This window comes from Serinus canaria, chromosome 1A (assembly GCF_022539315.1).
Source record: "Serinus canaria isolate serCan28SL12 chromosome 1A, serCan2020, whole genome shotgun sequence".
Lineage (NCBI taxonomy): Eukaryota > Metazoa > Chordata > Aves > Passeriformes > Fringillidae > Serinus > Serinus canaria.
The window spans coordinates 30,321,502-30,389,788 of NC_066314.1; the positions used below are offsets into that span (position 1 = coordinate 30,321,502).

The window sequence follows — 68,287 nt, forward strand, 5'->3', positions numbered from 1 at the left end:
TCTTCATGACCTTGGAAAAAGCAGTTTACAGTTGTCTGATTCAGTTTCCTCACCTGCATATTTTTTAAAGACTATTTTCCTTTCTCTGATGCATTAACATTACAAGCTGAAATTACATCATTGCCAGAAAGCCTATTACAGGAGTTTAAGAAGCAAACAGAATGGATGAGAGACTGAATCCTTGTGAAAATCCCTTAAAATAGCATTGGTGGCTCTTCCAGTTTAGTAAAGGTTGCACTGCTTGTGGCATCCCTGTTGTGCATGTAAGGAGGAAAAATTGCCCTCTGGAACAGACAAAACCAAAAGCTATAGATTGACTACATAAGCAGATAAAACATTAACACGTTTCTCCTTCCTCTGTGTGGGTTGCACTTGTAGATTTCGTTTATCAGCTCAGCACTCTCCACACACACATGCAAAATTCATGTGACTGCTAAAGACTTATAGGTTTAAACCATAAATAAGATAGAGTCCATCAATAGGTATAATGTGCCCCATCTTTTTCTTTTATCAGCCAAGTGTGAAACACAGGCACAGACATTGAACACTGGTTTAATTGAATCACAGTTGCTTAAGTGCTCTCAAGAGGTGATAAATTAAAAAGTGTTTTATCGATGAAAGAAATGGGTTTTTGCAAGTTGAAGAAGCAATATGGCATGAATCTAGCAATAAATTGTTGGTTATCTACTAACACCAAATTGCTACCAATAAAAATTATCTGTGAGCTTTTTAACAAGGAAGGAACAATAAACAGAAGGTTCCAGCCCAGACATTACTTTGTTTTCCTCTTTTTGGTCAAATTAATGTCAAGTTAAATGGAGAGCGGATCAAATTATTTCTGGAAGGCAATTATTTCAGTTAATCTGATTTATTTTGCCCTGAATAAGTGTTCCCCAAGGAATGCTGATTAGATGACTTTATGGCTGTTTTCCAGATTTTGAAACTGACCTTTTCTGCAAATTTCTTTTTCTGAAAAGTTGTTATTAATTTTTAAAAGAGCTTGCTTTCCCAATTCATATTCTACTATTTATGTAAAGTCACCAAATATGATTTTCCTGAAATTTTTTTTTTATATTTTAATGCAAGTTTTTTCTTCAAAGGTTCCTAGGTAAAATGCTGTCCTGTCTTAATCTAGTTGATTTTAGCAAGGACAAGAAGCCATATTAAAAGTAACTAAAAATGCAATGGAATAAAACAGAAAAGTCATTTAAAAATAAGCAAAAAATATTATATCAGGTAAATATTAATTTATGATCTGTGCCTCTTCCTCCTGTACTGGTTTTCACTGGGAGACAACTAGAATTCTTTATAGCAGTTTGAATGGAGCAATATGTTTTGAATTTGTGATTGGAGCAGTGTTGGTAACACATCAATAATTTAGCTATTGCTGAGCAGTGCTTTCACATCATCTTGACCTTTTCTGCACCAATGCTTGGGGTCCACAAGGCATTGGGAGGAACCAAGGCTGGAAAAGCCTCCCTTTCTTTTCCCTAAAGACCTTTCACAGCCCTCTCCTTCCCTCTTCTCATTTCACATGCCTTCTCTATGGAAATTTCATAACCACAGATTTATTAAAAATAGCATGTAATCATATACTTTCTTCAGAGGCCCCTTGAATAAGTGGAAACACACACAAACACCACAGATAACCCCAAAATGATAGATGTCTAAAGGTATTCCTCTTTCTTCCTTGCCTGCACATAGAGACTGATAATGTTATAGCTCCTAAAGGGCATCAGGTCTAGAATTCATACAGTCAAAGTCCTAAAATGCACTTTAAAGATGCCAGTACATGTTTTGCATCACAGTCATCAAGGGACCAATACCTGGTTCTAGATCAAATGACACAGTGTGGCTTGTGTTGCACACTGCTCAGGACAAGTTCTGCTACAAAAACCCAGCAGAAACTCTTCCAAAAAGCCTGGGTCACCTCCAGCTTTCATTTGGCAACTCTGCAAAATCATTATTTCTGGAGAACCTTCCTTCCTTCCTTCCTTCCTTCCTTCCCTCCCTCCCTCCCTCCCTCCTTCCTTCCCTCCCTCCTTCCCATTTGAAGGCATGTGAGCAGGCTCTGCAGGGGCACCACTGCTCCTCCTTCCCCAGCTGACCACTGGGAACAGACTCAAGCACAGTTGTCCCCAGCAGCACATCTGAATTTAATTACAGGAGGATCTGGTTGATTCACTCCAAAAATAAAAGATAGGGCCTGAACAGGGAAACAGAGATGTTAAGACAATAAAGATATTCCCATCTTTCTGCAGGGCCCCAGTCGGGAAATCTCATTTTGCTGTGCACGTTTATGGATACAAAGAGTGAATATTTCTGATATATGAAAGACAGGCTTTTGATGTATCATAATGTCAGATATTTCTGGTTCATCAAGCAAACTGGTAAAGACATTTGGACATTTCTGAAAACTTGAGGATACTGCTTTGGAACCCCCTTGAAATTCTCTAGAGGAAACTAAAATTGAAAGATTCAAACTTAGAAAAAAGAAAACAAAACAAAACGATTTTGTTTCAGTCTACAGCTATTTCACAAGGTCAACATTTTTTTTCAGGATTGTATCAATGCAGAACAATATTTTTGTTGGAAAAAAATTTTTAATCTCTTTTTCTATTTTGTATCTTCAGAAACACAATATCTTTTATTTATTTATCTTGCTGGTAGTATAAAGTTATAAGAGTTTTACAGCACCAAAATATAATTTTCCCATTCAAACTTACAAAATAAATATCTACCTGGTGAATCATTTCATAATAAAACAGTAAATTAAATACAATATTGCTTCATGTTCTATGGCCTCATCTCTCAGGATTCAGAGTAAGACTGAATATATTAGGTCTTTGGGGAATGTGTGATAAAAATTGTGCCTGTTTTCACATTTGTGTGCTCAAAGACTTTACAGTTCCACCCACCCTAATAATGAAATCAGCTGTTAGAACCTCATACACGAAAGCATTTCTGAGTGGGTGTTAGTGATGAAGTAGTCTCTCCATCATGTGTGAGAAGAGCAACACAAAGCAAAAGCTCAGGAATGATTCTTGCTAATCGAGATGTTTCCCAAGGCCTCTGCCACAAGTACATTTTCCTGTCATTAGAGAAACCCAGGCACTTCCAAAGGCTGTGAGGCCACGGGCTCAGCCAGTCTCTGCCAGGCATGGGTGAGTATGGTACACTTAAAGCCTTTAGCAAATACACAAAAGTCAAATCAAAGCCAAAGTTAGAAGTAAGCACATTTTGAGCTAATGCAGATTCATCCTGCAGCTGCAGAACAAAGTCAGCTGCCTGATTTGTGAAATCATGAGGAGTGTGAAGAATCACAGAAAAAAAAAGAAGCATTTGGTGCCCAAAGCTGGCCTTGAGGGGTGAAATAAGTTGGAACTAGGGAATGCTCTGCAGGCAGCTGAGAGGCTCTCTCTGCTTCCCAGTGGAATGACCCTTATAAGGATAACCTGCTTTTCCTGCTTGGCCTTTGTCCCCTGCAGGACACAGACAAAAACAGAGACATTTCATAAATGCCTAAGCACAGCAGCATGGTAGCCATTCCCACAGGAAGCTTATAATTCAAGCAATTATAAACTCAGAGGAAAGGCCATATTTCTTTCATGGTGCATCTCAGTTGAAAGCAAAACAGAGATAAGCAAAAAAACCAAAACCAAAAACCAAAACTAAGTTTTGAAGGGAGCTGCAATAATGTTGAACATGTGAGCAGTCTGAATATGACTTCTTTTGCTTAGTTACTTGCTCAGGAAAGCTGAGGCTTTGCTTTTTTTCTTTCACTGCCTTCTGTATCTTTAATTTCAGGTTTAAACCTGAATGATAAATTAGTACAGTATAGTTAAAATTATTCAAGTGCTTTAAACAACTAACATTCAGTGCGATTAGAATGGAGATCAGACAAGCCAAAGTGTCAGAATATGTTCTTGCTTTTCATTAAATTCACATTTCTGAGAAGTGGCACATTTTGAATTTTGATCAAATTGATTTATTTCCAATAGTTATGGAAATAAATGCCAAATGCCAAATAATTGCTTCCTGCATTATTGAGAGATTAGATAATTTTAATAGAAAGATCCAAACCCAGTGTTCCCTATCACTGTAACCAGCCCCTTCAGTCATCCTATTCTCAACTGCCAGAACTCTAATAAAATCCTAATTTAAATAGCAATATTGCCATTGACTTCAAACAAGGCCAACTTACACCCAGTGCAACTCCTCCTGTTTTAGGACAAGACAGAACCTTCTTGTGATGCTGCTCAACAGAAATAGATTTCTTCCTTCCTGGAGCTACATTAGTCAACATTTAACTCAAAGTTTTGAATGAAGCTAATTTTTCAGATGATTGCCATTGCTGATTTACATTGATTCTTAGTTTGATTAATAAATTTAGAGGAAAGAGATGCTCAAAATGTTAAGGAAAAGACACAAGATATTCAAAGGAAAGTACAGAAATGTGGCTCTCTAGGCCAGGAAGGCAGAGAAGGAATATGCTTGGTCTGTATGAAAACACTGGAATCAACATATTGGATACTGTTCCATCCACTTGCAGCAACAGAAAGTTGTTATTCCAAAGAGCAAATATCTGTCCTGGATAAATTTGGGCTGAAAGTCAAAAAGACACTCCTACATTTGTGAGAAAGCCAGTTTTAGCACACCTTTCTAAGTGGATTGAAGGAGGAAATACAGGTGACTTTTACAAAGGAACACTTTCTGCAGTAATTTGCTTGTCATAGTATTGTCAAAATAGACCCAACTCCATTCCTATTATAAGCATTTAAAATCAGCAGAAAAGGGTATCATGTTAATGAGCTCAGCTTCATCATCAGATGCAACAAATTACAATTAATAGCTGGGGTTTTTTTGTTTGCAGCTTCTATAAAATCGTTTGGGGCTTTCTGAAGTCCGCTGAACTGTTTCTTTTTTCTCATTTCTAGTGAGTAACAAAATTATAGCACAAGATTTACTGACCTATCCCTATCTGACCAGAAATTAAGCTTTTAATTTGGTCTGTTTTCTGAGGTTGTCAGTGGAACCGTGAGCTGCCTTGAACAGCAGCACAGCTCCTTCTCAGATGGGTTTCCAAGACATGGGGAGAAGTCTCCTGAGATGCTTATCACATATCCCTGAGCTCAGAGGGAACCAAGACAGCTACCAGAGGCTACAGGCCCAGCCTTCCATCAGCCAAAAGGAATCAGGAAGAACCCAAGCCCTAACTACCACCTCTATCTGTTTGTATGAGAAAAGCTCCCTGTGAAGACTGTACAGAAAGGGCTTTTCGTGGTGAACCTGAAGATGTGAATTATCTTTCAGGTGTGTGGCTTGAGTGATGCAAGGTGTTACACATTGTGTAACAATTCCTGAGTAGTCTGATACTCATGTATTCAAAGGAAACAGAAAATTCTCATTTCTGGGGAAAGGACGGCAAGGCTCAGCACGTGTTCAGGTGAAAAAGAAGTTCTCACCAGGGAGGCAGAATGATTGGCACAGCCAGGAAGGCTGAATGGGGACTGCCTCATCTGCATGCACCATTCAGTGGGATCAGCTGTGAAAAAATAAAAACATCCACACATCTTGCCTCTCAGAACTGATCACACTCGGAAACAGGAAAGCAAAAGGTCTTGGGACAACACATTCTTGCCCCTGCCCAGTGCTGTGAACTACCAGCTCACTGCTGAATTCTCTTGAAGACCAAGAGCAGCTTGGGTCAGCCCTCTCAGAAGCAAAAACTCATGGTGGGTACCTGAAATGTCTCTTTTATTGTTACCTGAGGGGCTGCTCTGAAGCTTGTCATGGTTTACCAGGCCCAGCTCCGACCTTCAGCTGCCACAGCCCCCTTGCTTCAATTTACAGGCACATATTCTCTCTCCAAAACTTTGTTAGCAAGAACATTTTGAGTTTAATGAGAGTATTTCTTTTTCTAATTTGCTTCAAGTAGCTGAATTAAATAATGGAAGTGATGAACCACCTAGAGGACTCTGGGGAAAGAATAAATACAGGCAACCTCTACACACACACATGCACATATTATTTGTGACTATCTTTCCACCTGTGCTGACAGGGATGAGAATTTACAACTGCTTTGAAAAAGTTACAAGAACTACATCAGAAATTCCACATTTCACTGAGCTGCGTTATTACGGCCCATTTGTCAGGCAGCCAAATGCTATGCCAGCCCTGGAATTGATTTACAGCAACATCTGTAAGAATATTTGAGGAGAGGAGGAAACTAATGTCCACTTTTGATTCCAGTGCTCCAAAGAAAGTAATGGTCATAGGAGATTCACAAACAGAAAACACAGAAATAAACAGCACATTTGAAAGGTTATGTGCTCAATGCTACAAAAAGGAAGGGAAAAGACCCAAATAAATGCAGTACTTTTCAGACAGGAAAATAACCACAGCCTTTTCAGGCATGTCTTAACTTAGCCATATAAAACACCTGGCCCTAAAAAAAGCAGACCCTTTTTTTTTTTTTCTTTCCTGACAAATACATGAATCTTGAGCAGGAAGCCCACATAAGCTTAAAAATCTTTTGTGAAAGACCTCATTAAAAAAAAAAAAAGAAAAAGAAAAAAGAAAAAAGGAAAAAATCCCATCCCACCAAAGTTACCAAAGTTATAAAATAGTTACTCTGTAATTGCTGTGAACTGTAAGAGGAAATTCCTACTTTTCCATTTAAGAATGCTTTGTGAGGAAAAAAGATGTCCAACCCTACTGAACTGAGCTGGAAAGTTTTGGGTGGAGGAAATAGGTAGGAATGCCTTTCCCAGATTCCTCTCCTCAGCCTCTGCACCTATCAGTGACCAGATATTACAGACTCAAAGATGCTCCCCCAGCTGCCTTGCCTGAGAGATAACGATCTGATGCAGCCTTTTATTTGCACTTCAGTTTAATGGAAGAGATGATTCGGGCATTGCTTGCACAGCTCCTGAACCTGAGGTGCTGTTTGAGATCTGCTGGATCAAGGCATCCCCAGGGTAGGAGCAGTGGAGAGCAAGGCTGCCACTGTGGCTTCCCTGCCAACAGCACACACAGCCATGCTGAGAGGCCACGCTGGGCTTGATCAGAATCCACCTTGGGACCAGCCTTCTACGGCTCTCAAAGTGCACAGGGAGCAGAACATTTCTAATCACACAGAAAAACATTAAGCCTGACTCTTTATGATTATAAAAACTTGTTGAGTCAGTACTTTTAAGAAAAAATCAAGGAGAGAAACATGCTCTGGTAGGAAGGAGAATCAATCCACAAGGACCTGCTAAACTCAGATCAAATGGATTTGGGAAGAGGCATGTGCAGCAGGGAAAGAACAAGCGATGGCTCTGCACACTCCAGCTGTGTGCCTGGTCTGTGTTGCCCTGATAACCCAAGGGGGGATCACTTTATATTCCAGTTCTGAACAGAAAAGGGAGAATTTAAAAACAAAAATGAAAATATTTTTGAGACAAGTAATTTCAAAGTGAAAAATCAGAAACATTTATATCTTTTCACACTTTTTTCATGTTCCGATTTAAAGCACTTAGTAAAACAAATTCAGTGACTCAGTGTCACAGAGTTGCTTTTTGATTTCATCTTCCCTTCTTTCTTTTCAAGAAAACCCCCATACTTTGAATGCAAATGCTGTTTCAGACCAAACTGCTAAAGTGTGCTGCTAGTTGAAATAACACAGTTGTTATAGGCTACAGAACAATAAACAACCACATTTTTAAAATAAGGCACTTAAGTACCTCAGTTTATGTTAAAGGATAATTTTATTCATTAAGTTAATGCAGCTTTCTGATTAGTCATATTTTCCATCATCACTACCATTTTACTACTTTACCTACTGTGTGGTCACATTTATGTGTAATTTAATTCATTCTAAGAACATTTTTACACTTGGGTTTTGTGCCCTTGCCAAAATCTGAGAGCAGATTAACTTTTCCCTGCTAGCAGCAAATACCTACGAGGCTGCTGCAAGCACCCCTGACACTTTCCATTCTTTAGCTTACATGGAAGGCTGTGTCAGCTAATTACAATGGAGGCCATGTTCCCCCTTTCCTGAGGGAAGGTTAATAGAGAAAGAACTTTACACTAATAAAGAACCCGACTACTCTGTGGCAGAGGCCAGGCTACGGGCAGCTGGCTGCTGTAGCACGGATGCTTTCTTAATGCTACTGGTGTGCAGACCCACAGCAGGTAACTGCACAAATACAGTTTATTTTAAGCCAGAAGAGTGGCTTGTTTCAGTTATTAGTTGGCTTAATTGTATATGTCTTCTACCACTTAACTCAAACAGCAGCTTCTTCATTGCTGTGCTAATCAGCCACAGCGATTAAAAAACACAAAACAAGAGACTCACTTGGAGATGTGTTAAAAATTATTATGCGGTGAATTATTATGCCAGTGAATCAAATATTTTTGTGTGACATCTCTGGTTAGTAAACAGACTTCAAAATTCTTCTGCATGCAGTAAGGCACATCATGAGGGATCTCCTTATGCCAAAGGAAGGACTAAGTCTTTCTGCTTACTTCTAAGAATCTAGAATCACAGAGATTGAAAAGCAGTTCCAAAAACTCCATGGTACTTTGTCCTGCAGAAAATGCACACCTTCCCCATTCAAGGGCTAATAAAGTGGCGGCTTTAATGCCTTCGTAAGCTTATAGAATTATGAGGAGTAAATGTTAAAACCTTCAAGTTACTCCCTTGGAACAAGGGAACTATTCAAAACCCCTCCACAGAGGGGAACTATAGCCCTCCTCCTGAATTCCCTTCATGCTATCTCTGTAGCTCTGCCTTACAGTAGCTCTGACTACTCCCCTACCATGTAGCATGCCAGACCAACACAGAACTAGATATGTCTGTGCTGGCACATCTATGAAAATCAGGATGAAAGTAGTCCACCATTTGTTGATGAAAAGAGGCTGAATGGAGCCCTCAATTCTCCACGTCACAACAAAATAAAATGCAAGCATTTTGCAAACATTTTGCAAGCAACCAAAGGACATCAATGTCTATTCCTCCACACCAGTATTTTTTCAGTGATTTCTAAAATAAGTAAGCTGAACACCAGGAATACTGCCAAAGGTTGTTTCTTTAACTGGACAGGAACTGATGTGGCTTTGCATTATTTTGATACAAGAATCTGAAGCCTCGCTGTCCAAAAAGATGTTATTTCATGTCTCTATAAGCAATACCTGAATTTTGATAATCCAACAGCAGACCCAAATCATAAGTCATGGCTTGTCCATGCACATCTACAAAGGAAGTGCTGAAAGTAAGTAGGTCCCATATTGCTATGGCAAAGCAGTGTGTCTTTGGACAATGTTGCATACCAGCCTTTCAAAGGAGAGGCCTACCAAACCCCAAAGTCTGTTTTATATCTAGAGGATCTTACTACCTCTGTCAAGTAAGTTAGATCTTAATTTCCAATGCCATATTTGAAATTCACGCACCCTAAAAATGGCCACCAATAATTTTAGAACAATGTACATATAGGTACTCAGACTGCAAACTCCTGAGCTGAAATTGCTGGTCAACAGCCCATGGTCAACAGCCAAAGTGCATAGCAATAGCTCCAGTGCCCTTGTTGATGGCTGAGGTCCAGGGATCATGCAGAAGTGCTATTCAGTAGTCCCTAATCGAGAGTAATTTATGGTTCTGCTCTCTGTTGTGTGGGAAAAAATTTCTGAAGTAACAAGGCCTAAATTTGTTTCACAAGCAGTGAATTTAGAACTGCTACCAACTTCACCCTCAGGTCCTACTGTGCCATGGCATTCTTGAGTCAGAGTGATCACACGCATTCAGACACAGCGGACCTCACAGACCACATGACTCTGGGAAACTATGTACTGCACCAGCAATACTCAGTCTTGAACCCAAACACAGAAAAACAAATGGATCTTGTTTCTTGTCTACCAGAAAAGGAGATTTTATTTGCAGTAAGAGGTAAATCTCCAGATGATGTCCTCTTTTGTGCGCTGCTGCTTTTGGCACTTGAAAGCATAGAGGGTGAGCGGAATTAAATATACAAAATGCATTGTAAAGCTTGTAAAGTACAAAAATGCTCTTTATTATGCTTATAACATTGTCCTATAAATATTTAATCCCTGCCTCCTGAATTATGCATTTTCTGCACACTCACACCAAGTTCTTTCTAAAGCTGTGGCTAGCCTCTCTCCAACACTTCCCCCTCCTCTCTTCCAGCACAAAACTGCTGCTTACTGCCTGCAATTGCACTGTGCTCTGTTAACTGAGTCCATTTGTCCCAGCCTGCCACCACAGTGTCAGGGAAAGCAGAGAAACTGGAAACTGAGGAGCCTAGGTTAGCAAAGAGGGTCCCCTGAGGACATGAGAGCAGTATTGAGCTATGAGAGAAAGAGTAGCATAGGAAACAGAAGAGGCCACCTGTGCCTTTTGGTAAGAGATCAGGTGTGCATGTAATTGTTTCAGGGGAATAACTCACCCCTTAATACTTAAGCACAACAACCAGGAAAAACACCTTTTGCCACACATTAGTGAGTCAAGACATTGTAGCTTTTATTCCTTCCTGTAACGGTTTCCTGAAATATAAAAACAGAAGGCATCTGGAAAGTTCTTAATCAAAGTAAAATGGTATGTACACAAACTACATCTTGTTCTACATGGGTTTTTTTCCCTTCACTAAACAGGCAGAGGTTCCCCTCTCTGTTCTTTTAATGAAATAATTTCACAAGACTTGTAAACTAACATCCAACTAGTCAAGACACATTCTCTGTGACAAAGCAATATGCAAAGTGAGCAAAAACAAGACTTCGTTGAGAAAGTATAATTTTCTGAGATGTGTTATCTCCCCAACAAGAACTCTTGCAGGTAGCTAATAGAATTTCTCCTTATGAAACACAATTGCCAATTACAATCCTGGTTTGTAAGGCTGGCAGAACACAAATGTTTGCAGTGCAAAGGTAAGTCTTATTTTTAAGCTTCTTTGAAGTGGCTCAAGGAATAAGGCTTAAGTGTTCAAGAGGTCCCCGAGACTGAAATAAGAAATGTTTGGTGACACTAATGAGCCCTCAACTGGAGAAAGCTTTGCACCTAACTCTTTGGCATTTTTGAAGATCCCCTTAAATTAGGAATTCTTAATTAAAGCATTTGCTGCTGAAATACAGCAGTACTCCATAAGGTTGTGTTTGAAACGAACACCCTTCAGTATGCAGGTATCCCTAGTGTCATCTCAGACACACCATTTAGTTTACTCATTTAGGAAATGCTTGTGCCAGAGAAATTGTGGTAAATTATTAACTCTATTTGTCTAAACTATTTACAGCTTGCAGAACTCAGCAACTGCTTGTGTGAATTCAAAAGGCAAAACATTTTGTTGGGTAAAGCATTAAGTAGCCACCGCCCTTAAAGAACATTCTACAAGATTTAAATGAGCCCACTGCAAGATTCCAGCTGCTCCTGGTCATAAAACTGAAAAATGTCTGTTTTGTCATTCAGTGACACAACACTTGTTTCTCATTCTAACTCCAGAGATGCAGTGTAAGCTTTACTCAGGGTTGGCTGCAATTTATTTCCCCATCACACCCACGAATTAGTTTTCAGCTGAGTAAATACCCAACTACCAGCTCACTAACATGTGCATCTCAGAGGGGAGGAAAAGAAAAACCCCCCAAAAAATAAGAAAACTTTCAAGCCTTTAAAATAGGTGTTTGGCAACATCATTGGTTTAAAAAGAACTAATAAGATATTGAAACTTTACAGTGTATCTGCACTTTACAGATACCCACTGAATATTTAAGCACAATCCACGTTTAAAACATAAAAACTCAAGCTAGCAAAAAAGACTTGGGAGCTTTGATCCATTTCTGGTCATTTAAAGCATCAAATAAAATTTTAACCAGTTCTTATGTCTAGGTTGCTAAATGCAACTTGATAAAAAACACTTAAAATTCAGTCATTGACCCTGAACATTTATTTAGGTACAGACATCCAAGCCTTTGGAAGATTAGTATCTTTGCAAAGGAGATGAAAAAGGAATGACATTGCCACTGTTCTCAACCTTCACCCATTACAGAATTTAAAGCCTGTTTTTCATGATGGACCTTTAACATGGAGTTCTTAAGGATAAACACTAAATCTGGAGTTACTGTTTTTAACTTGGGTATTTTTTAATATGTCACAAAGCAATGTCTAGTTATAAACAGGAGCTATCACAGGCCCCAGCTCTCCTCTCCCTAAAAACAGGCCCACTGGGGAGTGGGGTTTGGGGAAGAAAAAGGAGAGATATTCAGTGAATCCAATGTTAGATTTCTTGCCCTATTGACCTACAGGTCTGTGCTTAACTGAGGAAAAATTAATCTCTTTCAAATGCACTTAATTATAATCAAATACCCGTACCAACATCTTTCACCACATCAGCACATCTGGCAGCAATGAAAACAAATTAACAATAAGTCAAAAAATCTGGCAATATGATCAACTAAAGCACGCAAAATCCATTCTGTACGCTTGGACCACCAGTGACTAAGGATGGATTAACTTCCTGTCTCTAATACTGGTGCCTAAATTAAAGGGAAATTGCATTGCAATCTGGGTACCAGGTTTCTGGCTGCAGACAACTAAAAGCCCTTAGTTCAGCTATACCAGGCAACAAAATCTTTGCTCTTGCTTTAGCCCTGATGCCTGGGATGGCCTACCCTAACAGCTGCTTTTAATTTAGTTTAAAAGAAGCTATTTGGCAACCATGTAAGTTTGCACCTTCAAAGCAGACAGATTTAAAAAGCCAATGTCCTGTAGAATTAACCATTTTGAAGTCTCGCTCTTTTAGTGCAGTGATGACAACACGATTCACAGCTTTTTAAAACAATAGGCATCTGTACATGGAAACACAAAATAAAGCCTGTTTTCAGTCAGTTTAACTACTGTTTTATAGTAAGAAATCTGCAATCCTCTTTGTCTTGTATAGGTAAAGATACTGCATTCATTATACAAATATATTCCAGCAAGAGTCTACAATTGCTCAACTTGACTGAACAATTAAATAAAGCACAGACTCATCTGTAACCAGAGAAGGGCAGCCAAGTAAGGAACAGAAGCATGAATTAAACAAAAAAAAAAAAACATTATCTTGTTCTTGGATTACCTCCTCATGTTGAGCAGGGAGTGGTTGCAGAAGCAAAAAAGAGGGAGAAAGGGTATGGGAAAGCAAAGACTGAGGCATGCACTGCATATTTGGAAACACTTGACTCTAAGCCACTCAGAGAAAAGCTAGGTTACCAGGCAGATATCCAGTGCCTTTTTTTAATTTTACTAAATAGCTTGATATGAATTTGTGCATCTACTGTGTATATCCCTACACCAGATGCAGGCACGCTAAGAAAGGCACAAAGAAACTGCCAGTACTACAGCCTCACAGGCATGAAAACTGAGAGCATGTGTGTGCACATCTGACAGGGGGAATTCACAAACTGGAGGATTTACAGCCTTGCTTTGGGGTTCAAAGAGCTGCAAACCACCTTACCAGTAGCTGTGGCAGAACCACACCCACTCTTTGAAGATGAACATATTTTACACAGTAAATCTAAAGGTTTAAGTCAAATGAAGGTGCAAACATGCATCAGAATGCACCTACATTTGCAACAGTGTCTACAAATGCAATTCACACTTTTCATTCTTCATACACTAATGTGGGTCAGAGACCACATGGCAGCATATTTTATTAAAGTAATGTGCAAAAAAGATGCATGGTACCTGCAAATAGCATGGAGTTTCCATTTGTAAAAAGGTACAAATAACAGTACAAAATTAGAATGCTTACTACTCATTTCAGAAAATGAAGTCTGACATAGAAATACATACACTGTATTATTTACACCATTAATTTACAAAACATATTATTTGCATTAAAAAAGGCTATAAAATAATTACAAAACCATTATTTTTATAAGGATTTTTCCCTGTATAACCAATGTAGAGCATCTTGGAAATTATGCTTTATGGAAAAAAAAAAAAATTTTTCTTCTGATTTCAGAGCATCATGTGGTTTCTTTCTTCCCTTCTTCTCCTTCTTCCCTTTTTAAATAAAGTTCCATAGTGAGGTAGTAGTATGTCAAATTATTTCTTTGGTTCCAGAAATCATTAAGTCCAAAAGGAGCTATGTATCTGAATTACACGATTGGAAAGTAGAAGTCCTAAAGTTTTCAAAGGACTGTTTGCAAGGATAAAAGCTATTTTCTCCTCTAGAAACTGTCCTTTCCTTTCCCTCTTCATCTGCCTCTGCATCAAAGTCCAGCGAGACATGATGATTATTATGGGAGGTTTTTGGTTGGCAATTTGCTGGCTGTCTACAGCTTGAAAGAGAGTCCAGCTGAGGCCTCCATAAAGGCTTTCCAAATGTTCCTGAAAGACAGTAAAAGAGTGAGCACAGAAATATTGATGCTAAAAGATTTGTGTCTCACCCTAGTGTACATAAGTGACCCTGAAATGCAAGACTGACAGAAACTGACATGACATTGAAATGCAAGATTGACAGGAAGTTCACCAAAGTGAGATTTTACTTAAATGCTGTTCCACCATTTTAAAGAAAACATCCATGTGATCACAAGCATAAGGAAAGATGCTGCCATAAGAGATATTAAAAACATTTCCAAGTAGTTGTATAGCCACCTACAACTTCATTTCTTTTGTTTTCATGACTACTTCCATACTCATTTTTCTTTGGGGAGGATGGTGAGGGGGGAGATAGGAACAGGGATTAGCCTGCAAACATATTACAAGACACTTTCTAATGCAAAAGCCACTCCTTGTTTTGTTCTTCAATAAAGGAATGGCACATGCAATCTACCCCATGGAGTTCAGAAAAAACAAAATAGGAATTTAAAAAAATGTAACCCCACAACCCCTATCAGGTTATACAACATTGTCCCACAGTGCAATCTGAATGCTAACACAATCTTTTTCTGGCTAGAATCTCCCATTAATAATAAAGATGCAGATAGCCACATGCTGCATTCACCACTGATCATCCAGTCAGTTGTGGGCAAAGAGAACAGTAGCAACCCCAAGAGAATTACACATTTCAGTTTAACTTTAATTAATAATTATCTGTATTTACTAGCCAGTAAACAATCACGGTGTGTGTCACTCATCACTGGGAAGCTGTTAGTATCAACACTTCTACAAGAAGAGCCTTACACACCTATCCTAAGTCAAAATGTCTGTAAGGACTTATTTTCAGAGGACAATGGGTCACAGTCTGACTTTGAAGAACTCAAGTTTTTATTAATAATTAAACACTACATTTTAAAATAAATTTTGAACCCAAAATGCAACACTTCTGCTTTTGGTTAGTTGCTAGAACCAAAGGTTTCAAGTAAAACTCTTAACTAAGAAGTTACTAAAAAAGGAATTGGACAAAACTCCTATTTCCATCAATGAGAACTGTCTTGAAAAAAAAAAAAATCCAAGCTACAAACTTTCTGGCAACTGGGATGCTAATGCCAGCTGTCGACTTCACTATGATTGCACAGGCAAAATGGGGCTTGAATTTGATGACCATGTTGAAGAAATTCACATATACAGACAAGAAGAAATCTATCACAACTTCTTCCACAGCCACCACGTCCCAAGATCTAGCCATCAATTCTTTGAACGAAGAGTGCTAATGGTTATGAAGCATCCAAGGCAATGACAATGCAAAATAAGTGGGGTAGTACGCTCAGAGAACTGATCAAAGAAGTAACTGCATAGATTTTTAGGGCAGAGGACTATGCACCCTTGAAGTGACATTAATTCCTGGCTATATGAACACACAGTTTGGCTGTGTTCTGCAGGAGACCCTATCTGCACGGTCCCACCACAGCAAAAGTGGCAGGCAGCCAGGAGGCCAGCCATGTGCAGTCCCAGGGTCTCTGCCAGATGTCCTGGCATCTGCAACATTTTACAGTTCAAACATCTGGCTTTTGAAGAGGGAAGACTTCAGAGGTTGTGCCTCCCTCCCCACCCCCTGAGAACAAAGAGCCCAGTGATGCACATTCCCCCAGGTCCCCTTCAGAGCCAACAGACCCAGATCTTGATCAGCCTGTGCTGACACACCAGCCGAGAGACAATCCATGGTACCAGGGCTGTTTTTGGTGCTAAGATATCACAAAGATGAAAGCAATATGTGGTTTTGTATGCATTTTAAATCAAGCAACCAAACCAACATCCAAAATTTAATGAGCTTCAAGGATAAAGCAATGCTTTTCTTCTTCCCCCACCCCTCCCTGCAATCTGGATTAGAACTGTAAACCCTAAACTAAACTTCAGGAATTCTTTTATTCTGCACATCATGAGAAAACGACAAAGGAGGGATAAGGGAGGGCATTTTTACACAGTGCCTTATTTTGGAAGGTAAATAGTTCTGGCTGACTGTGTTATACAATATATAGGCATACAAGTTCAATTCTCCCCACCTGCACTCCCCTCCTTACACACCTTTTGCCTGTCAGGCAGAACTTCTGAAGTTTCTTAAGGTGTTTTTAAGTTATGTATGCTAACGTTTACAGAAATCTGCCAGCTATATTAAGACAGAAGATAAGAATCGCGTTACTGATGAGATTTTTATATAAGTGTGAGCTATTAAGATCTGGTAATCTAAATATCCTCATTACACAGTTTTACTATAGTCACTTTTCTGTTCCTCAGCATCAAACATTTGGGAAAGAAAAAGGCGAGAAATCAGTTTTGCTTGGTGTTGTAGGTAGGAAATAAGATACCAAAGACAAAGGCAGCTTGAATAAAAAACAATAGCTAGAACATACCCATGAAAGTGCTTTTACTTGTAATAGATGAGGGCTCCAAACTTCTGTTTAAATCAAATGCGTCTGAATTGAGACTTCTGCTTTTCAGTCCAGTTCCTTCATTTGGAGTATAAATAGAGTTCATCAATCTGCTACTTGTAGCCTGTGTTCCAATAATGCCAACACACTGGTCAAAGGGATCTTCCTGTGGAGGTGAGTATTGACAACATTCCTTTTTCTTTAAATATCCAGACTCATAAGGGCCCAAGCCTGCTGTTCTCTGGTCAGAGCTGCAACCTAAAGGAAATGAAAAATTCATTTTATATAGATTCATCTTAAAGACTGAATTAGGACTAAAGCTTCTCCCCACCAACTTACTTGTACTGTATGATTCAAATGCATCAGAACTGTAGGTGCTGCCTTTTAAATACAAAGTCCCCGAAGTCCCCAGATAGTGGCACAGGAATGGATCTGCAACACCCTCCAAGTCTGTTTCACTGCTGTTATCTAGATGGCAAATGCCTTAAAAATAAAATTGACGTGTCAGCACACAGTCTTTTCTGAATCTCCAGCTTAAGAGTTTCTTGAGTAAGTTTTAAGAACCCCACGTGTTCAACTACATTTCATAGTGTAGTTTAAAGTTTGCTTAGGTTTAACCTAACTTTTGGATGAGAATTCTAGTTCCAGCAACTGTTCAATTAATTAGGCTTGACAGAGAATGTGTCACTTCCCTGTACAATCCCTGAATAACAAAACAAAACAAAACCAATTACAGGGATCAGAACCAGGGACTTCCTCCTTCCAAAGCACAGAAGACGAATTCATTATCTGTCTCACAGCCCTTTCAAAGCAGAATGTCAATGTCAAAGTCCTGGTTGAAAGAATCTGAGGGAGTCACTGGCTGCCTAAACAGCTATAAAGATTTTTAGTTCAATGCTCCTGAAAGCTTTGGACACAGTCTCTGGTTCTTGATGCACAAAGAAGCTGCTCCTCTCTTCTTTGTGCATCAAGAACCAGAGATTGTAACTACCCCACAACTACAAAACTATCTCACCATCACTCCGTTCCCACCTCCTGATTGTATCTCAACCCCAAGCCCTCTCCCAGAAAGGTGCCTTTTCCTCCCTAGCGCAGGTAAACACGAGATTCTTAGAGGCCACAGGTATAAATGTCAAGTACTGCAGCCTTTACCTTGCAGTCACCTTAAATTTTTTATTGACTCTGACTGTAACGATTTCTTTTAACCAGCAAGTTTAAACAGTTAAACTAAAGTTCCACTGGTATTACCACACACGCCTACACTCCACTTTTCAAGCTGTAAGAGAGGAAGACATTCTGTGGTAATTTCTTTTGGACACTCTTTTTCTGCATATGTCCTCATCAATTTAAACTCACCCTTGAGACTAGAGAAAAGCTTCCTGATTTAAATAAACACCATAACGTCATCTGGATGAACAGCACCAAGCTCCAGTTATTATCGTGTTGAAAAAATCCCAAGCAATAAATCTCATGTCTTCTGGTAAATTGTGTAAACATGCTTCTTCAGTGTTCTATTAGTTAGAAAGACAATAGCCAAACTGCAGCTCCTCAAGTCACATGAAAAATCTGTTTAGCATTTTCTACCTACCATTACTGTCCCTTTGCTGCAGGAAATACCCTCCTACAGAAGATGAGAGGAACTGATGGTGACTGCCATTTTCAGATGAGCCATATCCATCCTGCCTTTCAGCCAGTGTCCCCTGGGATGACAAGTAACTTGGAATGTCAGCAGGCAAATTTGTTTCATCTGTGGGGGAGCAAAACACATACAAAAGCCATTAACACACTTCAGTTTGTAGAAACATTTTTAAACTTGTCAGCAAAGCACTGAAAGTAACAAATAATTCACCTTTCTGCCTCTGAGTCAAAGCACACAAATGTTCCTACAATAAAGTCACCGCAAGGTAACCACAAACATTTGTTTTCCTTTCCAAGGTAAACCTTCAGTTTACACACCTGTATTTGTGATGCTGCAATCTTCATTTCTCCTTCTGGTGTGGTAGATGATGACCACCCACACCAAGGAAGTGCCCACCACACAGCAAACCACAGCTATGATCACAATGCCAACTGTGGCCCATCCATCATCATCAAGTGATGGGGCAACATTTTGAGGAGAGTCACAGGTGGGAGTAGGAATTACATTAAGACGGATGTTGCCTCGTTCCGTTCCAAGTGTATTAGACATTTCACAAGTGTATTTCCCGGCATCTTCTACATCTGTATCCACAATAATTAGTAACTGATTGCCTGCAGCAAAGAAGTGTCTTTCTGTTACCATAAGAGGGCTGTCATCCTTAGTCCAGTTCAGTCGGGGTGGAGGGCTACCACCAGCAATGCACTGCAAGACTGCAGTTTCACCTTTTGTTACAGTTCGATCCAGCAAAGGCCGCAAAAATGATGGTGTTTCTGAAAAGAAAACACATGCTTATATTCTAAATGATCTCGCAAGAGTAAGAAGCGTCCCTTTCCTTCACAGCTCAAGAAGAAAAGTAAATTAAATGCATCAGTAAGGCCTAATAAAGCTTACTCTCATTCTAAGAAGAAACTCAAGAATTTGTACTTAAAGACTACAATTTACTTGCCAATTGATCCAATTTACATGCTTGATTACCTTACAAGGTAAATATGCTAAATCACACATGCTTAAGATTGCAGAGAACTACACTAAAAATGATTAAAAAAATGTCAAGAAATCAAAAGTGAAACAAATCAACTGTCTCCACATGAAAACAGAAGCCCCTTCTTCCCTCCATCCCATGCGTACCAGATGTGTATACACTGAGAAACATAACTAACTTTTATTATTTTGAATCATAATATTGATTGTGCTGTTAAGGTTTGCCAATATCTTACCTAGTACTGTTAATGTTGCATTAGCTGAAATGCTTCCAGCAGTGTTTTGAGCTGTACAGCTGTAAACACCTGTGTCCTCGATCTTTACATCAACAATAAAGAATACATCATCTTCAGGCATGACATGCATGCGCCTCTTGCGTGCTGCAGGAAAATCTGTTCCACCATCTTTCTGCCAAGCAATCTGTGGGATAGGATGCCCAACTGCAGCACATTCCAAACGTGCCATTGCCCCAGCTCGAATGGTTAAGTCCATGGGGATTTTTGTAAATGAAGGCAGCACTAAAGAAAAGTTGGTGATACCAAAATCAATACATGAAACATACTTTTCCTGTTTTGTACAGCCTTTCCTTGAACACCCCGCATGGGCCTAAAAACACTAGAGAAACATACAACCTTAATTGATCAGCAGCCAGTGAAAGGGAGGGAACTGTGAAGTATGGGAGACCACCTAGATCAAAATCTCATTTTTGCTAACAGCCTCCTATGTGACCTTTCCATAGCATCTTGAAACAGAGCATACCCTTCCCTCCTGTGAGAAAAAGTTAACATTTTTTCATCTTGTAACATTGATTTTGCCAGATTTACTATGAATTAGGTATGCTGTTTTGTTCTATACTATGCTTCAGCACACTAGGACCAAAGGTAAAACTGAATGGTGACCTTGGAAATGGATAAATTTTTAAGAAATAATCTCATATTATGGATCTTCTAAAAGATGCAGATGACGAGAATGGAAAATCTATGAATCCTTATCTTGATTAAAATCATTCTAAGTCCACAAACAAAACATAACACACTTACTGTTTACTGTAAGTTTAGCTTTGACAGAGTAGGATGAACCAAAATGATTTGAAATAACACACTGGTATTTCCCCTCATTACTGAATTCCACATTGCGCAGTCGGAGGATGGTGGTGTACTCCATCACTTCTCCACCCTGGGCCCGCAGGTGTGCGTAATTCTCCATTTCAGCGTCTTGCAGTAATTCATTGTCTTTCTTCCATGCAAAAGTCATTGGGGAATCACTGCTGCTGGCTGCTGAACACACAAAACTCAAATTGGAGCCTTTAATTGCTGACTGGGTTTCTGGCTGGACAGTGATCTGTGGTTTAGGAAAATCATCTGCATGGAGGAAAAGAAAAAAATACATGTGATGCCTGAGGACTCTTTTCAGAGAGTTAGTAAGCCTTGTTTTATAGGTTTGAGAGAAGAGTCAGATAAGTATTTATTAAATGGATCCACAATGCTTTTGTTTTAAATTTTGTTAGCCTTAGGGCATTTAAAGATGCAGTATTTATGAGTTTATTGTGCCAAGCCATCTCTTATTGAAGAGAAAGCACATTTAAAAACAGACTGTGTGCATAGTTTCTTCAATAGCAGCACTAAAGATAGAAGAACTACCCCCTGACATCCATAAGAGCTATTCTGAACATCAATCATGAAGCCTACCTCTCATCTTTACAACACCTCAGGCTGCTGTGAGCTTTTCTTTATTGAAAGCATAGTTCTTCTGCTATCAGAAACTGCAAGTTGCAGTTGAGCATTTCACCCAAACCCACAAAAAAAATCATGTACAGAAGTCAGTGTTCCAGCGATGAGCATCTGTTTGGGCCAAAGGGGATGAAAAGCCCCTTAAGCAGGGCAGAACACAGGAATTTCAAGAATTCCTGGAGGTCCCTTTACGATAGGAATGTTACCTTCAAAGTGCCACATTATGAGTTTACAGATTTAGCTTCCCTCTGAAATATTCAATTGTGTGTACACTGCATGTGCAAAAGGAGTGAGAGAGTAAATGCCTGGTCTCCCAAAACCAAAAGCCTTAGTATATTCCCGGCTTTCAAGATGTGTCCAATCTCCGGATAAACAACTGCAAGGAAAGCCCTGTGCTCCAGAAATTTCTCCCTGCAGATCCTGCTGTCTCCCACATTTGTCTTACTATATCTCAAATGATTGGGAACAAATATAGGGTCAAAGTGCTATCTCCTTTGAAGAACCTCCACTCTGTTACAAATGAAAATGAGATGCGCAGATAGCCTAACCTTGAACCATCTGCAAAACTCCTGCAGGTATGATGCTGTGCTCCAGTGACAGGGCAACGTGGATCTGGGACTCTAAACATGGGCTTTAAGAACATCCCAGGCCATTTGCTTTTCACGCTTCATACCCACGTCTTCATACCATTTGCAAATTGAGTCAAGACATTCACCAACTTTGCACGGGAATAACTAAGTAAAACACTCAAAGTACTTAAATTAGCCTTGTGAAAGGACAGCAGAACATACTTCAATCCTAATTATCTGACAGGAAGGGGTGACACAAAGGTCACTCAAATAAGCATACAGTACAGAATACAGAACACACTAGGATAAGACTAGCATTATGTTTTGTGAGAACAGAATAGTCCAAGAGCACATTTGAATGAATGTATCACAAAGACATCCACATATATACACACCTTTTAAATTCAGACAGGAGTCAACACACTCCACTTAAAAATTCTATAAAAGCAAAAGCAGCCCTTGTAAACTTCTAAGGCAAGGTGGGTGCACCTGAATGTCTAGTGATAACAGACTTTATAGATATAACTGAAAAACTCAATGATTTTATTAGGAGATTTTAGTTATTTCTGCATGGCAATTGCATTAAGTATTAAGCGCAAAAACTGATTCAGTATTCTTTTTGCTAATACATCTTAAATGGTTTAAAATTAATTACTTAAAAATAACATTTGGCAGCCAAAAGAAAGATCATAAATTAGGATGTCTCCTTCATATATATTCCTCTAGCCACCGAGTAATCTGTAATTCCCTGCATTACATCAACCTCTGCTTCTCGGCAGTAGCTAGAATCTGATGATTATTTATTAAATATCTGACTGCTAACAGGAAAGGAAAAACCAACATTTTGGTACACTATTTTATATTCTGGACTTGCTTTCCCACTGAAAAAGGGTAGCAACAGTAAAAATTAACCAGCTATGTTTGCTATGAGACAAAATTATTGAGAAGACACTTACCTTTTTGTCTCCAAAGAATATAAGGTTTGAATTTTCTTCACTAAGAAAAATAAAACTTATTCAACGAAAATACATTAAATGCAATTCGTTGGCTTTTAAATTTCCTGATATTTTCAAAGTTCCCACTTTATATATCAGCATAATCAAACATGTCCTTACTCTGAATGCTTAGCTTCACTTTGCTTTAGAGAATGTAACACAGGTGGTCATGAATGCTACTAAACACACATAGAAAAAATTTATTTTTAAAGCAGATGCTATCAACTCAAATTCTCAGGTCCTGATGTAAAAATATTTTGCTAGCATTTACTATCTGCCAAACCAAAATAAAAAAATACCAGTATCGTAACTGTGGTAATCAGGTATTTTTTAAACACAGTTTAAGAGGCAGTGATTTACATACTCCAAATAATTTTTTAAACCCAACAAGCACACATAAAAAACATCAGAGCTGAGGCCAGTAGTGCTTTTTTACCTTGAAATTTTATCAGCCCTGGAATAACCTCAAGACTAATGGAGTATGAAAAAAATTTACAAATAACCAAACCCAAAAACTACATCTCAATTTTGCCAAAATTTGTCTCACTTAAAAACGATAGTTAAACAATATTTTTTAAATCTAGAGGCACACACATTTACCCTCACAAAGTACTGAGCTTTCACTTGCACGCTATGAGATATGTTCTATGCAAGCAAGCTGTACTTGGTATAAAAGTAAAAATATCATCACTCCCCGTCTTGTACAAAGCCTCAAGCTTTAAGCATCTACATCACTGGTAATGGAAGAAAATGTTAGTAAGTATCACGTCTCAATTTTGCTATAGAAATCACAACATATCAAGGAACCACAAAAAAAATCCCAAGCACACAGCAATATTTGCTTTATGGAATGAGAAATAGAGGCTACACTCACCACAGACAAACCCATCCAGGCTGACAGCAAAAATACTTCTCCCTTTTAGCAGCTGAGGATGGGCACAACTAGCATTTACAAAGCTCTGGAAGTTGTTCTCTGACATCCACTGTGGTAGCCATTTCAACTGGCAGTCACACAAGAGACTTGATGTGTTGAAGTGTCTAAAAAAAAAATCAATTAAAATCAAAGCCTGTTTGTTTGTTTTTTTCTGTTTGTAATACAGATCTGTATGAGCACACTTTCACAACAAAACTAAGGCTTTAGGTTAAACACACACATTGCAAGAGAAAGACAGCAATATTTCTCAGCTCAAACCCCTCCCTTGCCCAGCTGGTGATGCTGTGCCTGATGCTCCCTGAGGGCATGGGTGGCTCTCCTGGCTGCCAGGGCACTGGTGAGTCATATCCAACTTGCCATCAACCAGGACACCAGATCCCTTTCCACAGGTCTGCTTTCCAGCCTCTCATTCCCTGGTCTGTCCATAAACCCAAGGATGCCCTACTCCAGGGGCAGAATCCAGCACTTTCTCTTGTTGGACTTCATACATTTGCAGATTGCCCAGCCCTCTTATTTGCTGAGGTCTCTCTGCAGGGCCTCCCTGCCTTTGAGAGAGTCAACAGCTCCTCCCAGTTTTGCACCATCTGTGAACTTTCTCAGTATCCCTTCCAGTCCTGAGTCCAAGTCATTTATGAAGAGCTCAGGGCTGATAGTGGAGCCCTGCTGAACCCCACCAGTGACAGGTTGCCAATTTGATGTCATCCCTTTCAGCATTACCCTCAGCAGACAAAAACTCATCCTCACTAAAATACATTTTTCACAGTGACTGCTTCATGACTTCTCTGAAGATCTGTCTCTCTGCTACTACAGGAGAGAAGGACTCAATTACAAGCAGTAACAACCAGGTCTTTACAAAAGAATTACAGCACTGCATTTCACTGGTCCAGCACTGCTGGTCTTGGAGCACATTACATTGAAGTCTCCCTTATCTAAAACCTGTTAAGAGAAAACCCAATTTAAAATAAGGACTTTAAAGACAACAAATGGAGCAGAAAATTAATGTAGCCTCCTATCCTACACTCTCTCACTTAAATACACCCATCATATAAAAAAAGAAAAAAAACCCAAAACACTGGCATAAGCTTTTAATGTTATTTCAGAGACTACAGCAGGGGGTTATCACTGCAACAGGTGATGACTTACAAGGCTTTTATTTCTACATTTATATATGTATAGATAATATCTATATACTTAATAGAGATTATGTCTTTTGATAGAAACTTACAATTCTTTGAGTTTCTTCATTTGTGAAAATGCATTTCCTTGAACTGACATAATTGCATTGTTACTTAGATCTCTAGGAATAAAAAAGAAAAACAGGATTAGATGAAAAAAATAGATTTATTAAACTGAATGGATTTAAGACTGAAGCAATAATTTGCTATTTCAGTGATATACAAAGGACTCAAGCTCAAAATCAAAAGAGATGCAAATAAGGAGTTTTATAGCATGCTTAATATGTAAGAATTTCTGCATTAATTCCAAATTCACACTCATGAATTCCAAATTCACACTAATTAATTCACAAATTCCACTACTTACAAGTGCTCAAGTGCATCCAAACCAGAAAATGCTTTCTTTGTAATGGATCTAATCCTGTTTCCTTGGAGTATCCTGAAAAATTTAAGCACATGATGCAAAAGAAATGCAATTAAATGGGAGTATTTTTGAGATGAATAATTGCATTTTTGGCATTTATTTTTCAACCATGACTAGTATTCATCACTCACACATTTCCAATGTAGCAAAATGTATCACATCTAAAAGATGCTAATTTATTCCCCTTGAATAAATAACTAGATTTTACAATGATTTTAGAAGACATTTAAGGTGTGCAGTTAAGTGACATGGATTATTCTAAATGTAAAACTATAAACATTTTTTAATTTCATAAATCTGCATTTGAAAATTTCAATGCAATGGAGCCACTTCCACTGGATGTTGCTTTACCTTACTGCAGACTAAGCCTGCCACTATGCCACTGTCATATGATACACTTATTATTTTTTAGTATGGGAAAACCTCATTCTTTGATAAATATGTCCATAAATATTAATAATACTTAAAGTATTTCAGATTAGTTTGACTTGGAGAACCCTGAAATTCTTTTATTGAAAAGGAAGATGTTACAGAGAACAATGAAGTAAGGGAGAAAAAATCATGTCTGCTATGGAAAATTTAATATCCTTCAGTGTGGGGCTTGTCCCTTGAAAGACACATAATAAGCTATATTTTAAGGCATGATGAGATACAAATATTGTAGCAATACTCACAGCTTCTTAAGTTTATCTAGGCCAGAGAAAGCACCATTCATATCTTCAATAGTCCATGATATTTCATTGTTTTTCAGATCCCTGTTTAAGAGGGGAGGAGAAATCAAACCACAAAAGCTATTAAAAAGAACAAGGTACATACTTCTTTAAGTAGCAGGTGCTACTTAAAAAAAAATCAAAAATACCTTTCTAGGTTGGATTTTTGTTCAGTCAGTTTTTGTGGGATTTTTAAGACAAGTTTTTCCTGATTAACTTTATCATTTCCATTTTTATTTGAGAGACTTTGAAGACTCAAAAATTAGTATTTTTCCCTCTGATAATTAAAAATATCACAAACTCAACAATTTTTAGAATTGTGAGCAAACCAACCCCCATATCCCTCCAAAGGTATGTACAGGACTATTTAAGAAAACATGCACTGCAGGAAGGGAAAGGACCAACTGCTGCCCTTTGAAATGGAACACCCTCCTGACTTTTTAAGTCCTTAATATTAACAGCCAGAGAGTAATTTCAACATCTCAAAACATTTGCTTAATTATCTATGAAGCATAAAGAGAATATAGAGATTTGTGTAGAGAATAAGTGTGTCAACAAACAATCTACAGGGTTGGGCTGGATGAGAAAGAAGAATCTAAGAGAAAATGCCTAATACTTAATACCTAAACAGCTCACAATTCTCTAACTTCCTCTTTTTATCAGCTCCAACTCTCTACATTCTTAAAAAACATAGAGTACACTCCTCTAATTTACATCTTTCCTAGATGCCCCAAGTTTGAGTATGTGAGCAAGTCCCTGAAAATAATGCCTAGAGGCAATCGTTTTGCTCATCTGGCTGACAGATGGGTCAGTGGTATGCAATGGGAAGGTTTTAATGGTATTTAGATTAGTTCTTTCCCTTCCTTTAAGAAATGCTATTTCAAAACATGCTCTAATACTTAAAGCAATTGTCCAGTCATTAAAATGAGTTTTGTCTTCTTATTTCTGCTGTGAGGGAAAACGATTCAGTTAAGACACAACTATGATCCTGATCCCTAAAACTGTGGGTAGCAGTGCTCTGCTTGCTGCCTTCAAAAGATATGCCCCTCCCACAACAATGCTACTGGAAGTCTGTACTACAGTTAGCACCACCCATTATGCACAGCCTTAACAAAAGAGGAACTCCTTCCTTTCTCAACTATTCTGGAAACAAATCTTACAGCAAGACAATCATACACTAATCAGGGGAAGTTAACAAAATGTTCTTGTCTCTTCAATAAAGAAAAGAAATAACCTGTAAACACAGGATTTTTCTTAAGGTTTTTGACCTTACAAGTTGAGTTTGTCAACTTACAAAATCTGTAGACTGGAAAGTCCCTTGAAGGCACAATCAGCAATGTAATTTACTTTGTTGTTTCCAATGTACAGTCCGACCAGCACGCTTAAACCAACGAAGCTTGAATCATCTAACCTTGCTAATTGATTGAATGTCAAATCTCTGGAAATTTAAGGCGGGAAAAAAGCATTTTAATGTTCATGCTGCAGTGCTTATTTAACTTAGTTCAACCCACATGAATTTTCAGGGGGGAAGCACCAGTTTTCCCCTGATGATTATCAGAGAACCCACTATACCACTTCTGACCATACAGCATTTTGTCTTGTTTCAAACAATTCACACATTACTGCAGAATTAATTTCTCTCATTTGAAAACTACTGTGTTACAGCTTTAGTACAACTACTACAGTGAAATGGACCAATCCCAGTTAACTTCCAACTTCTTTCAACAAGATTTAACTGTATTATACAGCAAAGTTGTAGTCATTTTGGAAACTTTGCTATGAAAAATTCAGATCAGTGCTAAGAAGCTCATGTTTTGGCATGTACCCAGCTTTTGAAACTGGAAGAGAATAAAGGTACTCACAGTTCACTGAGTTTTTGGCAAAATTCCCAGGCATCAGGACTAATCCTGCTTATGGCATTTTGGCTGAGATGGAGTTGCTGCAGCATCAGTAAGCCATAAAGCCAGCCTTTGGTTACCTCTGTTAAGTTGTTATGGTCCAGCTGCCTACAAACACCCAGAAACAGAAAAAGACATAAGGTTCAGAAACTCAGCAGCATGCATGCTATGCCACAGGTCCACCTCTGACCTCACAACACTGGCTAGATAACTGGAGCCTCTATTTAAATCTTGAGTTGAATGCAGGCATTTAAAATGTGCTGCTCTACACATTCACTACTGACTGCTTGCTCCTTTTCAGACCAAAACAAAACAATTCAATTCATAAACACCTTTAATTTTTTTCACACAATTCTATTAATTTGGTGCAAGTCTACTTCATAAGTAGTAGTAGAGTACTACAAGTTCAGTACTTACAACACTTCCATGTTGGTCAAACCCCAGAAAGCACCATCCATAAGCCTCGTAACCCCATTTCTCTGCAGTTTTAATGATTTCAAAGCAGGAAGTCCTTGGAAAGTGAGCCCATCTATTTTTTTGATTTTGTTGCGATTCAGCTCCCTGCATCAATAGAATTTACAGTTACAGTAGAGTAATTTTACCTACATGCCAAAAACCTTTCTTCCCTCTCTGGAACCAGCTTTATTTGAACACTTTTCTTGCACATGAAACAAAGACAAGAAGTAATAAAAATCAAATATTTTATTGCAACACATTATGTTCAACCATGTTAATACTGTTCTGCCTTTTTGATACTGAGAGCAAGTACTTGGTAGTTCTTGATTTTCAGACTTAAAGAATCCCTGTAGACCTAGAATGTTATGGTTAATCCTGTTCCCAAACTCAAAACTGAGAGCGGTGTTTATCCAGCAGTAAAGCTGTTTGTAATTGCAATCAATAAACAGCCCCAAAAAAGTTAAAATTTTAGTTGCGATAACTAGACAAAATTGAACATCCTGGGTGATCTCTTTCTGTATCTGCAGTCAGGCACTCACTACATCTCTCCCTCCTCCACAACCAGTTACACATAGTGCCTTCCCTCTTTCTCAAGTAGTCTTGGCACTCGCTCTTTTGCCGCTCTTCACCCTGTGTGGGTCAGAAACTGGGAGCAATGTGAATCCTGGGAGGGAGACGTAGGGTGTAACTAGCTGGAGGGCAAGATGCAGTGACAGGATTAGACACTACTACCAAGAGGTAGTAAAGGAGTGATCACCTGCCCCTTCAAGGAAATCTTAGGTCTACCAAAGGAAGAATCTCTCCTTTCAAAACTTACTTCTGCATGCCAAGTAAAGATCTAAATAATCCTCTCTCCATAGTTATACAATCATTATTTTTCAGAGTCTGAAACAACCCTGTAAGAATTCAGCTTGTCCCTATGGCAGTCTGACACAAAATCTACCTGATAAGAGAGCTGAGGGAGAACCCTACTTCTTATACTGTGTTCAAATATGAATAAAAACTGAAGAACATTCAGTAAGAACAGGCTTTAGTTCTTCCCCATTCTACTTTGAATACTTTCAGGTGATAACACAAATTTTTTGCCTTCCTTGCAGATAAGCTACCTAACATAACTCAGCATAATCACTATGAACAAAGGGAACATTTTTAGGCAAGGATGTAACCAACATCCAAAATTCAAGGGGAATCTGAAGATCAGAAAGTCTATTAAAATCATTAACAAGTCCTGAGCTTTGCAGGACTGTTCTCGTACTCTTCTACTGAGGCCTGACTAAAACTGTTCCAGCACTTGTACACAGAAGAAACACAGTCACTCTTTCCAGAAATGTCAAGCACCCTAATATTTCAGCATTCTTATAACCTATCACTTTCAAGGCTAACCTAAGAGACTTTGTTATTTTTAACTCCTGACTATCTGATATGGAAAGTAATTATCCAGGATTTGACAAAGTGCAACCCATTCTTTTGTCCATTTTCTGCACTTTCTAAATTTTCCAATTAAAACAAACCCCACAGTCTCTTTCATATAACTTTGCTATTTATTTGGTAAAACATTTATGGACAGCACTGTATCAGTAAAGCTGAAGGTCTATTTATTCAAGCATATTGCTTATTATCATGCCATGTGAAAGCAAATGAATTTCCTTCATTCTGGTGTGAAAGCAAAAAGTAGATAACTGCTGCAGGAAACTATTACATTTACTTCACTTACTATTTGCCTGGTGCTTTTTTAAAGAAATATTGCTCCTACCCCTTTTCCAGTAATTTTTTTTTTACACTTTTAATAGGCAAAATCAATTTTAAACACAAAGACTGTTCACATCTCACCAACATATAAGAGTAGTTTTGTTCAGTACAACGCTGCAGCTAGTAAGGGTTGTAGTAATATGTTTTCTCTGTCTGTCTCACTCTGCCTCTGGTTAAATTAAAGGCTAAAGTTCAAGCAGTGCCAGAGCTTTGGAAAACCTGAAAACAATTAGTCAATTGTAGGTTACACTTACAGGTGCTGCAGATGGGACAGTTTAAACATCTTTTGAGGAATTGCTGAAATTTTGTTCCTGTTCAGTTTCAATACTTGAAGTGTGGTAGACAAATTGTCAAAGGTACCAGGCTCCATAGAGGTTATTCGGTTACTGTTGATATACCTGTTGAAACAATGTCTAGAAGGTTAAATTTACAGTTATTTAATAAATTCTTAACACCAAGTAGTGAAACACAAAACTCTTGTGGTGCTTATTCATTTATAAATGGAATTTTTTCATATTAATTAGAGCTCCTGACAGCTTTTTCTATAGTCAAATAGTATTTCACCACCACCATTTTACTCTACTCTGCCAGAGTGTGATAAGGGAAGAAGATAATATGTGACAATCCTGTACATAACAATCTATTACTGTTTTATCAGGCAGTATATCTTGCATTCCAATATTCCTGAATAAGAATTAAAGGTTATTCACAAGAAGTCTATCCAACTCCATATAAATACAAACTAGCCTATCCATGGGGAACTTAAATAAATTTTATCACATAATTATTTCTCAAGAGACAAATCTATTTGTTTCATCTCAAGATGATGGCCTTAGTTTTTTCAATTAATTAAAACATCTCATTGTAACAACTCATATATTCAAGTTAGCAGCTTATGTTAAACTAGGTAGATAGGAATATTAATGTCATTCCAATTAAAAGAAGATTTAGTACTTAATAAACAGCTGCCAATCTAAATTATCCAACAAGATTTTTGAAAGTAACCTGAAAGAAAAAAAATTTCACTTACAGATACTTGAGTTGTAATGATGGAAATGATGAAATTTTTAGCTCCGATATGTTGTTGTTGCTTAGGTCCAAAGTTTCTAGACTCTGAAATGGCTTCAGATGTTCAGACAAAATGTTGGCAATCTTGTTACTGGTCCTGAAGTTTAAGGGCAGTAGGCAAAAGACTGTCATTTCCAGAGTAAACACATCTTTACTACAGAACCCTGGCAAATATTAGTTCTTAATTCCCCTATCTGAAAATAATTTTGAATTACATAAAAGCAATAAAGTATGTTCTCCATGCATAATATTAATCCAAAATCACAAATTGGAATAGTCTAAATAAATTTTCATTAATATTTCTTATAATATAATTCTAGAAAACTCTGAAAAAAATGCAATATAATCAAATTACTGCAATTCATGGCTTTTAAAAAGAGATGCAAAACTCTATAATCACCTATTTCTGAACAGTAGAAATGTCTGGCAGTTACATGGAACAGTATGCCACAGTATTGTAAAGAAATAAGGTTAGAGCTGTTTTCTATTTTAAGCAAATTAATATCATAGTAGCTAAACACAGTTTAGCTTTGGGTTTTTTGAAAACTTCCTTGGCATGTAAGTCCAACTGAATTTCCAGAAAAAAACACAGAGTTAGATTATAAAGGATGGATGACAGTGCAACCCCCTGAAAAACATTCTGTGATTGTGGAATTAGACCTAGTATTCCAATCTACAGATTTTTCTAATGAGTTAGCAAAGAACAAAAATTCTGCATATTAGAGGTCATTACAGGAGTTTTGGACTTCATGTCTTGTCAAACTTCAGCTCAGCATCACACCCACTTTCACAGCAAAAAGTATGTAACAATGTGAAGATGTGGGTATTGTACTCTGTTCTGAGGAACACCTCTTCTTTCACTTTCACACATGAACTTTTCCCAGTGACTCTATTTCATGTTCATGCCCAGCAACCTACCAGTTTTTCCACCTCAGCTGCATGATGTACAGAATCATACACTGCACATCAGCAGCATTATTGTTCAGGGTTACCACTACATAAGTAAAAGCAGATCACAACCAATTAAACAAATGCAACCTGAAATAATTCTTGTTACCTTGTAAGTTGAAGTCATTCTAGCTGTGGTACATTATATAACTTGTTTGAAAATTACCAAGATTTAGGAGCTTTTTCCAGATCCTAGAGACTGCAGGCAAAAGCAATTTTAGTAAAACTATCAACAAGAATATTAATTCTGGAAGGTGTTTACTGGAAATACTTGCTCTGGATCAAATAGTAAGCCACACATCAGGGTAGCATAGACAACTCTCGTGTATTCAAGGGGTGTGGGGAACTATTGCTCAAGACAAAGAAGTCCTAACTCACAAACTGAACCAGAACTGAGATTAATGGGCCTTTTGACCACATATGGGAGTGAGTAAGTGATCCTGCAGCCCCTCCAATGCTGAGCTTGTATCATGTTTCATTCCTTAGGCTGTCTGGTATAGGTACACTGCATTTTTTAACTCTTAGCTGAAAGTATTTATAATAAATGGAAACAAATTACTTTAATAAAAAACAACAAACACCACCACCATGTGTCAGTTCCACTGGCCAAATAAGAATGGGAGTTAGATAACGCAACAGGTCATAGAGCCTTGCCTTTATGCATTAGTTTGTTTACAAGGTAATTACTAACAAGGTATTAAAACTGCCAATTACTTGAGTGACGAATAAAATTTTCCTTGCAGTAAAAGTGTGCTCCAGCAGAAGCCAGCAATTTCCTGAACTGCCCGCCTGCTAAATTGCAGTGTGAAAGTGTTCAGTTATAAGACGGCTTACACAGTACTGTCTTTGTGTCAGCATTGCTCCATAAAACAGAAATTCCTCACAACTGGAAGGATAATAGCTCCTGTATTACAAACTTTAGTTGGACCTAATAGAACCACATAAAACTCTTACACCATCTTCAGAGTAGTACTTAAACCAACTTATCTGACACAGACCAAGTTACAACAAAAACAACCAAACAAAAAAGCTTCAGCCTGTTTGCTTCAGGGACATTTTTCTATTTTTGAGATGGTAAAGCCATATTGAAGAGTGACGAGCAACTTTTGCTCACTGAAACTGAACTACACATCATAGTCCTAGTCCATCTCACAATCAAAATCAAACCAGCCCTCACCGCACCTTCCTGCTTAATCATATTTGTAGAAGTTACTCAGTTGCAAAATAGCTGAATGGTTCACTCCCTATTGCTCCAACACCCTAGTTTTGTTTCTCTTCAAAATAATGTAAGTATAATAATTCAAACCTGAATGATTATTCAGCACTGAAGATATCCATATAGTTCTACTTTAAGACCCAACTTTATTTAAAATGAGAAAGTCTAACTCTAATTTGATTTTTCTTCATAATCATCACTTAAGTAAATTGAAAAGAACAGCGTATCACCCTCCTCATAACTGCCAAATCACCATCACAATTAGTCAAGAAGGATGTGTTTGAAAACACAAGCCTAACTGTCAAGACAGAACCAAAGAGCATGAGTATGCACACAATGACACATAAGTTCTTCCACTGAGAGGAGGATGGGGGTAAGAAATGCCAAAAGAAAATCTTTTCTGTGAAATGGTACTATTGCTGTGTTCACACAAAAGGAGTTGCATACACTCCATTGGTTTAATTTCACAGACCTTAAAGGCCAGATGAGAAAAACAGAGTTTCCCTGCAACAAGCAAACCAGCACATCAAGTTTGCCCAGAAACAAACCTGCAGCAATTTGATAACAATTTCTTCATGAGGAAGGACCAGCAACATGCTGCAGCTTCCTTACAACCTTTCCTGTTACAGCTAAAGCAGCAGCAGCACCAAGGAATGCAGATAAACCCACCAAAAATATCTCCATGAATTTGAACGTGCCTTTTGCAATTTGAGTGCCTATACTCTGACTTGCAGCAAAAAAACTCCACAAACCAACGACCAGGAGTGCATCCAGCCTGATTTAATTACTTTTACATAAGCCTGTGTGAGAACAAGCTTAAGAGAGAGTACCAGTTTTTCATTATGGGTATGAGAAACCTTAGCTTTCCTTCTCAACATTCATGACTTTAAGCGTTGGTACGCTTAAAGGACAGTAATCCTAGAACAGCCCTCTTAATCCTGATCTTAAGATTCATTTTAAAGAACCAGCTGCCATGTATTTGACACAAGACCTGTACTTTCCTTACTCTGGGGAAATACAAAGCAGGTCAGAAACTCCTGTATCCATTTTGTTGAGCATCTAATTAAGGCCTTTCAGATATAAAAGCTCTTAAATGCTGAAACATCCACCCCACTCCCCCATTCCCACCTTTTAAAGATATGAGATAGTCATACTGTCTCTTGATAAAGATTGTCAAAATGTTTTCTACCTAAGAAAACTATCCAAGTAATCTTCATAGTCCTGATCAGCTGTAACTCATCATGCACACTGTAACATGGAAAATCCAAGGCAGGAACAGTTTAGGACCTGGAGTCCTGTCTTTTGTTTCTATTTGAAATCTCAGCACAATAAAACACACCTGCACTTTCAGTGTAACTTTTTCTTCCAGCTGTATTCTGATCTGCAGTGTTTTGGAAACTTCTTTGTTGGATCTCACCCTACTATCCTCACAAAGAGTATGTGCAGGAGTTTGGAGGTGAAGCAAACTAGAAAAAACAAGTTGCATAGAAAGACAACTTTGGAGAAGAGTCCATGCAGCCTGTCCTGCATAACTGTTATATGTAAAGTAACTGTCTTAACAAATGTGTATAACTGGACTAATACAGTACCTCCTGTCCCTCAACCAAGCCCTGAGGAGCAGAATAATCTCAATCACCTAAAGACAAACAATAGTGGAATCTCCTACTGGAAAACCAGAGTAAAGAAGAAAAAAAAAGCCTTCTGCTAGGACTGGATGCCTCTTTCAGACCAGTGCTGAGGCCAAGACATGGAATTTCATGGATGCATAGTCTGACCAGATTAGAGCTTTTGGAGGCAGCCGTATTAGAGTCCTTACAAAACCAACATGACTGTCCACATCTGAGCATGTTCTGGGTGGTCTTCATTGCATGCTACTACAACTCACAGCTTCCTTTTAAATTTTTCTGGGTTTTTCACCTGCTCTTCCCATCATTCACTAGCTGACATCATATTCATATAGCTGGCATATTCCTTCTTTCAGTCCCCCTCCTCTCCTCCCAAACTCCTTTGGGAGCAATGATGTAAACACACTGTGTGGAAGAAAAGTGAAGCAAAAAGAAAAAATAAATTATAGTAAGTTCAAAGAATCAAGACTGCAATTGGAAGTGCTGGAAGACACATACCTTGTGGCTTTTAGGCTAAGACTGGACAACTTTAAGGAACTCTTATCAGAAGAACCTCAGTAACTACTACTTCAAGAAGAGCAGAAACATTATTTTTTTCTTCAATTTCTACTCATTTGAATACTAGGCAACACTGTGATGAACAATTACATTACTTAAAATACTGAAATTTTAGTTTTAAGCTGAACACTATCCTTACAAAAAAACCAGCCTCTGATATAAATGTGACTACATGCTCTTCTCACAATTAAGACACCCAACTGGACTGAATTATAAAGTCTCTGTTTTTTTGGGTTTTTTTTAATATTTTTAAGTGTTAGTCATAAAGGTATCGCAAGTAAAACTGTTTTTCTCCAAGACAAAATGAGCAGAAATACAGCCTAGATTCTGGCTCACTTCCAGTTCTACTGGCAGGTTTACAAGTCTGATGCCCCTCTCACACATGAGCTTCTCGCCTTCCTAGCAGCAAGCAGTGGTTCCTTCTTTTGAAGGTCTCCTTCATTCCATGATCCATGCCTCTCATTCCTCTTTCAAGCCAGATGTCAGAAAGACTCTGCTTTTCTATTTCATGTTTTTTATATTACACAGGCATAACAGAAAACTCAGAACTCTGTAGGATACTGATACCCCGTCCAAAACTTGAAACCAAAGGTTTATTGATTCCCAAATCAAACATAAACTGGGAAAGGGGAAAAGATGCAGACTGAAACAGTGATCAGATACGTTTTCCTCATCAAAAAGAATAAAGAGACAAAGCCAAACTTTCAAACACATGATACTTCCATAACAATTCTCTTCTGATTCCAGTCACAGTACCAATATGCAACTAATTAGGTTTTCCTTCCAAACTCTCTTCTTAATACCCTGATGTCTGTTTCCAATTTAGTTTTCTGGCTTTTCCAAAATAATCACAAGTTACCTAGCATGTGATAGGCAAGTGAATGTGTAAGTTCATCCCTTTATTTTAACAACTGAAAACAAAAGCAATGCAAGCATAACTAATTTGGCAAAAGCTGACAACAGGAATAACTCACAGCAGACTTGGTGAGCTGTGTGACAGTCAGTTAATGCTAAAATCTTGGAAAATTTAAAATATGACCTAGATAAAATCTGCATAGTGCCCTAGAGTATTATAAATAATCTTTATAATGTAATATACAGAGCTCCTAAGTAAAAACACCTATTCTTTATCATTACAGAGCAACCCTCCCCTCCCTTTCAGAGAGTGCAGACAAAAGTCCAGGCAGTTTAGACTACACACCCCTCTAGATGTACCCCTAACTTCAGTCATTCACGCTGAGCAATGTTCTCCCAACACTTCTCTTTCACTCAAGGCACAAGTGATTTCACTGCTCTATTGCAATCACCACCACCAATTCTCTAAAACATAATCCAAACACTTATGCCTGGCCTCTTAATTTCATTCTCACTTCTCTCATTTTCCATATACTATGCCTTATTCCTCTGTAAAATTCCTACCACTCTTCCATTCTGTCATATCAGAACAGTGTTCTCTATTTTTGTAGTCCATTACGATTCTTTTTAATTCACCTTTTTCCTTTACCACTTTGATCAGAAAATCAAGACAGATTTATCCACTGCAAATAGCTCATAAAATTTGCATTCTTTTCCATTCTCATTGCAAAAGCAGTAATCTAGGCTCTCACTCACACACATTTTTGCTACAACAAACTCTGGGTTTCTATGTACTTCTTCTCTTTCCCATCATTCAGCCTAAATTGCTGTCATAAAAATTGAGTTTCCATGTCTGTAAGCCTGACTAAGTCAGGTTTCTTTTCAAATTCTTTCATTTACTTCCTCTTAAGTCTCCACACCAAATGTCAAAGACTGCAAGAACTATTCCAGTAAGTTCCTCACTCTAGCTTTTTGCTCACAACTTCAGACCAAGTAACACATGGTTTACCACCACTCTCAGTTTTTTGGGACATTCTCCAAGTAGCCTTATGCCTGAAGCCCAGTCTGGCATTCCTCTATCCCTTCTTTCAATCCTCCTTCAAAACAAATCTTAATCCTTCCCATAATAAAGTGGTAGCTGAAGAGATGACAAGGATGTAAAATATTTGACCAATGTTTTCTTCATACTGGGATCCAGACTCGAGTTTAGTATGCTAGCTTTATAAACAAACAATACCACTTTCTCTGGCAAGCACAGAAGGGAAAGGCATTCGCTCCTACTGAATGTAAGCTTTCATTTTCAGGAGTTTCATCTAAATATCTTTCTTGTGACTGCAGCTTTCTAACTGCCTACCGCGACAGTGTTCTCCTCGATTTTACACACAGCTTTCACTCCCAGCCCACTGTGAGATGAGGCAGGCAAACTTCTCCTACCTATCCTTCTGTCTTTACTGAAGGCCTTTCACAAGAGTTTAAGTTACTGCCACGAAGTGCAAACTATCACTCTTATTTCCAAACGGTAAGATAGGACAAATGCATGATTTACTTGGAGTGTTTGCTTCAATTAGCTGAACTTTATTTCTCAGTATGACTATCTGAAGCCAGATTTGGGATGCCCATTATCAAATCACATACATAAACACACTTTTCCACATTTTAAACAGAAAGGGACACACAATACTAAAAAAAAAAAAAAAATTAAAAAAAGAAAGTATTTTTAAAAAAATCCCTTTGCAATCATAGAAGGGATTAATTGCCACTTTTCTTCAGTAACTATGTTTGTGCATAAAGTAAGATAAGTAATCAGGCTAATTTTGTAGTGGCTGATCAGAAAGCTAAATTTAAAGCTGCAGTAGTTTTTCTTACTATAAAAACTTGTGACCTGTGAAGTCACCTAGGACTGGCTACTTTACAGTTCTTTTGTCCAGTTTTATCTCCTGACCTTTTCTGTTAGTACTTTTTGTTCATTTACCATTATAAACATCCAGGATACAAGACACATCTTCAAAACCAGGAAAGTTAAATTCAGCACATATTGACAGAAAGACATTACAAACTAAAGGCTTTAAAAAACCTTCAGAGAAGCAGCTTGTGGATTCTGTTCATTGTCTAACAAACACATGGCCACATTTCAAAAAACTGCCTCAATTTTGGCAGCACTTTTAAATATCTCAGAACTCAAAAGTGAACAGTCCCTGCCTTAAAGGTTTCCTCTATACAGATAGAGTTGGAGGATTCTCCCAGCACAGCAGAGAAAAACCTCTACCATGTCACATTATCTTTATGTCTCTGATAAACAGATTTCACATTCTAAAAAAATAGTGAAGCAGAAACCTAATATAAAACACACATTAATGTTAAGACTTGAGAAACATTCCTGAACTGTGAATCATTCAAGCACCCTTTAACTTCCACACCATGACTTCTACATTTTCCTCTCTGACTTTACTACAACCAAGTATTTGCTTGTGTTGTAGACTAACATGATCAGTCCTTACAAGGACAACAACTTGAATCACCTAGGCCATATGCTCTAGTGCCTTTAAATAAAATATCTCCTATTCAATAAAATGGAAAATTACAAGTCTTTTTAAAACACTCCATTCTTGAAAACTAGTCTAATGTTAGAATTTCACTATATGCACTAAAGACCCGGTCATGCACAGCTCTTCTAGTCCCTACTGACTACAAGTGCATTACTATGGAACACATCTTGGGTGTGGGTAATAAGAAATATGGGGGCTTTAATACTAGTTCTACACATATGTTTTGATAAGAACAACAAATTCTAGCTGGAGAGACAGGATACTTCAATACTCAAAGCTGTTCTGTCTCTTTACAGTCACTGCTACCTTCCATACTTCACAGTACTCAAGAATACATGATGTTGGACAGTGTCTTACAACTATGTAGTTTTTTTTAATTCTGCAAGTAAAAGTAGCATGGGTCTCTTATTTAAGCTGTATATCCTTAAACAAAATCTTACATAACATTGCTGAATTTGCAAATCAGTCTTTTCCTTACAAAGTACTAGTAACATTAGAAGTAGCTAACATTTTCAGAAGAATTTTTAAGTAAAATCCCTATGCAAATAGTAGTTGGTAGTTAAAACACCAAACAGGACTTCTTGACAAGGTTATTGTACTGACGCTATTAGGTTTCAGTCTGTTTCTGCATTCTTCCCCGAGGTCCAAAACTACAACTGTGATAGACTTGAAGGGCAGTATTAGTTTTCTTCTCACATGCCAAGATCACTGGTTCAGGCAGATTTTTAGGATAAATAGGACAGAACTGGTACATCTTGGATAAGCAATGTCATTAAAATGGAAACAACACTCATAACTTTCACTTGTTCTCCTGGAATGAGGGCATTAGTACCCATTTTTGTACCTGATACAAAAGCAATCCAACTATCTTGGAACAGTAAGAAGTAAACTTTTTTCTCCAAGAAATGAAGAATTCTCTACTACAAAAATTTAAAGCAATTCTCCATTAATTTAACCGGTTTTACCTTTACTTCAGGAATGCAAACTAGAAAACTTCTAACATATTTTACTTCTAGGGATAGGTAAATACACTTCCATTACCATGTATGCTTGTCTGCACATTATATACGTGTGGTAAGCAGCTGTTAAATCCAATACTCTCCTCAAAAGCTTATGCTGCCAGCACATGCCAGCCTGACCTCCTGGCTAGAGCTATTGTGCTGACAATCTCTAGCAAATACCTAAAATTTCCTCTTCCTGCCTTCATATACTGCTCTCTTCATGCCTTCTCTTATAGAAAGTATATAAAAGGGCTTGGTGGCTGTGCAAAAAGAACACCCTGCAATTTAATTTTCAGAGACTTGACCTACGCCTCCTGACCAGATATACCCCAAAACACCACCCATGTAGCTTACAGTAGTATCCAGATTCCCAGGAGGCTCACAAGCTCTAACAAGATATATACTCATCACATGAATAAAATCATAGATACATCTCCAGCCATGTAAGGAGAGTGTGCCTGAATACCCTTGTATACTCACTCCTTCACACTGACACATCTCCCAGGGTGGTGGTGAGGGGGTGTGCCTGTCTGATACTTTTCATTCCCAAGATGCTCAACCCTCAACTGGCATTGGTAAAAACAAAACGTTAGCATTGCTGTTTCATGTTACAGACAGACTGGGATCATCTCCTGCTCTGGGTATGTTTATCCTGAATAATTCATTAGTATGTAAATATATAATTTAGATAAAATATCAACTAGATAGCTAGAAATTAAGTAGCTCCAGAAATGGAAACTGGACTAACATGATAATCCACCCATGCTTGTTTATATCCCTCGAAGAATTCAGACATGTATGGCTGCGTGGGGATACCTGCACTATTGTGGAGACATACCAGCAGTGTAATTTCCTCTGCAGGGCAAGAAAATTCTTGCAGAACAAGTAAAATTCTAATGCTACCCAGCTCAGTAAGAATTCCTCACAAGTGAAAGAAAAAAGTCTTGTAATAGAGCTTCTTCAACAATGAAGATGTTGGCAAGAAAAGAGGGCATTGCTTCTAAAGCATTCCTCGAAGATTCCTTTGGAAAAAAAAGCACTGGCTTTTCAACTGACAGTAATGAACCATCTTATATGTATCTCATAAGAAGTGTAAACAAATCTAGAAGACTATCACCCTCTTTTCTGCTACCATTTGAAAGCCAGAACAAAGACTCAACATGGCAACAGTGGTTTGCTTTGGAAAGGCTTCACAACCACCTCCTTTCTTATATAAGTTTAAAATGCTGGAGAAAATCATCAGATGTTTCTCTGAAGAGCAATTCTAAAGCTTATATTCTAGTTGTTCCCTGTGTGTTCTCTTCACATGACTTAAGATATATTAAATCAGATCACTTCAAATAACATCCACCACAGAAAAAACAAATGCATGTATTTTTTCACTTCTAAAATAGTTTCATTAGATTATTTGTCCATAAATGCTACTGCAATACCATATATATTTTTATGCCTAACAATGGTATGTTTATTTCTCTTTATTTATACTATTTTCTATGAAATTAAATTTAGAATCCTTACATAAATAATATCCAACCAGCAAGAACAGGAGGCTCAGGAGAGACCTTATTGCTCTCTAAAATTTCATCATGGTAAAGGTTGTGCAGCATTGTAACAGGCTGCAAAGGGAAAGGGATTAAGCCACCATCTCTGGAAGTACTTACAAGACGTGCATAGGTGACTTTTACAGATGCGGTTTAGTGGTGGCCTTGACAGTGCCGAGTTAATGGTTGGACTTGATCTTAAAGGTCTTCTTCAACTTAAATGATTCTATGATTCTACTCTAGGTTTTAAAGAAAAGCCATGCAAAAGAGACAAGATGATCTATTTTTGGACAATACAACTCTCATTTTATGTTCTATGTTCATCTCTTTTGATATAGAACAAACAATTATCTTAACTATGGTAGATTGGAATTCATAAGTTAACACAAAACATTAAAGTTATTTCTGCCATATTAAACTCCAGGAATCTCTGCTGTATTTGTAGAATAGGTATTAAATCTCAGCTGTAGCACAGTTACATTCAGTAATCTCCTTATCCACACACAGAATTAGAATGAAAACCAGCTAACACCCAACCAGAGCAACTTAAACTGCATTAGTAGCGTGATAAAAGCTTTTAGAAAATACTTATTTTTCTTTCAAGTGTTAGCATATACAGTGCATAGCAAAGATTTTTCCATGTCTGGCTGCCTTAGTAAATGACCCAAGCCAACGACATATGGATATGAAACAAACAATTCAACAGTCACTGATAATTATTTATTCTTACAAAGGAATACCAAAATTTTTGCACAGCTGCAAAACAATGATTTTAGCTTCCTCTAAACAACAACTGTTGAGTTTCTATGAAAAGGAGAAATGCTAAGAATTCAGAAAAAAAAGCAAGACTATATAAACCACTTTATTATGCTAATATTTCTAGCCTTGTGGTAAACAGGACCTTCGCAGGGTGGTAAATATATATATATATATATATATATATATATATATATATATAAACATTTTAGATCAATTAGTTGCTTGAACTACAGAATGCTATGCCAGTGTAAAAGTAATGCCAAAGCTACTGCAAAATAAAATATGTGCCTAAACTCAACAGTTATTCGTCAGACACCATCTGCTTTTTCTTTCATTCTTTTCTGATTCTGATCTGTAAGAAACCACATCAGTATCAAATGTCACTTAGTTCTTATTCAAACAGAGCAGCCCAGACACAGCGGCTGCACCAGCTGACTTGGCTGACCTAGGCCTAGAGTAAAAACAAACCCCTATAAATCACCAGATGTAAGCAATTGAATAGTGATCAATTTAATTAACTGAACAGCTTTCCAAAGTTTATTGTATTGTTTTAACCCTTCAGGATTCTTCAAGAAAGGTAACTTGCAATTTGTATTCAAGGACAGGATTTGGCCAGAGGGCTACAAATTATTAGCTTTAGACACTTTAGATTCCCACTGATAAAACACAAATACCACACATGAAAATCAGGTCTTTTTTTCTAACTAATAGTATGATAGTAGCTACTTTTCTACACCTTCCTTCAACAGTTTATTGAAACTAAGTCACAGAAAAGAAATCCAACTAATTCATCGTTAAAATACCAGGAATAAGATTTCCTTTAAAATCAACTTTTTTGGTCATGGGTTCTGTATGCCTTTTACAACTTCACACTCATATTACAAATGAACACCAAGTAACCTACTAATTTCTTTCATGAAATGCAATGAACATGGACATAATCATGTGTCACAATTTTATGTATTAACTACATTAAAAAAAAAAAAAGTGCCACATATTAAAATGGGGTCCAAAAGAAAATTTGCAAGACATTGGCAAAACATCTAACCTAGATAGGTGTTCTGAAGCTGCATCTTGAGTGGATTTCCCTGTATTGTCCAGTGAAATTAATGGAATTCTGCCATGATTTAACACACCAGGATCTCAGCCAAGATGCATAACGATGGAGTGTAAGTCTTGTTCTAAAGGCAGCACTGTACAAGTCTGTGTAACATTTACAGATGCTTGTACAGTGCCTAGCACAACAGGACTAAGGCTTCTGGGTACTACCACAACATAAATTAATTCCAATGCAGTCTTTGTATATGGGAAGCACAAAAAACTACAAGGATTAAGCTCAATTATACACATTTTAAAGAACTACTAAATAATATGACATAATCGACTTCCTAACCACAAACTGCTCTATTTCAATTATTTTACTTTAATCTCTGTAATGCACGCATTTCCATGAACCCTGTAGAGTTAGTTAGTTCCACTAACCAGGGACAAGAGTAAGATTTACTTACAAAGACAGAAGAGTTATATTTGCCGAGACTGGTCCCAGATCTGGAATGATCTCCAGTTCATTGTTGTTCAACTTCCTATTAATATTACAAAAGGGAGAGTCAGCTTTGATGTTAATCAGGAGTATGTACATTGGACTTGCTAAAGTGCTGAACTGTGTCACCTCGAAATTAAAAATAATTCCAGTTTCACTTAATGTAAAATATCAGAAGAGCAAGTATTTTTGTTGTTCAAGCAACCATCCCTAGAGAAATAACTATACAATTAGCATACACAAACACAGGCTGGGTATTTTTGGTTGGGGTTTATGTTTTGGTATGGTTTTTAATTAAGACAAATTAACTTACACTTCCTGAAGACTATGAAGGTGATCCAAGATACTGGTCTTGATTGAAGATAATTTGTTGTGACTTAAGTCCCTATGAGGTTACAAAAATAAACACCCTGTCAGTTTTGCCATATGATATCAGGTAAAGCAGAGCAATTTCAATCCAAATTATGTTCTCACTTGTTTCCAAGTACATAAAAAGATTTTTTTATTAGCAAAATTAGAATAGAAACTCATTTGTCTACACAAGGTATAAACACACAAATACAAATGCAAATACCTTGATCACTGCTAGCAGTGTCAAGGGAATTCCTAGTATCTCTGAACAATATAGAATTGTTCACTGGAATGTACATAGGACCCATAGAAAATACTTAAGATTTTGACTCAGATATACCAACAGTCACTCTCCCACATCCCCTCACAAAAAAAAAATATGGCTATAACAACCCCTTGGTTACTTCAACAAGGAAAATTGAAAAAACAATAGTCATTACACTCTCATTCCTTGGGTTCATCACAGTATTTCACTCTTTTCACAAACATCTCAAAAGCAATGCATAGCTCACAAATACACAATGAGGACCACCCATAAATTGCAACTGTATTTTCATGCTTCCACAAAATTCTGGACACCATTCCCACACAGAGATCTTAAGAAATAGAAGAAGAAAACAGACATAGCAAGGGCTAATTCTGAGTGTTAAAATGTCTGCATACTGGTGATGTTAATACCACACTTAATTACCCTTGAAGAAGTATATTGAACCCTTAGCTTGTGCCATGTTGAAGAACCCAGTATAAACTGATGCAGCTTATAAGCAACTGTTAACACCTTTGCAGCGAAACAAGCCAGGTATCAAAAATGCAACTAAAATGCAACTTCTTCTTGACCCCAAGAAATACTTTTCCTTACAGTGAAATGCATCTTTGCCCTCTCAAACACTTGACATCATACAAAAGTCCTAAGAAACTTTGTTGTAGCCTCAGAAGTACTGGACACATAACAGAAATAAGAGTGACTGTAAAGTAAAAGAGAGAAAAGCTAACTGCAGGAACTCAAACCTGCACATCTCTAAACTTCTGCTCAAGTGGTAGAGAGGCACAACTCATCTCGTGACCGTGACTATCTCTGTTGAAGGCCTCCCCCTTCTCAGTCACTCATCCACCAAAACGTGCACTTTTCTGTTCCCCTACTACAGATTATCACTACCTCACCAGTATCAATCCAGCCATCTGCAAGCATTTGTTCCAAGTTAAAACACTGCATTTATCCAAGCCAACTAACAAAAATGACATTATTTTAGTGAGTTCTTAAATTCACTCTAGTGAGTGTCCGTAATGCAGACACATAAAGAAATGAATCAGCGCACCTCAGCAGTGAGCAGGTGTAGTATCAGGTAAAGGGTTCTTTAAAAAGCACCCCTTTAAAAAAAAAGTTGCTCACACTCCATGATACTTTTCCCCATGCTAATTACGCACTTAGAGAGTCATCCACCATACCTGGGGTGCTCATCAAGCCACACAAGCATGAAGTGTCATTTCACGTTGAATCTACGTGGAAACTACACAATTCCTCACTTTTTCTGGGTAAGATGACTCAGTAGAGTCATTTGTGCTGAGCATGCCAAACACAGGTCTTACCGCCATGGCCATGTCTGCTCTCCATCCACAGTTCGAAAGGTGAAGAAAGCTGATGAACAGCACATCCCTGCTGCACACAGACCAGAGCTGGCTTAAACAAAGCCAAGTTCAGGGTCTGTGCTAGGCATTCTTCTCTGTGACTAAGCCCTGAAAACCCACAGATCCAGAGAAATAGTTTCCCTGCGTCCATGACTCCACACCCTCAGACACAGGTGTAATTCTGCAACCCAGGCAGGCACCTAGGTTTCCTTAGCAGAAAATGTGGACAGTAAAACTGATTCTCCCAGCTGACTCATTCAACGTTGCCAGGATAGTTTCATTGTCACTTTTGGTCCTCTCCTACAGTTGTCAATCAAAAAATCCCGCAGTAACAATAAGAATTCAGTATAAAAAATAATCCCAGACACATATGCGTATTATGAGGGTACCACCAGTACTCAGCTCTAAGGTGTGCTCTGAGCCAGTCAACTGGACCAGGCCCAGCAAGCTACTGAGCTGTGGCATGAGAACCTGGTTCAGAGCCACAGGCAGGGAAGAGAGATGTGCTGCATTTCCCAAGCCAGGACTGCACAGGGCAGAGCTGCAGGTGTGAATGGCATTTTTCAGAACAAAAGAAGGGGCTGTGGGCTGGGGGAGTGCCACCTACAGAAGGGAACACATTCCACCATCTTCAGGTGGCCACAGAAGGGATGATTTCAGAGACTCAGCTCTGGACTCAAGCACCTAATATGTATCTGTGCCTTGACTTTCAGGTGTCTAAACCCCTACAGATTTTGCTCTTAACAATGGAAAACCAATACAGTGTCAATGTTTTCAAAAGCCCACTAATTTTAGTTCCACCATTATGATTTTGAGTTCCCCTGTATATTAGGTTAACCACACTAAAGTTACTGCATCTTTCACTGCTCAAAAATCTAGTGCAAACAATCTCGAGGCCATACACTGGAGAAAAATCCCTTTGTTTAACATCTGAAGGCATTAGCTGCACAGATTTGAAATTCTCACACTGCATTCTTAAGTGTAAATACTGAAAAAGTATGCTGCTACAAAAATCTAGACAGCAATCTAACTTGGTCCTTAAAGGCAGTGTAGAGACAGTTTTTGCCCTTAAACTTATTTCAATATTTGGCTTTAGTCTGTAGGGATTATAAGAACTATGCAAATAAACAGACAAAATTCAGTTAAGTTATGGCTGTTAGTGCCTAACATGTTACTGTTGTTCACGCTTCAGACAAGACTTAGGAATCAGTAATTATTTCAACAAAGAGCTTTCAACATTAGTGCTAAACCCCTGCATTTCTTTATTTCCCTTAAAAACTCTGCAAAAGGTTTATTTAAGGCAAGTCTGCCTAAAGGACCCACCAGACAGTAACAGACGTGAGTAGATTTGTTCTGCTGGAGTTAAAACATGTTAAAAAAAAAAAAATCTGGCAGAGTCCTTAAACTATAAAAATCCTGCAATTACAACCACTGCTGTGCATGATCACCACACTGGAGCCAGACACTTTCACTCATAGCTTAAGCTCACATCCATCTGGAGTCTATCAAGGCAACCGTGAGCGTAACTAACACTAGGTTTCAAACTACTTTTCTTGGTGTTTGTTTTTTAACACTAAAGATACATTCACATTTTCCAAGTAGCACCTACTTTAAAAAATACATACATAAAAATTTCTTATGCCTGGTTTAATTACACCAGGTTGTCAAACACAAGATGGAAAAAAAATCCCAAAGCAAAAAACCAACCAAAAATGCCCAACCCTCCAGACAATACTGAATTGCCTGTTTCATACAGTATATATGTTTGTCTACCAATAGTTGTATAAAATACGTATTATAAATATTTTATTAAACATTACTTCAGTACTACTGCCATAGGAAACTTCATGAAATTTTGGTAAAAAATGCCTTGCAAGTTACAGTTCAAGTTCAATCAGAGTGGTTGGAAGTGAACCAAGAGCTAAAATATTTGCCTTTTACTAATAATCTAAGTGAAGCTTAAGCCTGTAGAATTTTTTCAAACTTACAAGCACTGGATTGGCACAATTTTTTTAAATATAAAAACCTATCATCGCAGTTGCAAAGCAACAAGTTTATTTCAGTTCAATGCATTTCTCAACATACCTTAAAACATGTATGAAGAAAAAGTTGGAGAATGAAATTCTATTTTTCCTTCACAGAAATGGAACCGACATGGTTCAAACACTATTACTAAGTGTTTTCCATTTCTGAATTTTCCTTGTATGTTAAAACAAAATTACAAGAGGGGAGAAAATTCCCTCTGTGATTACTTTTGCTACTAGAATCTCAAAAGTCATAGAAGATAGAACATACTCTGGAAAGTCAGAAATCAGATACATATTAAGAAATTCTTCATAGCAATAGTAAGCATATATGGCTGTTCTTCACCTCACATTTCTAAGAGAAGTGACTGGAGATTTAAATAGAATTGCCTCCACTTGAGAAAGGATGCCATAGTTTTTACCCTCAAAGAACCTGTTCTAGGAAAGAAACTATTTTCTTTGTTCCATTATGTTTGTATGACCATTTTTTGTAACTCACAAGTCCCAGCATTAGCTGGAACTTAACATCAATATTTGTGTGATTAAAAACTGAAAGGAAGCCTAATGCATAGAGGAGAAGGCAAGTGCTTCTTCACACATTTTATAGATATAACTTTTAGACTCCAACTTAATTTACAACACTTAGTCACAATTATCATCTTCTTCCTTAGAGAACTCAGAAACCTGAGCCCCAAGTCAAATTTTAAAATGCAAATCCAGCAACAGTTCCTTAATCAGTCCCACTGGGGCCTATAGAGCTGCTAATTCAGCAGAAATCAGCAGAGCTGAAAAACAAAAAGCCAGGCTGTAGCTGTTTTAAGACACTGATCCAAAGTGACTCATAAATCAGCTTGCTATGTTCAAGCTTTAGTCTGGAAAATATTGAAAAACAGCTGTGAAAACCATACAGCTTTTTTTTCTGGCAATTCTGGTAGGGAACTAGAGGATTTATAAAATGTAAATACTAAAGATGTAATACAAACACAAGTGAAAACCATTTTTCAGACTTTCCCTCCTGTCCCACCGACAGTTCTAGCATTCCTGAGTGAACCTGGCAAAGGGTACTGCAGTGCCAGAGGTAGTTTGCACACACAGAGGACTCTGGCCAATGCTTCTCACTCTTCCTTCTCCACCAGCTCTAACAACCCCACATTCTTGCAATATCAGGATAACACATCCTGGAATAAAATGGAAATCCAGCTTCAAAACTACCTGTACACAAAGCCATTATAAATGTTTATCCGTTTTCAGCAGACTGTTAGGTAAGGTAATAAAAGAAGGCATTTTTAGCTAAAATCACAATGAAGTTGGCAATTATAGCCTGTTTAGACTCCACTTTGTGCAGACACTCCCATAGAACACAGGAGACTCACACCTGCCACCAAGGAGAAGGGGACATAAGTCAGGTTCATTTTTTTCCCCTCTCTGTCCATTCTGAGGTCACTCATATTTTATTTCAGCAGGGAATGTGAACCAAAAAAGGCATGAAAGTATGCAGCAGGAGTTTCAAAAACCTGCTCTCCGTATGGGTGAGTACAGATGGGCAAAGGAAGGTGTAAAGCCTAACGTGGGCCTAGACCTTCTCAGGCAGAAGACCTTCCACTCTCCTGCATAGGGGTCTCACCTGTGTATGTAAAGAACGTGGTAAAAAAATCTGTTGTTTTCTCAAGAGGACTGGAAAGCCTGCAATTAAACTACTAGCCTTTGGCTATATCCACTATGGAGTTTCATGGAAAACATAGTAGACATATAGCAATGAAATTCATAAACAGACTTTTACAATTTGTAACGTGCAGTTTGTTGCAACAATAATCCAAACCTTTTTTTGTGTATGTAAAGCTGAACGCATTAATTACCCAATTGCACAATCCCAGGTCCAAGTACTGGGGTAGCTGGAGGTAACAGACAATGCCACTCTTCCTTGTTCTTATTAAGAGGGTAAGGAAGAAAAAGCAGGGTACTTCTAAGGCATTTGTCACAAACAAAAGAAATATTTACACAAAAGTGGCCAGACCACATGGTTTGGTGACACCTACAAAGATGTACTTCTGTGAGTTTAAAAGCAAGTGACACAGCTGTCCAATGAGTAATCACAGCAGGGTTTCTTACAACAGACCAAAGCTTATTTATACAAGCGGAACTTATTTTCTCACACTTTTAAAGGAATGTGAACTTACATAAGGGCAATTTACACTACCAAGGGAATTCTAATTAGAAAAAGGTCCCTTGTGCTAACAAAAAAAAGAAAAACATGCTAACAAAAAAACCCCTGCAATGTGTTTTATTGTCTCTCGGGAACATAAGTGGAAAAAACAAATTTGTATTCCTGCTAATGTAATCCTGCTAATGCTTTTTAAAGCAATTCTAAAAAAATGAAGAGTTCTGTGATTTTCCTCTTTTTATTTACCGCATCTGAATTTTAACAGCATTGATGTATTCTAAGCTAAGAAATGAAACTATAAAGCTTACCTTATATCAAAACAAAATCCTTAGGTTTTGTCAGAAAACTTAAGTGGGCATACTGAAATACTTCAAAAAACTAAGAGGAATGAAATATAATAGAAAGCAAAACCAGTTGCTGAATGTAAAGCAGATGCTGTAGTAGATCTGTATGTTTCAATCACATAAGGGAGAAAAAAAAAAAGTTTCTTTCCCCTCACACTTTTGTATACCAGTCATGGAAATATTCAACTCCCAGAGCCATGCCTGTGTTCAGTTCCATATGGTGTCAATACAGCCATCCACATTTCATGAGTAAAGCAGCATGACCTCCAGACGAGGCAATTGAACAGAATTAGCCACAACTAATTGAAAGTCTTCCTGTTTACTTTAAAGCCCTTATCTCGATCTGCTTTGAAAATGTAATAGAAAATTAATACGGCTAATATAGAAAATCTTTCTGTGACAAGCGGTTAATAACAAATGTGAGAAGTCCCTCGGCCATTTTCAAGCTTTTAGATAGCTGACCTAATTTATGCTTTTTTTCTATAACAGTTTGTCACAGAAAGTAACTTTGCCTCAGCTTGAGTTCGAGCTACCCTGGGTTCGGCCACTGTGCGGCATCGGGCCAACCGGGCCCGCACCATCACCAGCCCCAAAACTACCCAGGAATGAAGAGCTGCACGAAGAAAACCGACAGGAGCTTTCCCAACACACCGTTGGGAAAATCACATCAGTGTTAACGTGATGTTTACTGCACGTTGTCTAAGAAAGTCAACAGAACTTTTTCCTCGCCCTCTCCGACACTGAGCAGCGCTCCCGGGCCCACTTCACCCCGGCGCTTATCGCCAGCACCGTTCGGGGTCGCAGCCCGCCCCAAGGGACGCTGTCCCGCTGCGGCCGCCGGCGACCTCGCCGCGCCCGCTGACAGCTCGGCCGCAGCTCAGTGCTGCCCGCTCCCGCACCTCGCTGCCGCCACCACACCCGCGCTCCCCTCAAAGCCCGCCCGTCCGCGGCCCCGCGGGGCAGAAGATGGCGGGCGGGCTGGCGGACGCAGACCGGTGCCCCCAGCCCGCCACGGAGCCCGCCGCCCCGATACTCACAGCTGCACCGCCCCCCGCGGCAGCCGCTCGGGTAGCCGGCTCAACTCCAGGCGGCTGCAGGCGACGAGGTGCCCAGCGCAGCGGCAGGGCGCGGGGCAGCGGGCGGCGGCGGGGCGGCCGCCCAGCAGCAGCGGCAGCAGGAGCAGCGCCAGGAGGACGGCGAGCGCCGAGCGGGGCCGGCGGAGCATGGCGGGCCCGGAGCCGCTGCCCCCGCTCCCGTCCCTGGCGTTCGCCCCACTGACAGAGCCGAGCGCGGCACGACCTCCTGCTTCTCAGCGCGGGTGGCGGCTGCCGCTCATGCCCCGGAGCGACTGCTGAGGGGGGAAGGCGGTGAGAGACGGGTGTGTAGAAAAAAGTAAAGAAAGCGGGAGGGGACCGCAGCGCCGCCACCGCCGCCAGCCACTCCGCAAACTTTCCGCCACCTCAGCCCGCCTCCGCGCGGCTGGGGGAGCCCCGAGCACGGCCCGCCCCGCCGCAGCCCCCTCCCCGTGCCATGTGACAGCCGCGGCCGGGCCCCGCGGGGCTGGGCTGTGGGATGGCGGGCCAGGGCGCCGGTGGGCCGGCATCGTGCCCTACCGCTGCCGGCCCTTGGCGGTGCTATCCCCGGGCCTCCGCCCCGCAGCACGGCGGGCGCTACTGGGGGACTTTGCTGCCGTCCTCGGCCTCTCCATGGGCGGGCGGGAGCGGGCCCTGGATGCCCTGAGCATCACCCACCACGCCCGGGCCGATGTGAGAAGACACGGGCACCATTCCCTTTGCCATCGCACCAGGCAGCGTGTGTCGTGGTGATCCCGAAGCTGCTCTAGAGGCCCCAGGCTTCCCAGCCAAGCCTGGGGTCACTGGCATGTAAAAGGTGAGGTGAGGTTAACTCCTGCCTTCCGGGTCCTACATGGCTAGTCCAGACACCGTAATTAAACCCATTATGTTCCCCACAGGATCCCGGCTCCAAAGGTTCAGGGAAGTGGGCAGGACGTACAGATTCCACATGTCTGAGGTAATCGATGTAATTTAAGTAAATACCTATTGTTCAAGTTCCATATGTAAGCGCGGAACCCTGCAACAGATTCAATTACTGAAGGCTTCACGCCCCCCTACTCGGCAGGAGCAGCCGCCATCAAATTGCTGAGGAGCACTGCTTTCCCTCCCACCTTCATACTGCACCTGGAAGATGGCAGACTTCTTAGACACTGGGAACTTGGAGCCTCAAGAAGTTTGACAGCTCCAGTATCAAGATTTGTAAGGGTGAAACCTTGTCCCAGTTTTTATTGTTTCCGTGTATATCTCATGGTACCGGGATTTTTGTTAAAGAAACAAAACTACGTTTTAGTCAGAAGTCATGAGTTTACAAGACTGACCAGTCCTAAGTGACTACAAACATTCATGTGCCACTGTCAACACGACTGTTTCAGATGCATAGGGTGTGCAGAGCTCTGCAGTGTTTTGTCAGCTTGTGCTCCATTGACCATTGGTGTTCCTTAAGGAAATTACCATGGGAAAACAAACAATGCTGCAGGAACACACTTTTTTCTGCATATAAAAGCAAGAACAGACAAGCAAAGAAACAAAATATAGGATAGAAATTACTTAGTATGTCTTTACAAGTTATTTTTTATTTAAAGTGTATGAAAAGTGTCCAGGTACCATTGGCATGTCAGTAATGCAGTTTCTTTTCCAGTCTTCTTTTGGAAAACATTAGGGTGACATTAGATCAGCAAAGCCTGTGAAACACTAAGCTGTTCTAAACAGACACCAGGACAGTGCTCAATTTGGATTCTTGAAGCTATCCATGATTAGTCTGTACTTGTTTCCATGGAAGTCAGTGGGAAAGTGTCTTTTCTCAAGTTCCAGCATTTGTTCTAGCTGTCCAATTGTTTCACACCATAACACCAAGATAAAGTGAACATGTTGTGTTTACATATAGGTAAGATTTACTATACTTGCTAATTTTGCAAAGTAATCAGAAATTCAAGAGAAGGATCTTTATGTTGTTCCAGGTAATTATTGAAGGATCTACAAAAATTAAAATAGATTTAAATAACTAAGCTTTGTATTATAGTTCCCAGAGTGCACAGCAAAGAGCCTCACTTTTCTGAGAAAAGTGATCTTCTCCTATCTCGAGTGTTGGTAAGGGTGCTGATTCACTAGTAGGTGGCAAGAGAATCATTAAGCTGTCAGTTTTAACATCCAAGGAGAAGAAAAAATAGAAACAAAGCATTTTGAACTTAATTTATCATAGCAGTCAATAATATATATGGTGCTTATGTGAACAGTGGAACAAGAGAGAATCTGAGAAACAAAAGGAGGGGGAAAGAGATGAAAAGGGCAAGAACTTCTGGTTTTGTAATTTTGAAAACCACTCATGCAGTCAGAGAATACTGTGTCCTTAGAAAAACCTAATGCATATTTAGTGCTAGTAATATATGAAGCTGGCTTAAGTTAGGCAAGGTAAATCAATCCAGAAAATTAGTTCATTTGTCTTTGCAGCTTCTTTTCTCAAAATAATCAATACTAGGAATCCTACAATGCTTATATACATATATGTATGTGTACTTGGCAGAAAGTCTTTCTTCCCACAGGGAGATTTGCTCTCTTCAGAAGTCTCAGGAGCTGGTTCTGCACCTCATATGAGCACTGCAAGCTCTTGTGACCCTCAGTTGCAGGAGTGTCTTCATCACTGGTTTTAGGTTGAATGTGCACTGTGACTGTACATAAGCAAATACAAGTAACTCCTTCACAAGTTTGGCTGGAATATATCTTATAAGCTTAAAAGTAAGCTTATATCAAAATAAGAGGTCTCCCATTCATCTACCCTGTCATCTCCACATGTAGCAAGGAACTTCTGGTGACCCTTCTTTGGCATTGGCATTAACATAATTGTGGATTCACCAGGATTAGGGGACTGATGTGACTGAAACCCCTTAAAAATAATAACATACACACACACACACACACACACCCCAACACACTTTTTTTAATTCTGAGTTGGAATAATTTCCTTATCCAGTTTTCCATGTAGCTGCACAAGGAAGAGACTTTCCTTGTGGTTATGCAAAGACAGGTCCTTTCCATGACAGCCTGAATACAGGTCAGCCTGGGGCAATGATGTTGAGGAGGGGGGAGCATGGCTGCAGAGAAAAAGTCTTGTAAAACTAGACTCTCAAGCTCTCTCTTTGGCAAACAAGATTAGTTTCCTCCACAACACTACCAAGCACCGTCCTGTGGATGAGTTGGTAGTGGAAGACAGGGCGTTGTGTAGTGAGATACAACCTTCTGTTTTGGATGCTATGGCTTGATTCTAATGGTATCCTTTTCAGTCTTTTCTTATTGTAAATCAGAGTCAAGTTCAAACATATGTTGTTTAAAATATGTATTCACTTCAGGCAGAAGACACACCCAGAAGCTGTGTTATATGTTTGGGGTTTTTTTTTTGCATATCATTAATGCACTGAAATCAGGCACTGCTTTCAGATCATCTACTTCCAGAAAAAGTCAACCCTTAATCAGACTGGGTTTAGCAGATTATTAAAAATAATTTACCTATTGCTAAATTAAGCAAAACTAAATTAAGGTACTATGCATTTTCTGAATTCAAATTAGAACATCTTTCATAACATTAGTAAGAGTTCAGTTAATCTAATTACAGGTTTTTATGCATTTTGCAAAAGAATCAGAAGTCATTACATCAGACAATTACATATCGTTGTATATAGTTATGTGTAGTTAGATCTGCAGGATTAATATCAGAAGGTTGAAAGGACTGAACAGTTACATCTACTAAATTTTAAATGGTTTTGTCCATTAAGGCCGCCTCAGGAATTAAAAGTCTCCCCATGTACTCCTGGATCACCTTGTAATCCAAATCTGTGTCTGGTTTTAATTTCAGATTTTTCTACTTTTCATGGGTAAATGAAGCGATCTGGGTAGGGTTCAGCAGCAAAAAGCAGAAGCTAAGCAGAACAACATTGCTTATACTCTGACACATCTAACTTCTGATAGAGTGAGATAGAAACCAATGGCCCATCTATTTACTTTCCTATCAATAAATGACCCTGTATGAGCAGTGGCAGAATTAATGTCCTGTCTGTTTATTCCTAAACTTTCACAGTTCAGTTTTATTTATATTCAAAGAAGATGTTTTAGGCTGAGAGGAGGAAATGAAGATTTCACACTTTCAAGATCATTATGTCTTTTGGAGATTCACCAATTTAGTCCATTAAAATAATAATCTTAAGGCTAACAATTTTTTTTTTCCTAAAACCACAGCTGGAGGGAGAGATGAACCAGTGAGACCCATCCTGCTTATAAAACAAACGTGGAGCAGGACATGCTTTCTGTGGAGTCTGCTTGCCTACATGAAATACCTTGCGACAGGCAAGAGGAAGTTTTGCCTCAGGCACCTGTCTGGAAGTTACTGAAGAGTCCCACAAAATCCCCGTATTGTATGCAGAAGAGCCTTTTCACTTCTTTGTGTGTCACATTCAATATCTTGGGATATTTTTCATGGAAATTACTCTAAATGAAGAGCTTTTCTACCTTCCTTTACTTCTGCCCATTTGGTATTGCAATTGATACTACTTTTAGATTATAGTAGCACTAAGACTTCATGACCATTTATTTCAAACTCGATGATTACCCATCACTATTTCATTTGCGTTTCAGGAAAATAATAAAATATTTTTAAATAATTTCCTAGTAATCTCCTTCTAGTGTGTCGTAACGCCACAGTGAATATTCCAAGGTGCATACAGAAATTTATTTTTGGTAGTAATTATAATTGACTTTATGTGATCCAACAGTGGAACCATGAAAACCAAATTATACATAATTTGAATGCACTGATTACAACCAGAAAAACCATATGAACTCTTTCCGAAAACTTTGCCTAGGGCAGAAAATGTTCAGCTTTTATAGAATTCATCCAAACAGTGAATGTTTGCCTCCATTACAAATAAACTTAAAACATCCTAAGGCTATCCACATTAGTGACGATTGTTAATGTCTTCAAGTCATGTCCTGTGTAGGGCTAAGTAGGAAGTTAAGTGCTTCATTGGAAGGACAATTAAACAATCAACAGCTACAATGATGTAACTTCAAAGAAAAAAAAAAATAAGAGTTTTATGTTCATTAAGGAACACTCAAGTTGGAATGTTCTCAATTTGAATAAAAATGAGTAGATGCAATTTCAGGATGGTGCTACTGTAATAAAACACCTGTCAGGTCTGTTCTACCTGTTGTTTTAGTTTGTTGAGGGTTTTTAAATAATCTTTTAAAATAAGTAAACATTTTGTGGTAAGAAAGGCCAAGAAGAGGTCCAAAAGGGAATCTGAAAGAGTGCTCTGTTGAACCTAGCAGTGGCTCTTCCAGACAGTAATGTCTTTGGCTCTTCCCTGCTGCCCTTCCTTGGGGTGGGGGATTATGGTACCTGATGCTCAAATATAAGTTCCTTTCTGCAGTGGGGATGAAAGTTTTTGCCCCAGGAAAAAGGGCTTGATGGCTGTATCTGCTTAAATAGTCACAGGCCAATTTTTAAGATTTATATCAGTATTTTACAGTCTCAATGTTAAGTATTCACTACCTTTAAGTGTGTAGCTCTCCTCAAAGCCAACTGCTTTAAGAATCTCACAGCAAGAAATCAGTGGGAGTTAGGCCCTAAATCTCTGAAGAATTTATGTCTGATTGTCTGTTCTAGGGGGAGAACAAGCTGCAGCTGGGAGTCATCTTGTGTAATTTTAGCAATTTGGAAGTTTGGTATCTCTTCTAAAGCATTCGTATTGGCTTCTTCTATAGTCAGTAGAAAATACAAATCCAGGAAGTGATTACTACCTTTCTAAAACAGACAATCAAGGAATTTAGAGTGAATCATTCTCTGCAGATTTTCTCCTTCTGTATAAAAAGAACCTTATGTCTAGTTTAGTTTAGACCCTGTTTTTTCAGATGATTCTCAGTGTCTGCCTTCAAACATACACATTAAGCTAAATAGAATAATATGGGAGCATATTTCTCAAATTTCTTTCGGTAATGGGGACCTGTGTTGGTTTTGCATGGCCTTGTTTTGGTAGTGGGGAAGCTACAGGGGTGGCTTCTGTGAGAAGCTTCTAGAAGCTTCTTCCGTGTCCAGCAGAACTAGGCCCTGGTGGCTCAAAAAATGGACATGCCACTGGCCAAGGCTGGGCCAATTAGAAATGCTGATAATGCCTCTGTTCTAACATTCAAGAAGAAAGATAAAAATAGTATTGGCATAGTTTTATTTCTGCAAGAGAAGAATGGAGTGATATGTGAGAAGAACAGCTCTGCAGACACCAAGGTCAGTGAAGGAGAGGTTGGAGGAGGTGCTCCAGGTGCTGGAGCTGAGATTCCCCTGCACGCCGTGGTGATAACCATGGTGAAGCACTGTGCTGCTACAGCCCGTGGATGTCCATAGGGAGGCAGCAATCCACCTGCAGCCTATAGAGGACGCCCACACTAGAGCAGGTGGATGCCTAAGAGGAGGCTGTGACACCATGGAGAGAGAAGCTCTGTTCCCATGCTGGAGCAGCCTGTCCTTGTAGGACCGCACCCCATGGAAGAGTGACCCATGCTGCAGCAGTTTTGGGAGGACTATTGCCCATACGATGGGCAAACGCTGCTTCAGTTCGTGGGGAGCTGTTGCTTGTGAGTTGGACGCACTTTGGAGAAGTTCATGGAGAGCTGTCTCCCACGGCAGGGATGCCACGTGCAGCCAAGGAATGACTCTTCTCCCTGAGCAGCAGGAGAAGCCTCAGGTGGTGAACTGACCATAACCCCCATTCCCTGCCTCCTTGACCCTCCTAGAGCTCCAGTGGAGGGAGGAGTGGGGGGAAGGCATTTTTCAGGGTTTATTTTACTTCTCATTATCCTTCTCTGATTTTGTTAGTTGAGCCTGTTTTGCCCATGATGGTATTTGATGAGTGATCTTTGCCAGTCCTTATCTCAACCCATGAGCTCTTTGTTATATTTTTTTTCTCCTCTGTTCAGCTTCAGAAAGGAGTGAGTGAGTGGCCTTGGTGAGTGCCTGGCATCTCGCCAGCATCAACCCATGACAGTACCTTAAATATCATTGTAACAATAGTAAGCAAAATTTATCACAAATATGAATTACAGTTTTACATTTTGTGCCCCTGTAATAGTTTACTTTGTTTCCTGCTGATGTAACAAGTTCTACTAAGGATTTATTAACAGGTTAAATCTTACAAGACTTGGTAAACCATAGGGGAAGTGCTATGCATAAGTGAGGTATCATGTACAAATACAAAATGTGGACCCCATGAGGAAGATCATCACAAACTAAATAAGTATGTGTCAACAATAGGAAGCATTTTGGGGTATATGACTTGAAGCTTTCTATGTGAGAGAAAGAAATAGTGTTCTGGTGAGGACTGAGATGAAGTACTATATCCCATTTGGAAGTCACATATTAAAGGAGAGGAATAGAGCAGGCTACAAAAAGCTGGTAGCATGGTCAGGAGGACAGAGCTTCCAGCTCTCAAAAAATGAATATCCAGTGTTGCAGTGCAGCACGTAGCACTTGAAATTTTGCACAAAACTATCCCATTGCCATCATTGGGAAACCAGTGAGTCATAGCACACTGTAGTGTCAGCTGGACATGGTCCCCCCCTCCTGTGCTGTCTGCTGCCTCTTGCTTTCCCAATGATTATACGCAACAAAATAAGCAAGCACTATCCCTGTGAGGAGTTGGCCAAACACACATTGCACCACTACCACAGCTGTTCAAGTGGTTACTTGAAATAGCTGTGTTTGCCAATAAAGTCTGACTTTCCGAGCTGGAGCATCAAAGAGCAGGCTGGTTCTGACAGCAGCACACAGCCTGCACATCTGAATGGGCTGGGTGCCAGCTTCATCCCAGCAGGAGCTGCAACCAACACCAGTCCTGTGTACCAGCTGGCCAGATTGGTGAACAATGGTCTGCAACACACTCTTCGCTTTGATCTTGTTAATATGGAATCAGAAGAAAATGCAAGGTATTCTGGTATGAATCCTTTTGGGGAACCTTATGCAAGCAAAAGTTTCTGGGGCCTCTTGAACATCTCTGCCGTTGAGGCAACACCGTCTGGGAAGTCTCTGAAATGGAGATGTCACTTTCAAATACCCCGTTAGCTGCCAGTGAACACAGGGAAGCTGAGGTTTGTCAGTTTCCTAATGGTCATGGTACTTCTTTTTACCCTAAGTAACTTTATCAAGTGGAGTTTTGCTAGGTTAAGCTAAGCTAACACTCAGCGTGGATTTCCATAATGTTTTCAGTTGTGAAGTTTTTCTTTTGTTGTTTTCCCTCACATGTTTGAAGTCTGGTAATCTCCTCTCACTAATTTCACCCTTTCACTAACCTCTCTACACTCTTTAATCTATAAAACAAAATATTTAGCAGGGCGGAGAGTTGTTGTATATGTCGAGTCTTCAGATTCTTTCCTGGTAGTGTACTGTAATCTCCAAAGAAGGAACTTCTGATTCAGGGACTGTCCTTGCAGTTGTGTTTTCTGTTGCTGTTCAGCTTGTGGAGAGGAAATAAATAGGATACAAGGGTGCAATGCATTAGCATTGCCACAAGACAAATAGTTTAGTGTACAATTCTCCTTGGACAGAACTGACCTGAGCATTAGAAAAAGCAATCTTCTAAAAAGATTTCAACAGCACTGTCAGCATCCTACCACATCTGAGGTATGAGGATCTGAAGATGAAAAGGCACAGTGCCACAGTGTGGGATATTATGTACCTTGGTGCACACATGCAGTGTCAAAATCAAAGCAGTGGTATCACACATGTGGGTGGTCAGGCTGGGCACAAGTCTGGCAGTGGTGATTAAGAAACCCTGGCTTTCACTGAGTTGCAGACGCTCAATAATTGAGTTGTCCTTTGAGTGACTTATGTGTTTAAAAAAGACTGGATGTGGCACTCGGTGACACATGGTTTAGTTGAGGTGTTAGGGCTGGGTTGGACTCAATGATCTTGAAGGTCTCTTCCAACCTAGTGATTCTGTGAAATAGTCAGCAAAGTCTCCGTAAGGTTGGCTAAGCTACTGCTACAGTATGAATTTCCCAATTTTGTGGGGGAGATTAAAGGAAAGAAGCTATAAACTAAAGTAAACAGGAAGAGGTTTGCTGATAATTTTAAACATTGGGAAAATTAAATCTTATAGTAATTATAATGAAAAAAAATTCCACCACTAATACATCATGTTACGACAGTAATATTTTTTGTTCTGATTTTTTGTTAGAAAAAACTGCTAATGATAAACGCAAAATTACTTTTCTAGAATTTTGATAAAATCATGCATGCCCTTACTGGGTACCATATGTGAGTAATATTTTAGATATCCCACTGATGTCACTGAGATAGAATTAAAAGTGTTGAAGTTTTCAGTGATGGATATTTCACTGCAGCTGTGAGCAATGTGTTCCTCAGAGACTAATTCTCCTGGGGCAATGTTAAACCCTTGGACTAGCATCTTATTTGTAAAATAATACCATTTAAAACTAGGATCAAAAGAGATCTAGCCAAAAAACTTAGCCTTATGTGTATTTCAGTATATAAATTAATGCCATAAATTATAAATAAATGTTCTTTTTACACATGTGTATGAATGCATGTCATAAAAAATAAACCATAAATTATGTTAAAATCAAAAAGAAGAGAGCATTCAAAGTTAAAACTAAATGTGACTGTCTAAATAGAAAAGGGTAGAATTTTGTTCAAAATTTTTAGGTATAGCTGCCTGACTTCTCTTGCATTATAAATATCTTGAACTTATTCTGTTGCTTTCCAAATACTTTATTCTCTAATTTTCTTAAACAGATAAAATTAGGTGTATAATTAATTATAAAATATGTAAAAGCAGTTCACAGAAATGAATAATTCTACCAGGGAAACTGCTTTGCAAATGCAAAGAGTCCTTTGTTGTTATCTTTATTTAGGAGCATACACTGATCACCAGAGCTGGACTACTGAAAAGTGTCATTTACTCAAAGACATGTATTTAAGAAGCATGTATTTAAGAAGGAGGTTTGGACACAGAACTCTAAGCCCGGTAAGATGGATGGCGAGGACCCTTTCTGAACTAGACTTGAGTGTTAGACTTGTAACAAAGCTGAATAGAGTGGATGGGAAAATCATTATAGCTGCCAGCATTCTGAGCATGTTTCCCTAAGCTGTCTCTAGCACTTCTCCCTCAGCAGAGCAGGTGTGCCTGAATAACCTTTTGCCTGTGGCCTGAGGACCTTTCCATACTTATAGACAAGTTTTCCAGTTGACAGGGTGAGGCAGTGGAGAGCAAACAGAATAAGTATCCCTGTGAATAGCTCCCCACACAATTTTCTCAAGCAGCCGTGGCTTCAGATTTTCCCATCCAGCACATTGCCTGCTCAGACCTGCCCTAACCACCTTTTGCACAGTGTGAGCACAGCTGCTTGTGGTGCTTTAGATGAAGCCAGATCATGATTTTTTTTGTTAGAGTTATTTTAACCTCTGTTCATTTGTTTGGTTTGTCATTTGGCCCCACAAGTAACACTGGCTGCCATAATATGAAACAGCAGCAAGGCATTAGGGGTCCTAGGTGCACCTTAAATGGTTGTTACCTCTGAAAAAAGTGTGTTAAATACATTGTGCCCTAAAGAGTACAATTTAATGTGGTGGTAAATCCAGTCTTTGTGCACTGAGTCTGGGTCTAGAAACATAACAGTCCCTTGAACTTAAAAAACCTCACTCTGCCTCTTCAAATGAATTCAGATTTTTTTTCTGTAGACATCTTTGATCTTGAAGCCTTGCTGTCTCAAATGTTGTCTCCCCTGGTTTTGCTTTATGCAGAATGGATCGATCTGTAGCTCAAAAAAAGCTAGAATTAAAAATCTTACTGTCCAGTTTGGCAGCATGCAGTTGTGTATTCATACTTGATCTATCTCCAATGTGCATTTCCATTTACTCCAGTAATGCACAGGTGTGGTATAAATGATCATGGAACCTGCAGTACAAGAAAAACAAGCTCATTTTCAGAAGCCTGGCAGAGTTTCATAATGCCAGTAAATAATGTGTAGGGGCTCAAAATTTGAAAAATAGTTGAAAACAAACCTGACAGCATGCATCAGGGCTCGTACTTTAGGTTCTTCCATTTCTAGTGCTGTCTAAAACTTGTCTAAAGCCACAAAGTTTGCATGCATGCTACAGTTCTTTAATGCACAATTTTGTCCTGGTTTCTTGATTTGAATGCTCAGACACTCATTCGTGTATTGCACCTGTAAATTCATATCTACACATAAAGATGTTTTATATGTAATTTAACTTTCGATGCACATGATATTTAACTACATGTACTGCATGTGTTTTTGTCACAAGTACAGTGGGTTCCAAGCACAACTAGTCCAAGCACAACTGAGACCGTCTTTGTCAGCCTCAGGCTCAACAGCCTGGCAGAAAAACCTGCAAATCCTGCTGCACCCCATGGATTTCTGTGATTTGCAGTGTTGATAGAAACATCCTCCTTGCTGAGGCGTTAGAAGTTCCCAGATGAGAAACCTTTGCTTCACTCTTCCAAACTCACCAAATTGTTATACAGCTGCAACTTTGAGTCTCTTTGATGCTAAACCTGGAATATTGTTATTGCCACACATACAGTAAAAAAAAAAAAAAAGCACAAACAAACAAACAAACTGTCAAGTAAGGAGGGTAACACTAATCGGTGTTTTATTGCGTGGTTTTAAAAAGCCTGTATTTCTCCACATGAAAGAAAAGCCTATGCATTTCTCATCATCAGAAAGATGCTGTTCTGTCCCAGAGTTAATAGTGTTATTTCATATTGTCTACCAGTGACCTTAACACAGTCCTACAGCTGCTATGGATTTGGTGAATTATTTTGGAAATAAATTTGGTCCATTCTGGTAAATTAAGCAGAGTGGTCAGTAGACTGTATCATCAAATCTGATGTGGTGATTTGGTTTTTGTTTTGTTTTGTTTTTTTTGTTTTTTTTTCCCCCTAACTGATCCATCACATATCAAATTTTCAGCTGAAAACTTCAATAAAGACCAACAAAGGGTCTGGAGAGACACTGGTGAAAAATGTCATGTAGGATCATAGAATTAGAATATCCTGAGTTGGCAGGGACACACAGGGATCATCGAAGTCCAGCTCCTGATGCCAAGGCTTGTCTTCTTTGTTTTAATTTGCAGCCTTGAAGAGTGGGTAAAAAAGTAGTTTATATATATTTATAATTAGTAAAGATTGTAAACATACCAAAGGACAGCAAATAATAAATGCAACTTGTAGATATTAGAAATAGAGACCAGAAGTAATGTAGGCCTCCACTCCGCAAACAATTATAGAGCTGTTTAATTTTAAGAGTGTGAGGGTCTTTTAATTCTATCAGTCTACTCCTATACCTGAAGTCACAAAAGACAGGAGCACAGTGTTTTCTGGATATTATTTGTACAACACATTAAATCCATATATATAGTGAAGTGTACTTTGAAAATTATATTGCCATAAAGAAGTGCAAGAAAATTCAGATAAAAGTAGGTGTATGAGTGACAAACCAGAGAAGTGCCCTGCTTTAGCCACAGCACAGGGGAAAGTTTGGAATCTGTTCACCCAAAGGAACATTTGACAATTTGATTAAATTCACCAGAAGATGTGGGTGTCACAATCCGCTTAAGAAGCATTGGCAAATTATGTTTGCTTTTAAGAAAGAGGCAGAGCACTCCTATGTTACAGTGAATAATAATTCTAACTGGCACTTATAAGGTAATAATCTGCTATTTATTTGCTTTTGGAGGTTGCCTTCTACTGAGAGGTCCTAAGAAGCTTTAGGAGCCCTTTCCAAGGCCCAGCAGTAATGAGAGCCACCCGATTATCTCTGAGTGCCCGGGGCGCTGGCAGCGAGCGGGGGCGCGGTGCCAGCCCATTCACGATCCCTGGTGTCGCGGTCCCTGCGGTGCCCTCCGGGACACAGCAGTCCGGCCGCGCTCCCACTGACGTGTGCGGGGTGCTTGTTTGTTGCTGACAGAATAAGAAAACCCTTAAATTAATTCGGCCAGACAGAATAGGTAGGCAATGAAGATGTTACCAAACACGTTTTCTTTCTGAAAAGAATTCTGTTTGTACAATTAAACACACTTCAGGTATTAACTGCTTTTGATTTTACAAATTCACTATTTAGAACCTGATTAATCAGCATATTAAATGGCACTAATCCTTCCAGAAAGCGCCTTGGTAATTACCTTTTAAGAGCATCACTGTTACATTCAAGTCTGTCTATTCCTCTGAGCTCAGCACAGCGAAAAGCTTTTAGGATAGCGAAATGCTTGCATCTTTTCATGTTAGCTGAAAGAGGTAGTAAAGATGTGTTTTAACAAAACAAATGAGAGACCGGTTGTGAAGTCTCAAGATGTTTATTGCCTAAGAAAGGGCGGGTGGAGGGGGGGGAACCCTTTTAACACTTTTTAGATGCTGTTTCATTTAAAAATTAATTTAGTATAACTACAAAATATTGAAAGGAAATAGAATGAGAAAATTAGACCCATAAAAGTTTTGAAGTCAATGGGATGGTTTTCACTGTTTGGATTTTTAAAAACAGTTAACTTTTAATTTTTTTCCTTAAGGAATACAGCAATATATAGTTAAAACAACTTCATTTACATACCTAAAAAAGCATGGTAAAACCAACTGCTCTTGAGGACTGCCAGGGCTCAGCCATGGCAGGTTTAAAGGGAACCTCTACTAAGAGTTATTGAGGGAAAAGATTATTATGAAAAACAATCGTATCTCTGGTTGTGCTGGTGGGAAATTGCCTAGGAATATATTAATCAAGTGTTTCACTTTCTACCACTCTACCTCCAAACAGAAAGGACTTTATTTAGGGGAGCAAGGTTTTTATTTAAGTAATAGGAAAAAAAAAGCACACAAACTTTTGTTAAGAGAATTTCTTATAAAAAAAAAAAAACAACCCAAAACCATAAACAAACCCACAACCACCTACCCCAAAAATAAAGGAAAGCAAAGCAAAAAAACTCCACCCCAACCAACCAACCAACCAACCAACCAACCAACCAACCAACCAACCAACCACCAACCAACCAACCAACAACCCAAAACCCTCAATGCAAATGCAACAATGCATACCAGTCAGGAACTTGCAGTGCTTCAGTTCTAATTAGGTAATTTCCTTGGTTTTTGACCAAATGTCCTATCCATAAGACTGTGGGCAATGCCTGTGACACAAATGGAAAACAGATCATAAACCAACCCCTGTGCTTGGGCTATGAACTGTAAACAGGCAGATGCCGTTTACTCCATGCAGGTTTTGTGACTGCACAGACTCCTGAAGGATGGAATTCATGGAAGGACTGCAGCTTTACAGTCCGATTTCACAGGAACTTGTCAAAGCTGGACAAAACAAGTCTTTTGCTTTCTTAATGAACTAAGTAAGAAGAGGAACTTCCTTTACTGTTCCTGAGTTGGAATTTGGTACCTGAGACAATAGGACATGTTTTTTTCAAACCAAACAAGACCCATTCCCACTGCCTGCAAAATTGGTAATTTGGTAATTTTCAAGCCAAGACAAGTCAAAGATATAAAACATCTTAAAAAAGAGTCTTGTAGATAGTTTATTGCCTGTCCAAAATAAACACGTAATAAAATAATAAGTAATAAATACATATTAATTACCTCATAACTCTGTATAGTAAATCAGGTCTCTCATTGCAGTGATATGGAGCTCTCTGGTAATCACACTGCCTGTGGACGTGTGAGCTGTTTTTTGGAATACTGTTGTCAAATGTCAAGAAGAATAGAAGCTTTGTTTGTGTGTAGACATAGGTATTCTGTGGTTCTTTGATTCACAGGAATGAGGAAAGCTAGGGTCCAGTTCAGACTCAATTCTGACTGGCTGCCACATAATAAGAAGGCCAGCAGCTCTGGTTTGTGGCCAGGTAGAGTGAGAGTGAAGTTATCTGTGCCTCAGGTTTTGAAGCTGGCATTAACTCTTCTTTGGATTTCCAATTGCAAATACTAGGGCTCATCAGGGGAAGCTCTTGTTAGCAGATGGACTCCATCTCCTTATGCTTTCCTTCTCCAAAACTTTGTGTTATCCAAAGCCAGGAGCTTCTGCAGAGTGAGGAAAAATAAGGTCATGGAAAAACTACAGCTGTCTGTAGACAAATCCAATATTTCTCAGTTTTCTCCCCTATATAAGCAGAAAGGACTGTCAGCATCAGGCAAAATGGATCTCACAAGTTGATCAAAATTTTATGTGCAGAAAAATAAAATCTGTATTTGGAAAATGACTTGAAAAGGGAACTACTGATGTCCTCCTCTTCCTTTCCTCCCTCTCTGTCCCAAAATACTGAAAAGGAAAGAAAAAGAAAAAAGAAAAAGGAAAAGAAAAAGCACATACTTAAAAGTGATGTATAGAATGAAGTCACTCTCAGAAAAAAATACAAAGAGAGTTTAATTCTGCTTTAAGATAGTCAGGGACAGTGTTCCACACATATTTTCTAGATTATTAACCTGGTAAATTCAGCTTCCATTCAGTCACAGAAGGATAGCTTGAGCAGAGAATTCTAGCATATTAATGAAAACTCAGTTTCCACTGTCTTCAAATACTGTAGAGTAAGTGACTTAGGCCCATAGCAGCAGTCAGGTACCTTAAATTGTTCCTAATCCCAAGACTACTGTTATCAAAATCCTGCCTGGGTTTTGGTTGCAGGAGATCCTTAGTACACATTTCAAACTTCCGGAGCAACATGCCAAAAATTGTTCCTTAGTTTGCAAACAGTTAATTCACCAAGTGAGGATTCAGAGATTCTTAAAGAATACCGTAACTTGTAGACAAGCATCTGCAGCCAACATTTGAGAAACTTGTAGTGACTTTCCTCTCCATCTCCCTGTATCTGTCAGTACTCCACTGATTTTGTCAGTCAAATTTGGTTGCTATATATCTGCTGCAATGTAACCTAAACTCTATATAATAACACATATAATAACTTACTCTGTCTTAATAAGGGATGCTTTCATACTACTTGTTTTCACCTTGGATGAAGGAAAAGTGATGAAGAAGGAAAAGTACTAGCTGCCTCCAGCATGACTGTCAGAGCAGTCTTGTGGATTATTGACCGACCCAGGCAAAATCCTCTCTTAGCACTAACAGAGAGCACAAAGTCTTGTTTGGAGGTGTTTCCAAGATGATGGTTTTGGAGAATGCACAACTTAGTACTTTTTGTAGAAAATATAGTCTTCAATGCATATTGCTTATAACTTCTCTCCACTGAGATAATATGAGCTCAGCATGTACTTCATTAATAGCTTTGTTGTAAGGGCACATCTGTTCACACCTTAGGAAGTAACTAATGAACAGTTCCAGGCCATATCCCTTGATTTGAGTTGTATGCACAGGTTCCTTTAGTAACTACTTTGTGTTCTCCGTGAAAGCCCTCTGGGCCAGACTTCACAGTGCACGGATGTTCCAGGAATCCATCCTCTCCTTTCCCATCATTATGGTTGTAACAGTCTTCTCTGTGTGATTATTCGGGTTCTATTTAATGTAATTTCTGGATTCCTGCTGATGTTGTTTGCAATTGTTGTGGAAAAATCAGAAGCACTGGGTGTCACTGACCAATGATATTCCTGTTAAGTTTAGATCCTGGCATATACATGGCATAGCTGCATATTACAAGGTCACTGATAAGTCTTCATTACTTGCCTACTGCAGGGCAATCTGCCATGTGTCACCTCTGCAGTTTGTTCCAATGCAGTTTAGGTTTTGCATTCTTCATTGGAAATACTTAAAAGGACTTCTTGAGGACTGTACTCAGATCTGGTGACCTGAGTACGTGGGCATTGGATCATTATCATCCCCTATATTTTACTGGGTTTTTTTTTGTTCTGTCATTCATTCTCCTGCTAGTGTGAAACAAAAACATTGTTATTTGATGCCTTCTCTTCTGAGGTCTTTAATTGTATGCTTGGTAACTGCTGTGACAATCTAGGATGTCTTGCAAGTCTGTCTTCATTTGCTCACAAAGCACCTATTAG

The 68,287-nt window shown here is 38.9% G+C and overlaps 1 protein-coding gene and 1 long non-coding RNA gene across 2 annotated transcripts; one reads left to right on the forward strand and one right to left on the reverse strand.

The window, feature by feature from the left end:
* Positions 1–10,498: 10,498 nt before the first annotated feature.
* Positions 10,499–51,427, reverse strand: LRIG3 (leucine rich repeats and immunoglobulin like domains 3). Its single transcript, XM_009095088.4, has 19 exons — positions 51,240–51,427; positions 44,010–44,081; positions 43,665–43,739; positions 31,070–31,204; positions 30,294–30,437; positions 28,252–28,395; positions 27,799–27,942; positions 27,231–27,374; positions 25,901–25,981; positions 25,170–25,241; positions 24,853–24,924; positions 23,568–23,731; positions 20,440–20,760; positions 19,636–19,917; positions 18,736–19,188; positions 18,368–18,526; positions 17,119–17,262; positions 16,762–17,037; positions 10,499–14,359 (listed from the first exon to the last, which is right to left on the reverse strand). The coding sequence occupies exons 1-19, from the start codon at positions 51,425–51,427 to the stop codon at positions 14,115–14,117; spliced, it is 3,315 nt and encodes a 1,104-aa protein (XP_009093336.3). The 3' UTR covers positions 10,499–14,114.
* Positions 51,428–51,799: 372 nt separating this feature from the next.
* On the forward strand, positions 51,800–56,106 carry LOC115485244 (uncharacterized). The gene is made up of 3 exons (XR_003945998.2): positions 51,800–52,092; positions 52,175–52,233; positions 55,503–56,106. It is a non-coding gene; the product is annotated as an uncharacterized LOC115485244 (long non-coding RNA).
* The last annotated feature ends 12,181 nt before the right edge of the window (positions 56,107–68,287 follow it).

Bases quoted from the DNA above. Each gene is read 5' to 3' on its own strand.
- LRIG3 (XM_009095088.4), bottom strand. From the start codon at position 51,427: ATGCTCCGCCGGCCCCGCTCGGCGCTCGCCGTCCTCCTGGCGCTGCTC. The intron at 19,918-20,439 runs GTAAGTGTGTTA...ACTTTTCTTTAG, and splicing joins AGCTAAACTTACAGTAAACA to TGCTGCCTTCATTTACAAAA. The intron at 18,527-18,735 runs GTGTGTAAACTG...GCTCCCCCACAG, and splicing joins TTGCAGCATCACAAATACAG to ATGAAACAAATTTGCCTGCT.